At 37.3% G+C, this 72089-nt stretch overlaps 2 protein-coding genes across 2 annotated transcripts; one reads left to right on the forward strand and one right to left on the reverse strand.

Moving 5' to 3' along the window:
* The first annotated feature begins 26203 nt into the window (after positions 1-26203).
* Positions 26204-29828, forward strand: LOC142520510 (uncharacterized). Its single transcript, XM_075623515.1, has 10 exons — positions 26204-26589; positions 27161-27252; positions 27477-27584; positions 27695-27777; positions 28021-28154; positions 28518-28567; positions 28714-28806; positions 28948-29039; positions 29343-29449; positions 29562-29828. Exons 1-10 carry the CDS (start codon positions 26371-26373, stop codon positions 29601-29603), a joined length of 1020 nt encoding a protein of 339 aa, XP_075479630.1. The 5' UTR covers positions 26204-26370; the 3' UTR covers positions 29604-29828.
* Positions 29829-30245: 417 nt separating this feature from the next.
* On the reverse strand, positions 30246-52179 carry LOC142520512 (large ribosomal subunit protein eL34-like). The gene is made up of 4 exons (XM_075623516.1): positions 52009-52179; positions 51768-51847; positions 30658-30756; positions 30246-30582 (listed from the first exon to the last, which is right to left on the reverse strand). The coding sequence occupies exons 1-4, from the start codon at positions 52085-52087 to the stop codon at positions 30577-30579; spliced, it is 264 nt and encodes an 87-aa protein (XP_075479631.1). The 5' UTR covers positions 52088-52179; the 3' UTR covers positions 30246-30576.
* Positions 52180-72089: the final 19910 nt, after the last annotated feature.

Below are 72089 nucleotides of genomic sequence, written 5' to 3' on the forward strand. Positions count from 1 at the left end.
AGAACCAGTCTACTGCATTCCGAGTCTACTGACCCAGTCTTCTGCATTCAGATCTACTGGTTTCCATCTACTGGTTCCAGACTACTGGTCTGATACTACTGTTTTTCGATCTACTGGTTTTCCTTACTGATTTTTCCCAACTGCACGTAGTTAGTCTATATTTTCAGTAGTCTATTACAGTAGTTAATTTTCAGAAGTCTATTACAGTAGCTTATTTTCAGTAGTCTATTACAGTAGTTTATCTCAGAAATTTTCAGGACTTATTTTCAGAAGTCTATCAGAACTTGTTATTTCTAGTTCCTCCTCCCCAGATTATGAAACCCGGTTTTGCTCTGATACCACTTCAATGTCACGCCCCGGGACGGGGGTTGGTTGACACCGACGTTGCTCTCAAATTTACATTCGAAAACAACAAGCCTCAGAAGTACAAAATTCAGAAACCAGTCTTTTATTCATAATAATCGTTGTCTGATACAAATGTTTTACAGCGGAAATGTAAAACCAGAAAATACGATGCCTGAACAGACGCAGCGGAATATAAAATATAATTCCAAACTACGAACAACGATCTTCATCACCAGCCCCAAAACTGAAGTTGCTCCTCTTCCTCTAACAACTCTTCCTCGTTTTTATCTGAGATGGGTTTGGTGGGTGAGTGATATGATTGTCACTCAGTAAGCGGGGGCGAGAATAACTCTCAGTTTTCGAAATCATTTTCATACAGAAACAGTAATACAAATATACAAAAATTCTTATTTTCATAACAGAAATCAGTATTCAATATTCAGTATTCAGTAATCAGTAATCAATATTCAGTAATCAGAAATTTGACAAGTAAGCACTGAGCACGTTCGTGAATTTCATGGCTAAACTGATATCAGTTCCCTATATGTTCTCTCCTCTAAGGGGTGAGGCCAGTAATCAGTAATCAGTAATGTTCATAATATATATTCCTACCATTAGTTCACTAAGTTTCAATGCTTCAAAATCAGATATCAGAAATCAAGAATATACTTTGCTTTAAAACAGAAATCATCAAACGGATTTCAAGATATTTATATATAAGCCCACTTACCATAATTTTCTAGAGTTTCGGTTGAAGTCTACTGGAAATCTAGTTGCTCTCGCTACTGGATTTTACAGCTCGAACAAGGCAATCTCTTAGCTCGAAAATTTAAGGAATAATCTCAAGATTTGTGTAACACCAATTCAGAGACTTGAGGGTGTTATTTATAGGCCAAAATATGACTGTTAGACTCCCTATTAATGGCCATAATATGCATTTAACAGCCTTTATTCCATGTTAATGCTTCAGTTACAAGTATAAGCTGAAACAGTAGTTGCTGTCTGCTGGAATCTCGCACTCTTCTGCTGCTGGATTCTATCTACTGGATTTTGGTCTGCTGGAAAATACCATCTTCTGAAATATGAGTTGCTGCTGGAATTTTGCTAGCTGCTGCTACTGCTGGAATTTCAGGTTCTCACAGAAAGCAATAAAATCAAAAAATATAAATAAGACAAGCAGAAATTCGCATATATAAGTTAACAATTCATAAATAAATATTCGACCAAGCTACATCGTCCTCTAGATTAAAGAAATTAGATCATAATGGAAAAAAGAAAAAAAAATTCACGTTTTCCGAAATCACTAATAGACTAAAATTAAGTAAGAAGGGAAGAAGAATCGAATCAAAATTGTGACTCCATCCCCGGGAGATGCGCTCTTCGTCTTCATTCTTCGTTCTCGCTCTCTTTCGCGTTCTCTAGATTTTTGTGCGTGACTACGGCTTCTCCCTTCTTTTTTCGTGGATAGGGTTAAGTTATTATAAGTGCGTGAATGGTTGCAAAAGCCCAAGAAAATCCTGTCAAATTCTGCCTTTTTCACATGCGTAGGATCTCGCGCGGCCGCACACATGCTTCTGTTTTCTGCGCACTGTGAATGCAGGAGCGCGGGTTCTCGCGCAAGTGCTACTGTTCATCAATTTATTTTCACACTTGCTCTTCCTCTGCTTTCTTGTTCGGCCCTTAATTCTTCCATTTCAAAATTTAGTTTATTCCTCGTTAGTCACAATGTTGGAACATATCATGTTTGCAATATTGATTTTGATGTTAACAAAACTTGTTATTTTGTTTATAATGAATTTACCTAAGTGCACATAAGCTGAAACTGAGCAGGATTCGAAATGATTAGTTATCGAGCCAAAACTAAAACTATGGAGACGCAGAACTGAAAGCGCCAACTGGTTGCCCAAACTGAATCAGTTCAACTGATATGTCAAAAACCAGTTCAACTTGTAACGCCCCGAAAATTTTAAGTCCACGCAAACCACATGTATGCAATTATTAAATTCTCTTGTATTTTAATTAAATGTTTTAATTGCATGAATTAATTATGTTGCGCATATTGACATGTTTAAAATATATTTTCTACATGGTTGCATTAAAATGTATTTGTAAAAGGTTATTCGAGTTGCGATCGAGGAACGGAGACCGAGGGCTGAAAAATAGAAAATACTTTTATTTGTTAATTATTTAAATTAAGGGTGATGCTTTTACATATTTTTGAAAATATGGGGTTTTGAGGTGATTTTATACGCCGGGACGTAATTTTTATCGGTGTTGGATTTTTAACAAAAATGCGAATTTTTTGGCAACTCGGCTATTAAATTCACAATCTTATTTTAACAAAACTATTATAAGATTTTAATTAAACTCTAATTAAGCACTAATGGGCCTAAATTGTGTGCTTAATAGGCCTAAGCCTTGGTCGGTGATTTTTATCATACTTAAAGTGTTAAACCTACCTTAAACCATCATCATACCCACGCCCACTTTCTGAAAATTCTTTCCAAAGAAAACCCCTTATACATGATACACACACATGCTATTTGGAAGGAAGAAAATCGAGAAAAAAAAAAGCTTAAGGAAGAATTCAAGCCAAAGGTCTTGCCCTGTTCTTCGTCGTCAACGTAAAATCGTGCGTTTAAAACGCAAAGGCACGCCATACATCTCTTTTTCTCGTCTATGACATCGTATTATCGTTTTAATTATCGATTGTTTGTGAAACATGATATCGTTGTTTTTATTTTCGAAATATTACATAGGCTGGTGTTGAATTCATGAATTGATGTTCTAAAAACCTTGTTTAAATTGTCTAATGAGGCTGCCATGACTAGGATACGTTCATGCAAGGTTTTTACACAAGTTAGAGTCCTAAATACGCCCCACACACGCTGCTATCACGAAGAAATCATGTTGGTTCGAAAATCTGTCACAAGAGATTGTAGGGCTCGGTTGTGGGAAGTAAGTGGCTTGCCTAGTCACGGCCTTAGTCCAAGGGCTAGTCAAGGTCGGGGAAGGTCAGAGGGAGAGTTCTAGCCAGGCTAGGACTCGAGTTAAGGGCTGGGGAAGGAGTCCTAGTCAAGCTAGGACTCCCACCCGAGAGGGGGCGCGCTGCGCAAGTTCGTGCAGAAGCACGCCAAGAGTTAAGGGCTAGTTTAAGGGCCTGGCAGGGATTAGGTCGAGTGTTAAGGGTCCTAGGTGAGCGCACGACATGCTGGTTCATGAGTTGAGTCAACAGCTAGAGTCCTATGTTCACAAAACTAGAATCCATGCACCATAGGAGTCTCGGCCTTGCATGTTGCTGGTGCTGGGCTTCGGGTTCAAGCTAGGGGGATAGTTCTCGGGGTCAAGTCAGTCCACAAGGGTCCATAGTAAGTCCAGGAAAGGGCTGGCTCGGTGTGGTCCGAGCATGGCTCAAGGAAAATCCAAGGTGGTTCGGGTTGGCTTGGGCGAAGGGCTAAGGTTTGATTCCTTACAAAAATTAATCGAAACACGGCTAACGGGGGTCGAGTCATGGTTCATAAGGGCTAAAATAATATAAAAAGTCTAAGTTTTAACTTTAGGAATTTTATTCTAAAGTTTGGGGTTTTTCGGGATTAAAACACCGTCAAAACAATTAATTAAAGATTAATTGAAAAGCCTAGTTTTTAAGCTAAATAAAATTATGAGAATTTTAATTTAAGCTTAAATAATTATTTGGGACATGTTAGAGTCAATGAAATCAAGAAAAAGTAAAAAACGTGAAATTTTACGTCCGTGGGTAAAACGGTCATTTTACACATAGAAATTAGTAAACGTCATGGCAGTGTCCTGAATGTTGTTTTACACGCTAATATGATTATTTCAAATGTTTACGTATTTTTATGACATGGAGTTTAAATATTTATATGATTTAATATGTTAAAATGTGTATTTTAAATGTTTATGATTTAAATGCATATTTTAAATGTTTATGATGTAGAAATGTTTATTTAAAAGATTTATATATCCTATATGTTAAAAGGTTTTTTTTAAAAAAATGTTTATAGATTTTTATTAGGAAACGATAACGTTAAAAGAAATGTGGCATGCTTGTTTTTAAAAGGAAAAGGATATTAAATGAGTGATTTTTATAAAGTGATGAAAATGTAAAACGTTGAAGGAAGTGAAGTAATTGTGACTATGAGGATATGATTGAGGATAGGCCAAGGCTCAGTTGACGATCTTACGTCGCCGATGTCCCCGCCGCCCAGTACTGTGGTTTCATGCAGATGGATCTATCGACTATTGAGAATATGAGGATATGATTGAAGATAGGCCAAGGCTCAGTTGAAGATCTTACGTCGCTGATGTCCCTGCCGCCCAGTACTGTTGTTTCATGTAGATGGATCCATCGACTTTTGAGGATTGAGGAAAGTCACAATTAACGATCTGAATTCAATTAAAAAGAAAAATGTTTATGATCATGATAAAAGGATACATGTTATGAATGAGGAAAAGGAAAAATGTTGAGGTTTAAAGTATGCATGTTCACATGAATATGTTGAGGGTGATATGAAAATGTTTATAAAAAGGTTTACGAAAATGTTTATGAAAATGTTTACGAAAATGTTTATTAAAAGCTTATGAAAATGTTTATGTTTAAAGTTGATGCGTTATCATGAAAATGTTTTTATGAAAAGTTTATTCATCATGAAAATGTTTACGAAAATGTTATGTTTAAAGTTTATGCATCTTCATGAAAACGATATTTTAAGTACAAGTATTTTTCACTGTGACATGTGATTTGTATATGTATTACTTGTTATCAAGATTATGGTGTGTTGAGTCTTTAGACTCACTAGGTGTGATGGATGCAGGTGAGTTTGAGGGAGTTCTTGATGGTTGACTTGACTGGACTGAAGGTGTACACAATCCAAGGACCAGCGCTTCTACTTTTTCCGCACTCATGATTCATGATTACGATTTTACGTTAAAAGATTTTTAAGACCATTTATTTATGCTTTTGAGTGGTTTTTGAGAGGATGATATCATTCACATTTATTGCTTGTAAGATTTGGTAAAACAATTGACGATTTCATGATTTTTAAATACTAGTTGGTTGAGGTTTTATTTTAAAAATGGGCAAAATATTTTATAAAAAATATTTTCATGTGTTCGGCCTTCATGTTAGGTTTTTTTTAAAAAAAAAAATTCTAGTACTTTTAAGCAATAAAAAGGGCAGATGTTTCACAACTGATCGTCCTGCTAATAGGTGGTTCAACAGAAGACCTTCAGAAGCCCGGTCAGCTGATGAAAAGCTCAACTAATAAAAAGCCCAGCTGACCAGTTAAACTGAAGTAGTGAAATTAGTTCAGCTGACGAGCCAACTGATTTCACCATACCAGTTCAAGATCAGTTCAAATGACTAGTTCAGAACATCAGTTAGGAATCAATCAGTTTGCAGAACACGACAAGTTTAATCAAATGGAATCTAGATGTATGCATTAAGGAATGTTTTTGTTCATTCAAAGGACAATAATGGACGTTGCAGAAGAGTTTAAAGCCAAAACGTTCTAGAATGGCTGTCGGAAAAATACAGACATATTTCGAGGAACAGATTCAAATTGCAACGAACATATTTGGCGAGTCTTGGTGTATGGTCTCATTGCCTTTATAAATATCAGACCAAGATCATCAATATACAAGTGTGTGTTGAAAAATATACAAGTGTGAAAATCAACAGAGAAAGGCACGCTCAACGCATATCAGCTTACAAAAAGAAATCAGCCCAGATTTAAGGGAACACTTCAAAGTGTTATCAGCTTAGATTATAAGCACAATACCCTCGGTGTGTGATAACACTTTCATATTGTATTCATAGATCAGTTCTCGCACATACACCATCACTCACATAAATATAGAGAGTTGAGCTTATTGAACATCTGAGTGAGTCTTGCACAAAGACGTTAAACTTGTGTATGTAGTCTTTGACACATATACGTTAAAAAAGTGTTGGTTGGAAGGTTTTGTCTTCGGTCTAGGCTAGGAGTTCAGTTAGGCAGTAGGGTAAGTCCTAAGCTGAGTGGGTTTGTACAAAGTATTGTATAAATCAAAGTCTCCTAGTGGATTCTACCCGAGGTGGTAGAAGAGATGACGTTGGAGCAGTTGAAATCTCAGAACATCCATAAACATATATTGTTTATTTAATTGCTTAACTTTTGTTTTAAAACTGATTTGATCATTTCCGGTGATATCAATTCAATTCTCACCATTACTGAACTGATACAAGCTCGAACTGATCCCCCTTATTTCAGTTATTCAGTTGACACAATCTAAAAGTTTTCAAATTAGTTAGCTTTCTTAACGAAGGATTATTTCGAGTATTTTTCGCTTGGTTTAAAACCAAACTCGATCTAATTCATTGGTGTTTACATTCTTAGAACACGAGCTATTGCAGCTCATTGAGAATATTGTGTTTGAAGCAGCCTCGCAGGTGTCAGAACCTGTTGGAAACTAAATTTCAGTGACTTGACAAAATAAGCATCGAATTTATTGGACTAACTGATCAAGTTACCAGGCTTCGCAAATCGGTTATCACTTGCCTAACTGATGATTAATGTGCTTAATATTAAAGGCAACTGATACCATCGCAACTGATTTACGCAACTGAATGAGCAGTCAACTGACTGATAAGTCGTAAACCTATCAGTCGATATATTCAGCTGAAAACACTCAAGCTAGTATCTTTCAGCTAATCTCTCAGTTGTACACGTCATCAGCTGAGAACGACAACCGACAAATAGTACAACAGACTGCAAATAGTAGTGGAACGCCGTATTTCAGAGATTGCAGTGTACGAATGTCAGAGAATATTGACGTGGCAATCAACGGATATATGGATTCAAACGTTATTTAATATTACCGTTGAGAGGGAAGCCTATAAATAGGTGAAGAGGGCAGCTAAGAAAAGAACACGAACTACTATTCTATTCAATCTTGCTGTTACTCTGCTAAAATCACAACTCGTATTCAAATATCAAGAGCACACTCTTATCAGATTGATCAGTAGCAATCAAGGCTACATTTACAAGCTTGTTAGCACTTTGAAATCTTTGTTAGATTCATTAAGTCGTGTTTAAATTTCAGTCACGCACTGTAAAAGTTTTTGTCAACTAAGAGTTTCAGTTTTGGCAGTGTTAAGTCCAAACTGAAGTGGGTCAGTACAACTTTTGTATTCGATCAAAGTCTTTTAGTGGAAATCCTATCTTCGTGATAGAAGGGGTGACGTAGGAGTTATTCTATTCTCCGAACATCCAGAAACAAACCGTGTGCATTTTCATTTCAGTCATTACTTTCAGTTCGCTATTCTATCTCTTAGTCAGTTTACTTCCGCAACTGTTTTTCTCAGTTAAACTGATTGTTATCGACTGACGAGATACCGAGAATCAGTTTGTCACTAAACTGAACTCAACATTCGAAAAAAATACAAAATACGTGAGTGTTTATTCAACCCCCCTTCTAAACACTTATCACCTTATAACCGATCCTTTCAAGTGGTATCAGAGCGGTTGTATCTCGTCTCAGAACATTTCTACTCAAATTGATTATCATGGCATCCTTCAACAAGATCCCAATGTTTTTCAGAGAAGACTTCGATGATTGGAAAATCAGGATGCAGGCTCACTTAGCTGCACAAGACGATGATATGTGGTACGTCATCACTGACGGACCAATGAAGATTCTGAAAGCCAACATAGCAGTTGCAATCACCGATGGGGCACCTCATAGAATTGAAAAGCCCAGAGATGAATGGACTGCCGAGGACAAAAGAAAAGCAAATTTGGATAATATGGCAAAGGATATACTGTACAAAACGCTGGATAAAATAACTTTCAGCAAGATTAAAATGTGTAAGACTACTAAAGAGATTTGGGACTGATCCAGCTTTGTGAAGAAAATGAACAAACCAAAGAGAATAAACTTTTTGTTGCTGTTCAGAAGTTTGACAATATCAAGATGAGAATTGGAGAATCTATGAATGAGTATGATGAAAGAGTCAGTTGTATCATCAATGAACTTAATGCACTTGGAAAAGTGTATACCAACAAAGAAGTTGCCTTAAAAGTGATCAGAGGTCTTCCCAAGGAGTGAGATGTTAAAACCATGGCAATGAGGGAATCCAAGGATCTAAACAAGGTTGAGCTTCATGACCTATTTGCTGATCTGAAGGCCTATGAGTTTGAGCTGCAAACTCGAGAAGTAGAACCTTCTATTCCAGCAGCCACAACTGCCTTAGCTGCTGTAAGAACAGAACCAACTGGTTCAGTCGAGAAGGTTGCTGATCAACTGAGCAATGATGCTATGTCATTGTTCATCAAAAAATTTGGAAGGTTTATGAGGAAAAATCAAGGGAACTACCAGAAGCATTATCAGAGAAACAATTCTAAAGAGGAATCAAATGCTTTCTACAACTGTGACAAACCTGGTCACTTCATTGCTGACTGTACCAAACCCAAGAAGGACAGTCAAGGCTCGACTGAAAGAAAGAAGAAGTCACATGAGTACAAAAGGAGATCCAAGGATGATAAAAAATCTTTCAGGAAGAAGCATGAGGTACTCTTAGCTGAAGAGAGTAAATCTAAATGGGCAGAAACTGACAGCAAAGAGTCAGAGCCAAAAACCTCATGCAGTTCCAGTGATGGTGAAGAGGAAGTGAAGTGTCTAATGGCTGGTGATACAGAAGTGGAGTCAAGCAGTCAACAGGTATTTGACTTCACCTCAACTGATTTCACTATAGAAGAACTTATTTCAACTCTTCATGACATAGTTAATGAGTACCAAAAGCTTGCCTTATCTTTTGAAAAGGCCAGAGCAAAGCAAACTGATCCCAAAGACAATAAAACTAAAACTGATGAATCAGTTGATGAGTTGAGTCTAAAAAAGGAGATTGCTGAGCTCAATGCTGAAAAGAAGCATGAATCAATCGATGATTCAGAAGTTGATGCTTGAAAATTCAAGGCAAACTAGGCTTATTCAGGCTTGGAACAAATCATCTGCTGCATTAACTGATATTTAGAACTCTCAGAAATCAGTTACTGATAAAACTGGTTTAGGGTTCAGTAACCAAGATGAAATGTCTTCCAATGATACTCAACCAAAACTGAATATGGTTAAAGGGAAATACATTCACTTTGTCAAATCAGTTATGGTACAAGAACAACCTGAGCCAAGTAAACTGGTTGAACAGTCTACTGAAAGTCCGAACAAGGCTAGAAGATATGGTATTGGTTATAGCCCAAAATTTTTAACTGACTCACGCAGTAAGTCGTCAAAAAAATTCAGCAGGAATTATTCAAATGGCTACTCCAATTACTATAACAACAAGCAAGTTCAGAAAAGATATCGGCTGAACAATCAGTTGAACAAAGCTAAATCACATATAGTCTCACCTGCACACTACACACCAAGCACACACAAATCGAGAAAGACCATCTGGAATATAGCAACTGGACAGTCAGTCAGACTAATCCAAGTCTGGATTCTTAAAGGACTAATCAGTGTAGGACCCAAATAAATAAAGGTACCAAAATCATATCTTGTGTGTGATTGCAGGTAACAGGTACAAGCAAGGAATCAATCTGGTACTTGGATAGTGGATGCTCACGACATATGACGGGTGATGCAAACTTGTTATCTCAACTGATCAAGTACACTGGACCAAACATCAGTTTCGGAGATAATTCCAAAGGTAAAAATGTGGGTAAGGGTAAGCTTATCCATGGTAACTTTATCATTAATGATGTTTTATTAGTAGAGAATCTCAAGTATAATCTGATTAGAATTAGTCAGTTATGCGATATGGATTCTCAGTTCAGTTTGACAAACATTCGTGTTCAGTCAAAGACTCAACTGATGAGGTCATCCTAATTGGCAAACGGTGTGGAAACACTTACAAAGTCAGTTGGAATGATCATCCTTATGTACCAGTATGTTTTCTTGCTTCAAAATCTTCTAAAAACTGGTTGTGGAATAAGAGATTAAACCACCTGAACTTTAAATCTATTGCATATCTGAGTAATCACGATCTTGTCACTGGTTTGCCCAAAATGGAATTTACCAAAGATAAAATTTGTTCAGCATGTCAGTTTAGTAAACAAGTTAAATCTTCTTTTAAAAACAAGGGTCGTAAATCTTCTTCCCGATGCTTAGAGCTGTTACATATGGATCTATTTGGTCCAATACCAGTCATGAGCTTAGGGGGAATGAAATACACCTTGGTGGTTGTGCATGATTTTTCAAGATTTACTTGGGTTATTTTTCTAAAATCCAAAGACCAAACTGCTGCACAACTGATCAAGCTTTTCAAAAGACTATTAAATGAGAAATCAGTTGGAATTGATAGAATCAGATCCGATCGAGGAACTGAATTCATCAATCAAATTCTTTCAAATTTTTTAAAAAATACTGGAATTAAGCATGAGCTCTCAGCAGCTAGAACTCCTTAGCAAAATGGTGTAGCTGAAAGGAGAAATCGAACCTTTAAAGAAGCTGTTAGAACAATGCTTGCTGATTCTGGTATTTCTCAGAGGTTTTGGGCAGAGGCACTAAACACAGCGTGTTATACTCAGAACAGATCGATGATTAATAAAAATCATTTGAAAACACCTTATGAGATCTGACATGGACGAAAAAGTGTGGTTTCTTACTTCAAAATATTCGGCTGCAGATGTTTTATTCTTGACAATGGCAAAAATCATTTAAAAGCCTTTGATGCTAAATTTGCAGAGGGAATATTTTTGGGATATTCATCAGTCAGCAAAGCTTATAGAGTGTTTAACAAGAGCACACTAAATGTTGAAGAGTCTATACATGTTTTTGATGAAACTGTACTAACTGACAAGCCAACTGATCCAGTTGAGCTAGTGGATAGATTTACAGATATCAGTTTGGAGGATGATCATGAAGAAGAAAATCACATAAACCGAAACATCCTTCAAACACCAGAACTTGAAATTGTGGATCAATCAGTTGAACAGGAAGCTGTTCCTGATAATCAGTTGGCAGAGCCTATTGAGGATATTCAATTACCAACTCATGCAGCAGCAACTGAAACTGAAGAAAACACCCAGTTGCAAACTGAAGCAGTTGCTGACTTGGATACAACAAATGCTGAATACAGATGGAAGAAATCACATCCTCCAGAATTGGTAATAGGTAACCCATTTGATCCGGTGAGAACTAGAAATCAGATGCTCAACTTATTTATTCATTCAGCTTTCGTATCGCAATTGGAACCGAAGAAAACTGATGAAGCTCTTGCTGATCCAAACTGCACAAATGCAATGCAAGAGGAGCTGAATCAGTTTACCCATAACAATGTCTGGAACCTAGTTCCAAGACCTATTTCAAAAACTGCTATAGGTACAAAATGGGTGTACAGGAATAAACTGAACGAGTACAAACGAGATACCGAGAATCAGTTTGTCACTAAACTGAACTCAACATTCGAAAAGAATACAAAATACGTGAGTGTTTATTCACCCCCTCCTTCTAAACACTTATCACCTTATAACCGATTCTTTCAGAATCGATCCATCAATTGGTATCAAAGCTAGATGTTCTAAGAAGGACATATGAAAGCTAATATTTCAAAAATATGTTTCAAAATGTTATTTAAAATGGATTTCAAAATCCTCTTATAATTTTTATATAAGTTTACCGTGGGAAGAGAGAAGATTGTTGGATCTGCAACAAACATTTTAGCCTATTAGAACATTTCATGTTCGGAATCTTGCTTGATTTTGATGTAAACAAAACTTGTTATTTTGTTACTAATGAACTCACCTAATTGTACAGTTAGCTGAACATAACTGAAGCTATCGAAGAATGCAAACTGAACCGATTCAAGTGATGAATCATAAATCAGTTCAACTGATTGTCCAGCTGATAGGTGGTTCAGCAGAAGACCTTCAGAAGTCTGGCCAGCTGATGAAGAGTTCAACTGACAAATCAACTGATTTCTCCAGCCCAACTGAAGAACAGTTCAGAGCATCCATTAGAACCAATTAGTTGCAGAACTCGACAAGTTTATTCAATGGAATCCAGTTGTGCACAAAGTTACAACAGAAATTGTCCAGTCAAAGAAAAATAATAGACGTTGCATCAATGTTTAAATCCAAAATGTTCCAGAATGGCTGTCGGAAAGTACATACATATTTCAAGGAACAGATTCAAAATGCAACGGTTACAATAATTGAGTCTCAGTGTACGATCAAACTTCGCGCCTTTAAATGGAAGATGAAGATCAGTGAAGACAACAAGAAATAGAACAACAAGAGTGTGTGAAGAAGAAGGGCACACTAAAGGCCTTATCACCTTACAAGAAGTAATCAAACCAGTTGTGATGGAACACTTCAACGTGTAATCAGCTTAGTATAGAAGCTCTTTTCTCTCACTGTGTGAGAACACCTTCCCGGTGTATTCATTGTTCAGTTCTCACACATACTCAAACACTATCACTCACATCTATCAGAGAGTAGAGCTTAAAAGATCAGTTGAGTGAGTCTTGCACAAAGACGTAAAACTTGTGTATGTATTCTTTGACACACAGACATTAAACAAGTATTGGCTGGAAGGTGTTGTCTTCAGTCTAGGCTAGGAGTTCAGTAAGGCAGAAGAGTAAGTCCTAAGCTGAGTCGGTTTGTACAAGGTGTTGTATAAATCAAAGTCTTCTAGTGTGTCCTACCCGAGGAGGTAGAAGGGGTGATGTAGGAGCAATTAAAGTCTCCAAACATTCATAAACATATCTTCTCTTATTTCTGTTTAACTGCTTGTTTTTTATCTTAACTGATTTGATCAGTTCAACTTATATCAGTTCAGTTCTGTCCGTAACTGAACTGATATAAACTAGAACTGATTCCATGTAATTTTCAGTTAGTTTTCTCAACGAATGATTATTTCGAGTATTCTCCGCTTGGTTTAAAACCAAACTCGATCTAATTTATCGGTGTTTACATTCTTAGAACACGAGCTATTGCATCTCATTGAGAGTATTGTGTTTGAAGCACTTTCAAAGGTGCCCGAATTGATACATCATAGCCACTTCTCTCGACTCCGTAATCTTGTTGTTTTAGCAACTTGCAGGGTTTTGAGTTTAAATTGACAGCAGAACATCTTAACTGATCGGTGGACAAGATTTCAGTTGCCAGCCTACCAGTTCAGTTGATCAACAGATGAAACCCAGCTAAGCTGAAATGTTGGATGATTAGGAGCTTAATCATCAACAGTATACCGCCACTTCATTTTCATATCACATCAAAACAGATAATCAATGCGGTTCAGCATCAGTTGAGTCCAGTTTGAGTCAGCTCAACCGGTTAGACATCACATAGATCAAGTCCAAGGCAAAATAGCTGCTCTTCTGGCAAAAAGAGACTCAAGATCGTTGCAGCATTTCAAAGCGTTCAAGGCAACCAGTTAATGGTATATCCAGTTCTATTATGTATAAACTGACTGATATTTGATGTTGTTTAAAATTTGCTATTGTAGTAGCATTTCCCTTACACATGATGATGTGCTTAAATGTATGATACAATGGATGCTTATTTGATTAAACAAACATCATGTTTATCCAGTTGGTTTGAATGTAATTGAACTGATATTTTCAGTTAATGTGTTGAAACGTCTGCTTATTCGTTTTCTTAAAAAGTACTAGAATTTTTTTTTCTTTTCAAACCTCACATAGCATTCGGTCGAATCATAAAATATTTTGGTACTATTTCAAAAGAAAACAACCAAATATTTTATCAACCCCAAAAATATTATTTGAAAAGTATAGCTCATACTATAACATCTCAAAAACCACTCATAAATAAATCATCGTAAAAATATCTTTAACATCACTTAAAATCATAAATCATAACTAGTGCGGAAAACTAGCGTCGGTCCTCGGGTTATGTGCACCTTCAGTCCAGCAAAATCAACCATCAAGACCTCAATTAACATAATCACCTGCATCAATCACACCTAGTGAGTCTAAAGACTCAACACACCATAATCTTGATAACAAGTAATACATATACAAATCACATGCAACAGTGAAAAATACTTGTACTTAAAATATCATTTTCATGAAGATGCATAAACTTTAAACATAACCATTTTCATGAACATTTTCATTATGCATCTCTTTAAACAAAACACTTGTCAAAATGATATATCAACTTTAAACATAAACATTTTCATAAACATTTTTGTAAACCTTTCCATATCATCCTCAACATATTCATATGAACATGCATAACATGAACCTCAACATTTCCTTTTCATCATTTCGTAACATAAATCATTTCATCATGATCATAAACATTTTTTCTTTTATTGAATTCAGATCGTTAATTGTGACTTTTCTCAATCCTCAAAAGTCGATGGATCCATTTACATGAAACCACAGTACTGGGCGGCGGGGACATCAGCGACATAAGATCGTCAACTGAGCTTTGGCATATCCTCAATCATATCCTCATATCCTCATTTGTCGATGGATCCATCTAAATGAAACCACAGTACTGGGCGGCGGAGGCATCAGCGACATAAGATCGTCAACTGAGCCTTGGCCTATCTTCAATCATATCCTCATAGTCACAATTACTTCAATTCATTCAATGTTTTACATTTTCATCACTTTATAAAAATCACTCCTTTAATATCCTTTTCCTTTTAAAAACAAGCATGCAACATTTCTTTTAACGTTACCGTTTCCTCATAAAAATCCGTAAACATTTTAAAAAATCCTTTTACCATATAAAATCTATAAATCTTTTAAATAAAAATTTCAACATCATAAATATTTAAAATATGCATTTAAATCATAAGAATTTAAAATAAACATTTTAACATATTAAATCATAACATTTTAAAATAACATTTTTGACATAATAAATCGTAAACATTTAAAATGTCAATTTGACATAATAAATCATAAAAATTTAAAATCAATGTCATAAAAATTCTTGAACATTTGGAAAATCATATTAGCATATAAAACAGCATTCAGGACATTGTCATGACCTTTACAAATTTTTAGGTGTAAAAAGACCGTTTTACCCCTGATCGTGACATTTTACGTTTTTTACTTTTTATTAATTTCATTGACTCTAACATGTCTCAAATAATTATTTAAGCTCACATAAGTTTTCTCATATTTTTATTTAGCCTAAATCGAGGACTTTTATATTAATCTTTAAATAAGACGTATTATTGCGTTTTAATTCCGAATTAAACCATACCTTGGTATAAATTCCCAAATTGAAAACTTAGGCTTTTAATAATTATTTGAGCTTAAATACAATTTTCCATAATTTTATAAAGTTTAAAACTAGGCGTTTCAATTAATTCGTTAATTAGTGTTTTGTGCGGCGATTAAATCCCGGATAAATCCAAAACTCGTTATTTTGATTCCAAATTTTAAGCATAACATTTTTAATATTTATTCTACCCTTCCAAGTCATGAGCCACACCCGTGGACCCATGGATTCAATTTAATTCTTTAATTTTTGAAATTGACACATAATCGAACCACCCGAGCCATCTCCCACAATACATGAGCCACGCCCGAGCCACCTCAAGCCAAACCCTAGCCAACACACCTAGGGACCTTCCTGACCAAGCCCAAGCCCCTAAACCTAGCCCTGGCTCGCTCAAACCCCCGCTGGACATTAGACCCAATTGCATGAGTGTGTGTGCGTGAGTCTCCTTTTAGTGTTAGGACTCCTACCTTGTCTAGGACACTTCCAGCTGATTAACCATCGACCCCTCTCGACCCTTACTGACCCTAGACCAGTCTTAGACCTGAGACACCCCAAGCCCGAGCCCCTGAGCCACGCACGAATCTCCTGAACCAGACAGCAGCCTCACGCGTACACTTGCTGCCCTGCCTTTTCCTCACGTTTTGCTCGAGCCACAGCGCACCCACTTGCACCAACCCCTAGCCCGACCCCATCCCATGACCCTAGGACCCTTATGGACCAGCTTGGCTCACGCCCAGGCCAGACGCAAGCCGCTACTTCCTGCTGTCAAACCTACAGCTTGCATGAGGAGTCCAAGCTCTTCGGGACTCCTCCAACGCTGCGAGCAAGGGGTCCTAGCCATGCTAGGACCCTGGCTAGGACCCTTCCTGAACCTGACCCACGTCCCTTAGGACCCAACCCCCTGACCTGGTCGAGCCCAAGACCCCATGCATAGTGATCGAGTCTCATGAAATTTGCACAATTCTTACAAACTCACGGCTTTCTCCTTTTCTTACCACGTTGGTTCTAGCTTTTTATTTTCATGCTGTGCAGTATTTTCATGTGTTCTAGGACCCTTTAAAAACATGTACAAACATCCCATAACAATTCCTAATCATGGCAGCCCCTTATGCACATAAAAATCATGATTTTTGGATCAACAACATGCTTTAAAAATTCACATTTGATGCATAAACGAAATTATTTAAAAGCTTCACTTGTTTTCATGCAAAACATAATTAAATAGATAATATGGTGTGATGATGAGTGAAAGAAAAATATGGCGTGCCTTTGCGTAATTTACGCACGAATAAACATTGACGATTGCGAAGAACGGCGACGAGAAAACGACGGCTTGAAACCCTTGCAAACTTACTTTTTCTTCAAAATTGTGGTGTGTGTGTCGTGTATATTGGCTGATGGGGAGTGTTTTAATTGCTTGTGGGTGTGTGGCCGTGAGTATGTAGGGTTAAGGGTGGGGTTTAACATATTTTATAGTTTAATTAATCCCTGATTAGGCTTTAGCCCATTAAGCATGTAATTAGGCCTATTAGTGCTTGATTAGGATTTAATTAAAATATTAAAATAGTTCTAGTAAAATAAGTTTGTGAATTTATTAGCCGGGTTGTCAAAACGTTTGCATTTTTACTAAAAATCCAACACCGATAAAATTTACGTCTCGGCGTATAAAATCACCTCAAAAATCCCTTATTTTCAAAAATAATAAAAAACATCACCCATATTTTTAAATAATTAAAAGCAATTATTTAATAAAAACATTTTCCATTTTCAGCTATCGGTCTCCGTTCCTCGATCGCAACTCGAATAACCTTTTAAAAATACATTTTAATGCAACCATGTAGAAAAGTATTTTTAAACATGTCAATATGCGCAACACAATTAATTCATGCAATTAAAACATTTAATTAAAATACAAGGGAATTTAATAATTGCATGCATGTGGTTTGCGTGGACTTAAAATTTTCGGGGCGTTACAATCTCCCCCCCTTAAATTGAATTTCGTCCTCGAAATTCGCTTATCCTTAATAACCCAAAGTTTAGACTTAGTTCTAGTATCCCAAAAATCCACGCATCCGCTGCGCTACTCTGATAAAACTTAAATTCTAGAAGGTTCTTACGTCTCCTTGATCCCAATTAAATTTTTCCTTCTAAATCTTTATTTGCGAGTTGCAACTTAAAAAGTCCCATAATGGCTTAGTGCTATTTCTATTATAACCTTGAATTTCAATTTTTCTTACAATTACCAATATTAAAGATGGATGATCATACTCATCGTATATTATTTTCCTTATTTTATACCCAAAATATTCATCAACTTATCAAATTTCAATATTAAAATCCCAAACGCATCCGCTAACACTTAGATTTTTCAAACCTAATATTGTTTCATCCTTAAAACCATTGATTAACATTCCTTATAACCCTATAACCAAGATATCCCAAGATTCCAAATATCCTTAAAAGTCTAAATCATCGAAAACTCTTATCAATTAACTCATTCAATTATCACTTATTGTTAGACTAGTTCTCAAATTCCTTAAAAATTGCAAAATCAATTCTTAATTTCCTCAAAATCATCCTAATTGGTCCTTAATTTCGAAAATCCTACGATTAACCCATAAGTTCTTGGCATTCTTAATTTCCTTCTATTGATTTCTTATAACATACTTTCGATAAATTTAAACTTAATTACCCAAAAATCAATTCCTATGACCAATCTTACCTTTCATCAAAACTTAAAATCCCATTTTATACATTTCTATACTCCCAAAGTCGTTACAAATCTCCGAATCATTATTACTTATGAGTAATTTCCAAAAATTAATTCAACTAGTACCCAAGAGTCATTAGTATTTTCTTAGAAAGATCCACGAGTCCCAAAAGCATTCATAATATTCATGATTAACTTATGACCCAAAAAGTAGAACGTCAATACTAAAACCCAAAATCAACATAGTCCAATTCCACCACAAAACCAACATGCGTTGAAATAAAATAATTTATTATTTCATATCGTATCACGTATAGAAATTCTAAAGCATATAAAACATATATCCTCATAATACTATTAAACATGTGACGTAAACATATAATTCATATAATTATGCAGGTAACATCATAAAATCATATAAAGCATGTAAACTTACAAGTTTGAGGCTTGACGACTGATCTTTCCGGCGCTGATGGTGGCACAACCCTTTACAGGACCTTTGCTCTGATATCAACTGAAACGTCTGCTTATTCGTTTTCTTAAAAAGTACTAGAATTTTTTTTTCTTCAAACCTCACATAGCATTCGGCCGAATCATAAAATATTTTGGAACCATTTTAAAAGAAAACAACCAACTATTTTATCAACCCCAAAAACATTATTTCAAAAGTATAGCTCATACTATAACCTCTCAAAAACCACTCATAAATAAATCGTCGTAAAAATATCTTTAACATCACTTAAAATCATAAATCATAACTAGTGCGGAAAACTAGCGTCGGTCCTCGGGTTATGTGCACCTTCAGTCCAGCAAAATCAACCATCAAGACCTCAATTAACATAATCACCTGCATCAATCACACCCAGTGAGTCTAAAGACTCAACACACCATAATTTTGATAACAAGTAATACATATACAAATCACATGCAACAGTGAAAAATACTTGTACTTAAAATATCGTTTTCATTAAGATGCATAAACTTTAAACATAACCATTTTCATGAACATTTTCATGATGCATAACTTTAAACAGAACACTTTTCAAAATGATGCTTCAACTTTAAACATAAAAATTTTCATAAACATTTTCGTAAACCTTTCCATATCATCCTCAACATATTCATATGAACATGCATAACATGAACCTCAACATTTTCTTTTCCTCATTTCATAACATAAATCATTTCATCATGATCATAAACATTTTTTCTTTTATTGAATTCAGATCGTTAATTGTGACTTTCCTCAATCCTCATAGATCCATCTACATGAAACCACAGTACTGGGCGGCGGGGACATCAGCGACATAAGATCGTCAACTGAGCTTTGGCATATCCTCAATCATATCCTCATTTGTCGATGGATCCATCTACATGAAACCACAATACTGGACGGCGGAGACATCAGCGACATAAGATCGTCAACTGAGCATTGACCTATCCTCAATCATATCCTCATAGTCACAATTTCTTCACTTCCTTCAACGTTTTATATTTTCATCACTTTGTAAAAATCACTCCTTTAATATCCTTTTCCTTTTAAAAACAAGCATGCAACATTTCTTTTAACGTTACCGTTTCCTCATAAAAATCCGTAAACATTTTAAAAGAAACCTTTTAACATATAAAATCCATAAATCTTTTAAATAAACATTTCAACATTATAAACATTTAAAATATGCATTTAAATCATAAGCATTTAAAATAAGCATTTTAACATATTAAATCATAACATTTTAAAATAACATTTTTGACATAATAAATCGTAAACATTTAAAATGTCAATTTGACATAATAAATCATAAACATTTAAAATCAATGTCATAAAAATTCTTGAACATTTGGAATAATCATATTAGCATATAAAACAGCATTCAGGACACTGCCATGACCTTTACAAATTTTTAGGTGTAAAAAGACCGTTTAACACCTGGTCGTGACATTTTACGTTTTTGACTTTTTATTAATTTCATTGAATCTAACATATCTCAAATAATTATTTAAGCTCACATAAATTTTTCCATATTTTTATTTATCTTAAATCGAGTACTTTTAAATTAATCTTTAAATAAAACGTATTACTGCGTTTTAATCCAGAATTAAACCATACCTTGGTATAAATTCCCGAATTGAAAACTTAGGCCTTTAATATTTGAGCTTAAATACAATTTTCCATAATTTTATAAAGCTTAAAACTAGGCGTTTCAATTAATTCGTTAATTAGCGTTTTGTGCGGCGATTAAATCCCGGATAAATCCAAAACTCGTTATTTTGATCCCAAATTTAAGCATAACATTTTTAATATTTATTCTACCCTTCCAAGTCATGAGCCACACCCGTGGACCCATGGATTCAATTTTAGTTCTTTAATTTTTGAAATTGACACATAATCGAACCACCCGAGCCATCTCCCACAATACTTGAGCCACGCCCGAGCCACCTCGAGCCAAACCCTAGCCAACCCACCTAGGGACCCTCCTGACCAAGTCCAAGCCCATAAAACTAGCCCTAGCTCGCCCAAACCCTGCTGGACATTAGACCCATTGCATGAGTGTGTGTGCATGAGTCTCCTTTTAGTGTTAGGACTCCTACCTTGTCTAGGACACTTCCAGCTGATTAACCATCGACCCCTCTCGACCCTTACTGACCCTAGACCAGTCCCAAACCCAAGCCACCCCAAGCCCAAGCCCCTGAGCCATGCACGAAACTCCTGAACCAGACATCAGCCTCACGCGTACACTTGCTGCCCTGCCTTTTCCTCACGTTTTGCTCGAGCCACAGCGCACCCACTTGCACCAAACCCTGGCCTAACCAATTCCCATGACCCTAGGACCCTTATGGACCAGCCTGCTCGCGCCCAGGCCAGCCGCAAGCCGCTACTTCCTGCTGTCAAACCTACAGCTCGCGTAAGGAGTCCAAGCTCTTCGGGACTCCTCCAACGCTGCGAGCAAGGGACCCTTCCTGACCCTGACCCACGTCCCTTAGGACCCAACCCCCTGACCTGGTCGAGCCCAAGACCCCATGCATAGTGATCGAGTCTCATGAAATTTTCACAATTCTTACAAACTCACGGCTTTCTCCTTTTCTTACCACGTTGGTTCTAGCTTTTTATTTTCATGAAGTGCAGTATTTTCATGTGTTCTAGGACCCTTTAAAAACATGTACAAACATCCCATAACAATTCCTAATCATGAAAGCCTCTTATGCACATAAAAATCATGATTTTTGGATCAACAACATGCTTTAAAAATTCACCTTTGATGCATAAACGAAATTATTTGAAAGCTTCACTTGTTTTCATGAAAAACATAATTAAATACATAATATGGTGTGATGATGAGTGAATGAAGAATATGGCGTGCCTTTGCGTGATTTACACACGAATAAACGTTGACGATTGCGAAGAACGACGACGAGAAAATGACGGCTTGAAACCCTTGCAAACTTTCAACTTTTTCTTCAAAATTGTGGTGTGTGTGTCATGTATATTGGCTGATGGGGAGTGTTTTAATTGCTTGTGGGTGTGTGGCCGTGAGTATGTAGGGTTAAGGGTGGGGTTTAACATATTTTATAGTCTAATTAATCCATGATTAGGCTGTAGCCCATTAAACATGTAATTAGGCCCGTTAGTGCTTGATTAGGATTTAATTAAAATATTAAAATAGTTTTAGTAAAATAAGTTTGTGAATTTATTAGCTGGGTTGCCAAAACATTTGCATTTTTACTAAAAATCCAAAACCGATAAAATTTACGTCTCGGCGTATAAAATCACCTCAAAACCCCTTATTTTCAAAAATAATAAAAAGCATCACCCATATTTTAAATAATTAAAAGCAATTATTTAATAAAAACATTTTCCATTTTCTGCCCTCGGTCTCCGTTCCTCGATCGCAACTCGAATATCCTTTTAAAAATACATTTTAATGCAACCATGTAGAAAAGTATATTTAAACATGTCAATATGCTCAACATAATTAATTCATGCAATTAAAACATTTAATTAAAATACAAGGGAATTTAATAATTGCATGCATGTGGTTTGCGTTGACTTAAAATTTTCGGGGCGTTACATGTGTTGCCTAAACTGTTTGAACGTTAAAAGATATTAAAACATCATGAAATCGCTTAATGATTATATTTTTAAGGAGGAGTTTTTAATTCAGTTCTTGAGGGGAAGCTTTCTTATCCCTTGAACTGAAAAATGTTTTTAAACTATTTTTAAATTCAGTTCTTGAGGAGGGTTTTCTTATCCCTCCAACTGAAAATTCTTTTTAATCGCCTTAAATATTTTTGATTCTCACAAAGGAGAGAATCAATATTAAATTATTTTAAAATTTAAATTTATAGTTCGTGTTAATTGCTCAAATTTTGTGATCATCAAAAAAGGAGAGATTGTTGAAACATTTCATGTTCGCAATCTTGATTTTGATATTAACAAAACTTGTTATTCTATTTCTAATGAATTTTCCTAAGTGCGCAGAAGCTGAAACTAATCAGGATTCGAACTGATCAGTTATCGAGCCAAAACTGAAGCTATTGGGACGCAAAACTGAAAGCGTCAACTGATTGCCCAAACTTAATCAGTTCAACTGATATATCAAAGACCAGTTCAGCTGATTGTCCAGCTGATAGGTGGTACAACAGAAGACCTTCAGAAGTCCAGTCAGCAGATGAAGAGCTCAATTGATGAAAAGCCCTGCCGACCAGTTCAACTGAAGTAGTGAAATCAGTTCAGCTGATGATCCAACTGATTTAACAAAACCAGTTCAAGATCAGTTCCACTGACCAGTTCAGAATATCAGTTAGAAATCAATCAATTTGCAGAACACGACAAGCTTATTCAAATAGAATCCAGCTATGCACATTAAGGAAAATCTTTTGTCCAGTCAAAGGACAATAATGGACGTTGCAGCAGAGCTTAAAACCAAAATGTTCCAGAATGGCTGTCGGAAAGTACAGACATATTTCGAGGAACGGATTCAAATTGCAACAAATATATTTGATGAGTATTGGTGTACGGTCTCATTGCCTCTATAAATACTAGACTAAGATCATCAATATACAAGTGTGTGTTGAAAAATATACAAGTGTAGAAAATCAACAGAGAAGGGCACAGTCAACGCATATCAACTTACAAGAAGCAATCAGCCTGGATTTAAGTGAACACTTCAAAGTGTTATCAGCTTAGATTAGAAGCACAATTCCCTCAGTGCGTGAGAACACTTTCACATTGTATTCGTAGATCAGTTCTCACACACACACACACACCATTAGGGATGTAAACGAACCAAATCGTTTGTGAGCTATTCGAAGCTCGATTCGATAAAAGCTCGTTTGAGCTCGTTTAATGAGTCTCGTTAAGATAAACAAACCAAACTCAAACTTTACAGTATTCGGCTCGTTAGCTCGTGAACATGTTCGTTGGTAAGTTCATGAGTAATCTTTTAGATGAAAAATAATAGTTTTGATATTTGATTTATTGATTTTGCATATTATTTATGAAATATATAGAAAAATATATTAAATTTACTTATTATAATAAATTTATAAATTTTAATAAGAATAATATATTTTTTTTTTAAATATATAATTTACTTTTTAATTAATTTAATGAAAATTTAAATGTATAATTCATATTTATTAAGTTTGTTTAGGCTCGATAAAGGCTTGAATAAGCTCGTGAGCCATGCATATATTCGTTAAATAAAGCTCGAGCTCGGCTCAATTATAAACGAACCAAGCTCAAACATTCAAGAGTTCGGCTCGGCTCGACTCGACTCGATTACATCCCTACGCACCATCACTCACATAAATACAGAGAGTTGAGCTTATTGAATAGCTGAGTGAGTCTTGCACAAAGACGTTAAACTTGTGTATGTAGTTTTTGACACATAGACGTTCAACAAGTGTTGGCTTGAAGGTTTTGTCTTCATTCTAGGCTAGGAGTTCAGTTAGGCAGTAGGATAAGTCCTAAGCTGAGTGGGTTTGTACAAGATATTGTATAAATTAAAGTCTCCTATTGGATCCTACTCGAGGTGGTAGAAGGGGTGACGTTGGAGCAGTTGAAGTCTCCGAACATCCATAAACATATCTTGTGTATTTAACTGCTTAAATTTCGTTTTAAAACTGATTTGATCAGTTTAGCTGATATCAATTCAGTTCTCGTCATAACTGAACTGATACAATATCGAACCGATCCCCCTTATTTCAGTTAATCAGTTGACACAAACTAAGTTTTCAAACTAGTTAGCTTTCTTAACGAATGATTATTTCGAGTATTTTTCTATTGGTTTAAAACTAAACTCGATCTAATTCATTGATATTTACATTATTAGAACACGAGTTATTGTAGTTAATTGAGAATATTGTGTTTGAAGTAACCTCGCAGGTGTCAGAACCGATCCATCACACAAGTTATGAACCCATGCTTGATTCCTGCAGTGACATAAAAAACAAGCAAAAACATGTAAATCGGCTAGGTAATCCCACATTTTCATGCCAATTCCTTGGGTAATTTAAGTGCAAAACTTGCACTTATCAGAGTAGATAATGTGCTTTGACTAAACATGAAAGGAAATGAACATTCATAAAATTTGATTAGAAAAACAATAGTGAGAAGGCATCATCTCGAAAATCAAGTGGTCTACGAGCGTGGGTAAGGAGGGAAAGACCTATATCAACAATATGCCTATCTTTAGGTTCCATGACACCATTTTGTTGAGAGGTGTACGAACAAGACTTACGATGATCAATATAAAATGTTTTAAAAAAAGGAACTTATGGATGGCATCACCCACCCCATTTTGTTTGAGGGTCCCTTATCTTACGATTACATTGCAACACAACATGATTTTTAAACCGATCGAAAACTCATAATACTTATGATTTTTTTCGATGAAAAATATCCAAGTATAACGACTATTGCATTAATAAAATTAACACAATATCTAAAACATTTGTGGAAATACTATGTACAGGACCCCGAACACCAGAAAAGATAACTTGAAATGGTGTAGAATAAATTGTATGATATATATTAAAAATTAATCGATGATTTTTTCCAGTTCACAAGCTGAACAAAGAGGAATATCTTCAAATCTTGGAAAAGGAATACTAAAATTGTTCAGAACATCTTTTACTGTGAAAAACATAGGATGACCCAATCTATAAAGAAGTCGAGGATGAAATATGTATAAACCTTCATGCAGAGTTACTTTGAGGAGTGGAGCTTGAGTTTGAATGTGGGTAAAAGTCTATGAATGCCTTATTATTTATATTATATTATTAAAATTGAGTTGCAGTTAACCAAAAATAACTCACTTGTCAAATTACAAGTATATTCCATATTTATTTTATAAAAAATATTATAAAAAATTATTTTAGTAAATTTGTATCTAATATATAATTATGACATTTGGATAAATTTTATTTTTTTTATCTTCATCTTATTTTGAATTTTTATGTAATACTTGTAACATAAAAATTATTATAAAATATAATTTTTAAAGTTATTAATTTTAATACAATCTACAATTTTACACAAAAAATATTTAATATTTACGCCGTCCTCTCACAATTGTGGCATTATTTTTTTGAGTAAGTTTTTCAATAAAACGATCTCAGATTTATATATATATATATATGTGAGATTGATCGATCTGATATATATTTATATTAAAAAATAATATTTTTAAGATGAAATGAGGTATTTATTTTCCTAAGAGGATGTCATTTTTTTTTAAAAAAAGTAGTTAACTAAATTTAATTTATAATTTTTTTTGGATTATGTCAGAGATTGGATCGGAAATTTGTTTACGAAATTATTCCAGAAACAATCGTTGGCTGGTTTTTATATTTTAAAAGTTGCGAGGTGTTATTATCCGTCTACTTTTAACTTCCTTGAAAACATGAACATGTGATGATAGTGATGCCCTTAGCCTAACTTCTGCACTTCTCTTGTCTTCTTCAAATCCCCCAAACATATTCCAAGATTCTTGCTGCCTTATCTTTCTTTTTATCAGGATTTATCAAGAACTCCGAGTTTCAGAAATGGCTGCCACGTTATGCACATTACTGGCTCATTCCTCGGCGTCCAGTCTTTCTGTATCGCCAAAACTTTGTTCACGAATCAATACCCATCTTCAGATTTATCGGGAGCTCCCTTTTTCTCCGCTAGCTCCTGATTTTAGGCTCCGGGTTCCCCCCACCAGAGGGCTTTTTTCTGTATCATGTTTCAAGAATGTTAGCGATGAAAAGCCTTCGAAAAAAGTGAGCTTTATTCTTTATGCCAATATATTGGAAAATTGCGGTGTGATTTATCTTTATGGATAGTTTAATTGTGGAAGCAAAGGGCTTAGAATGATTTGTGATGAGGATCGTGGTCCCGAATTTGTTTTTTATTGTGTGATAGATGAGGATTGTATATTGGAATGAAATCATGTGCTTCTTTTTTGTACTATGTTTCATGCTATACTGGTATATTAAAAATAATATGGAGATTTAATCTCTCAAACACTGCAAACCAAGGTTGGAATCCTCCACCCTTGAATTCGGTTATTCATCTGTTTTGTAAGTTGTAACAATGGCTTGAGATGTTAGTTGTGCACTGTTGTGGCTGGAGGCATCGTGTCTCCTTTAGTGAGGAGAATTCCATGAACGCGGCACTAGCCACTTTTATTCTTCTGTTTAGGTCGAAAACACTGGTTTTTAGCCGTAATTACTCTGTTTTAATACTGACTGTTTTTATTGCCATTCTCCACAACTCAATATCCATTATATGTTCTTTATAATTTTGATCGAATCACTCAGTTGTTATGGTGGGTTTGTTGTGTTTTCACAGGAGAGTGGATTGAACTTGCAAATATTGAAACAATGGGATGTACCATGGAACTGGCAGACAATATCTCTCACCTCCCTCGCATGTGGATTGAGGTGCGTTTACTGGCTAATACGCCTAGAGTGTTATCATTTTACCACAAGTAGTACTGTTCACAATCCTGATATTTCTTGGTGTCGCTAATGAGCAATCTTAGTTACTGCTTGTTCAAATGAGAGGACTCCTTAATTTATGGAAATATGTTGAGTTTCAGAATGTTTTAAGATTACATGCAAAGTTAGAATATTTTGGCTCGGCAGACTAAATATTCCTCAGACAGTTTTGTTTTGACAGGGCTCATTGAGGCAGTCACAATACCATTTTCAGGAATCAAAATTGAAGAGTTAAGTTTGGATGAGAAGGCAGAAATTTTGTTTGTGGATCAAGCGTATGTTTATACTTAAGCTTTATTTGTTTGGGTTTTTGGTTATTCATTATTTATGTATCGCTATTTACCGTCCCCTTTGATTCTGATTTTTCCCTCTTTATCTATTGTAGCATCGCAACTGCTGTAGTTCTTGGAGTTCTATTTAGCCTCACTAAGTCATACTCTCCCCTCCCGGATGAAATATATCGTTATGGTAATGAACACGACATATATTGTTTACTATAGTAATCCTTCTCTGTTGCTAAATTTCAACGACTTCAGGAGAATTTGCGCGGAAATGTCTCTGCAATCAATTACTTAAATTGAATGTTAAGAGTTTAGACATGCACGAGTATTTATTTGACTCTTTTGTTGGGAATTGGACAATCATTAGAGTATATTACTTAGAATGGATATCAAAATATGTGAGTTAAGATATGACTATTTCATGTTTCAGATTTGAAAGAACCGTTCAATCTTAAGAAAGGTTGGTTGTTATGGGCTGGGATTGGCCTTGGTGGCGCCATAGCCGCTATAGCCTTGACGGGAGTTGCAATATCTTTTTTCAGTGGTGAGACTCCTCCAAGAGAGGTTAGCATATAAGCACACTATGCTGTTGTCTTATGCCGACATGCTGCACATAATAAGAAAGAAAAGTAGTAGCTTTTTTTAGGTGATTTTCTGTAATTTTTTATCAATATAGGCTAAAACTTTAAACTCTAAACAGTTCAATTGTCAGCAATGGTTCAACCTTAACTGCTGTCACTAAATAAGGGCTTTTTTTTAATCTCTTTATCGAACCAAGTTGTTACCCATCTTTAATTAACTAGTTAATCCTCAATTTATTAATGACTTTAGAGTGGAACTCATTTTGTTTTAGTTGTTTTACATGCTATTCTCTTCCTTTCGTATCACTTTCTGTGCAATATTTAATACTACTCTTCTTTGATATAGACTGATGCTCTCATTCGCTTGCTTCCATTGATTGGATCTTCGACCATCAGGTATTTGTCTGAAAAATGTTCCGATCTTCTTACGACCATGTTTTCAAAAGCCCTGTTGTGATTTGGCCATTGTTTTTACTCCTTAACCATGATATTATTTCGAGCATATGAGAAGGGCAACTGATCGTTCTATATTTTCGATGTAGCACTGCCTGCTTGGTGGGTATTACTGGCATACTCGCTCCCATTCTTGAGGAGACGGTCTTTAGAGGGTTCTTTATGGTGTCTTTGACCAAGTGGTATGGTTCCTAACGTCTCAACACTCCTAAATATTACTTAAGTGGGACTGCTTCTATGTCAAAATTTGCTCATGGCAGTTCAAAAACATGAGCTGCACTCTATTTTCTCGTTGGTTTTTACGTGTCCTTCCTTTCCTACAGGGTGCCAACGCCCCTTGCTGTTCTTATTAGTGCTTCAGTATTTGCAGTTGCGCATCTAACTCCTGGAGAATTTCCTCAGCTCTTTGTTCTTGGTATATATTCATCATCCCTATCATCAAGCAATAATCTACTCCACACATGATGTGAATTTAATTATTGCTTTTTCCTGGATTGATGCAAATCTTTCGGCCAAAAATTCTCATTTGGCAAGTCATTTAGTGTGTTAATTTTTTGTGGGAAGCGCCTCGATTGACGACATGGCGTGTAAAACAAGGTAAAGGCAGCTTTGGATGAACAAGGCTGAGTGGAGCTGGATATAAATAATTCTTCAGTGTTACATTCTTCAAATACAGTTGAATTTGGATTAAGGCCCCTTGTATATTATGATTATCTAGGAACCGCTCTGGGATTCTCATACGCTCAAACACGCAACCTTCTAACACCAATCACAATCCACGCCTTTTGGAATTCTGGGGTCATCTTGTTTCTCACCTTTCTTCAGGTGATTCGTCCTTTCGACAATATTAACCTTATTATATACTTGCTTCATCGCCTAAATGAATAATCATGTTTAGTTGCATTCGACTGAGATTTACTTTTCTGGATTCTTGTAGCTCCAAGGATACAATATCAAGGAATTGTTACAATCATATTGATACAGATATGCCACACCGCAGTATGTGTTTGCTCTATTGAACCAATTTTGGTACTCTCCTATTACTTGAGAGATGGTTATGTTCAGAACTTAGTAAAAAGGTGCTCTTATACAAACCTTCTGAACTAATTTTAGTAACGAATTTATCAGATGAAATGAACCAACTTCAGTTTCCATTTCGAATGGATTTTCTTCATATGAGAAAACTCTCTGTGGCCTCGAAAAACACCATTGACGATGCTTCTACTTGTTAGATATTTCAACTTGAATTTTGTTTCAGAGATCGTTAATTTTAATACATACATGAACCGTGCCATGGCTTCTCGAGGGATTTCCCGGAGGAAAAATGAAATATTGGCCATTGGCCATGGTGAAGGAATAGATCTGGCAAATTTGATGTTGGATTCTTCTTGCCACCACTGAACTGTATGCCAATCATTACACCAGCAAGTGCTACAGTTGGGGAAATACGACATTCTGATTGCATCACAAGGTCGAGCATATTATTTTGAGCTTGCATTCAAGATCATTAATTTTTTCGTGAGCTGGACCCTGCATACAATTCCAAAATGAAAGAACCGTGCAGTAAATTCATCCATCAAAGAATCAAACTCTTAACGAAAATTAGCAAACGACTCATAGCTGATAAAGGCTCAATGCTAGAATTACATCAAAGAAATCAACTGTGTTCAGGTGCAATCGGGAAAACCAAGAAATCTTTTTGAATTTTCGACAAACTGAAAAAAAAAAATAGTCACACTTAAAGAATTCAAAGAAAATACAGATAATTATTTATGCTTTCAAGCCTCACAATACAATTACATGATTCCTAGGGCGATTGTAATACAAAACTAGTTCAGAATCTGTCTGCCACTTCAGCTTTTAGAAGCAAGCTTGTCCTTGGCTTTTTGTATCTTCAAAACTTTCTTCACGATCTTCTGTTCTTCCACCAAGAAAGCTCTAATGATCCTATATCAAAACTTTCTTCACGATCAGAAACAAACGTTGAAAACAAACCTGAATTCATAAAACTGTCTAACAACCCTTTCCCGGACTGCACTACCAGACAACACGCCACCATATGGACGGCTCACAGTCCTCCGGTTTCGAGATAATCTAGACCTCTTGTACTCTGCAGGTCTTAAATGAGGAATCTGCCATATGAAAAATAGTAGAGCACTTATTGGTCAGTAAATTTAAGAACGGGAAAGCGAAGGACCAAAGCTTAGGATTTATAACATGAAAACTCAATAGTCATAGCAACTAATTTTCAAGATACACATAATAGGATCACAAGACAATGCTAACCACCACAGCCTCACAACACATAATACAATATTGTATATTTGAAACTACTAGAAAAAGCAACTTCAGAGTTCACAGTTTACCTTCACCAAACGATTCACAGCATAAATGTCAAGGATTCTTCACAATCAAGTTTCTCTGAAAATATCACATGCCAATAGGCTTAGTCCATGAATAGCACTTGTCATAGTCATTAAAAGCCCTGATAGCACTTACCTGAGCTCAAAACTCAACAAGGTTCAGATCATGTGCCCCAGAGCTCAGCTTTTTGATGAAGAGAATCCATTAACCGGAAAGTCCCACATTTGTGTGCATTAAAAGCTAGAGATACTTTTTAACTTCATCTTAAATTTTAGGACAGGAAAGTCAAGATGAAATGCAAGAAAATAGTCATCCATCTTCGTGTATACACTAATTACAGGTTATGTGTGTTCAATATTTACTAACATATTGCTCATAAACAGTGTTCTAGACGGTCGATGTAATGCCCGAGAATTTTGTTATTGTAATCTGAAATGATTTATTGATAATTGATGTGATTATAGACGGAAAGGATCAGACCGGGAAAGACGAAAGAAAACTTGAATTATGTGCGAGGAATGAGCCTCGCGCATATGCGCGACCAAGCCGGGCGCATATGCGCGGAGTAGGCAGAGAACCTCGCGCATATGTGGGACAGGACCCGCGCATATGCGCGAGTATGGCAGAGAACCTCGCGCATATGCGCCGGGAGAGGGCGCGCATATGCGCCGGGAGAGGGCGCGCATATGCGCGAGCTGCCGAGAAGACACGCGCCGAGACAGAATGTCTCGCGCATATGCGCCGAGGAGGGTCGCGCATATGCGCGAGACGTGCAGCACAAGGATGAAGCCACCTACCTTGACATGCAACTTGATATGTATAAAGTTCAATTTCCTTCAGTGTTTGGAAGAGAAAGAACGAAAAGCTTCAGGGGAAATTAAGTTCTTGATTTAGAATTTGAAGGTTACGAAAGATCCGTCCGTCCGAATTTCAATCCAACTGTAGTACCGTGTTTCTATCGACGAGAGCTTCAACTGGACGTAAGTTTTATTACTTTCTGATATGAGAGGAATCATGATATGACGGATATTATCTGTTCCCGAGATTGTTGTCATCGTATAATAGAAATCAGATTGAAGAACGGATACCGTATGAATTTGTTATCATTATCAGAATTAATTTGATTGAGATTATACAGATTTGATATCAGATTGAGTTTGTTATCGATTATGAGTTGAGATTGGTATTTGTTGATATCTGTATTGCTGGATATATTGATATTGTGCGGTTATGCCGTTGAAACAGAATTTGATTGAGTTCTGATTATATCCAGTATTGATTGAGTTGTATATTGATATTGTACTCCTCAATATTGTCATTGCCAGATTGAGTATTGACAGATTCGAATTCGGGACTTCGACTTCGTCAGACCGAGAAAAGAAAGGTATAATTCAATGTCGGACCGGGAAGATACGACTCGAGTTGAATTTGACTTGAGGTTCCCAAAACCACATACTTTACTTTATTGCATTGATATTTGCAATTCATGAGATTGATATGCTTAGTCTATTGATTTATAGCAGAGCATATATTGAGTCATGGGCGGATGTGCCTAGTCATGGGCTGATGTGCCTTGTTATTGGCTGAGTTGCCAAGTCTTCGGCAGAACCGCCAAGACACTAGACTTTTGGTGTATCGATGTTGCGTAGGAGTGGATCGACTTCTATTGCGGAGATTCGATACCGAATGCCAAAGTCTGTGGGCTGATGTGCCTTGCTTGTTATTGGCTGAGTTGCCAAGTTTTCGGCAGAACCGCCAAGACACTAGACTTTTGGTGTATCGATGTTGCGTAGGAGTGGATCGACTTCTATTGCGGAGATTAGATACAGAATGCCAAGGTCTGAGTTAGATCGGGATCCCTAGATTAGGAAAGAGTCGAGTATGAGATGATGAGTTCAGAGTTTGATTTACAGCTTTATATCGATTCATATCTTTCAGATTTTGATACATGTTATTGATATCTGTTTCATGCTTTTATATCTGTTCATATGATTACATGTATACGTTGTTTATACTGGGAATGTATTTCTCACCAGAGTTATCCGGCTTTTGTTGTGTTTGTATGTGTGCATGACAACATGTGGGACAGGATCAGGGTCACGAGAAGGATGAGAGATCAAGATTAGCGTGGAGATCCGGACTTAGAAGTAGATCTGTTTCATCACCTAACATGTAGTGAATGAACAGTAGTTTTTTATGAATTACTTTTGTACAAGACTTGTACTTTAGATCTGGATATTGATCTTGTAAATGAAATAAGAGTTATTTCATATGTTGCGCACTCTTGTATTTAAAAAAAAAAAATTAGACCCAGATTAATTAAATGATCCTAATAATGATTAAGAAGACGAATTAGGTTCGGGTCCCCACATCAGGTGGTATCAGAGCAGTAGGTTCCTTAGACTGAGATAGAAGCTAGTGACCGGGTTTTTCCTGCTTTTGCTATGCTCGTATGTTTTACTGCTTTGAATGCAAGTTTACCTGAATATCTGATTTGATTGGAAACATATGTTGGGGAGAATGAATCAGAACCGATTCTTGATCAACAGTAAGATGATCAGAGGAGGAATGAAACAGATTTGTTGTATTTGGTTACTAATTCTTTTGGTAATCAGAGATGCCTCCTCGAAGAATCCCAGAACAGGATAGTACCTCAAACAATCTTACGGATGTTACAGCAACACCTATGGAAACACTACAGAAGAAATTTCAGTTGTCCAACCCACCGACTTTGAAGGGCACTGAGACATCTGTTGATTTTGAGAGTGGTGATAGTAGCAGTGGGAAGAAGAAAGATCATTTGAAAGCCAGAGGAAGACAGTTGAAGAAGTCTGGTAGTGGTTCATGCAGCTCAAGTGGTTCACGACAGAGCCAGAGTTATACCGGAGTCTATTGTAGAACATGTGGAGGGAGACATCCCACAGAACAATGCTACGGAGTATATGGTAGTTGCCGTATCTACAAACAGCCGGGACATTTTGCAAGAGTATGTCCCCAGAGAGGTTCCCAAATATCTCAGGGAGCAGAGTCATCTGGATCAGTGGCTCAGACTAATAGACGACCATCAGCTGTTCACTCCTTCCAACCACCGACTACTACTCAGTCACAGCCGAGGCCAGGAGGAAGCCAGACTGTTAGCCAGCCTCTTAGACAGCAGGCCAGAGTATTTGCTTTGACTGAAGAACGGGCTCAGGAAGCACCAGATGATGTTGTTGCAGGTAACTGTTCTTTATGTGGTTATCCTGCTTACGTATTGATTGATACAGGGGCATCTCATACATTTATTTTTGAGCGATTTGCCTATGAGTCATGATTGCCTGTTGAGTCTTTATCTACTGTAGTATCTGTCTCTTCACCTTTGGGGAGAGGTCTTGTATCAGTGACGTATGTTAGACATTGTATGCTACAGTATGACAGACATGAGATTGAGTTAGACTATATCGTACTTGGGTTATCTGATTTTGATTGTATTATCGGTATTGATATGCTGACCAAGTACAGAGCTACCGTTGATTGTTTGCATAAGATTGTGAGATTCAGACTTGATATGGCTGAAGAATGGAAATTTTACGGTAAGGGCTCTAGATCTACAATTCCTTTGATATATGCGTTATCTATGACTCGATTATTACAGAAAGGAGCGGAGGGATTCCTTGTGTATTCAGTTGACGTACTGAAATCGAGCCTATCATTGGCTGATTTGCCAGTGGTCTGTGAGTTTGCTGATGTATTCCCAGATGAGATTCCGGGTTTGCCTCCAGTTCGAGAGATAGACTTCAGCATTGAATTGGTACCGGGTAGAGTTCCGATTTCTAGAACTCCGTACAGAATGGCACCGATTGAGTTGAAAGAATTGAAAGAGCAGTTGGAAGACTTACTGGCCAAGGGTTACATCAGACCGAGTGTTTCTCCTTGGGGTGCTCCAGTACTGTTTGTGAGAAAGAAATACGGTTCAATGAGACTCTGCATTGACTACAGGCAACTGAACAAGGCTGCGGTAAAGAACAAATACCCTTTGCCTCGTATTGATGATTTATTTGATCAGTTGCAGGGTTCTTCTGTTTATTCCAAGATCGATCTGAGATCTGGATATCATCTGCTGAGAGTCAGAGATTCTGATATTTCGAAGACAGCTTTTAGAACCAAGTATGGCCATTATGAGTTTATCGTCATGCCGTTTGGTTTAACGGATGCTCTAGCTGTATTTATGGGTTTGATGAATCGTGTATTTCAGAAGTATCTTGATGATTTCATGATTATATTTATTGATGATATTCTGATATATTCGAAGAATATGATTGATCATGCTGAGCATTTGAGAACTGTGTTGAGAATTCTGAGAAAAGAGAGACTGTATGCAAAGCTGTCTAAATGTGAATTTTGGCTGAAACAAGTTGTATTTCTGGGTCATATTATATCTGAAAATGGTATTTCTGTCGATCCTAGCAAAGTTGAGGCAGTGATCAGTTGGCCTAGACCGACATCTATGCCAGAGATACGCAGTTTTATGGGTTTAGCAGGCTATTACCGTCGATTCATTATAGATTTTTCTAGTATTGCTAAACCTATTACACAGTTGACTTAGAATAACGCACCATTTGTATGGTCTGAAGAATGTGAATCCAGCTTTCTCGAGTTGAAGAAAAGATTGACCAGTGGTCCGATCTTGACTATTCCATCAGGTACTGGTGATTTTATTGTTTATTGTGATACTTCTTGTGAGGCCCGTATTTCGTATTCATAATTTTGCGGAATTATTAAAAATTTTCTCTTTAAATAAATAAACTTGCAACGTATAAAAACTTTCATAAAATAACTAAACGATTTAACATAAACATAGCAGCGGAAACTGAATAATGTTTTAAACAATAACTTAAAATATATAAAAGTTATAACAAGAGTTTGAACCTAAAACTGAATAACTAAACGTGAGGTCCTCGGGTTCGTACTACCGCCGATCCGAGCTAACTCACTGGTCCCCGCCCTCAGCCTCTGCATCGTCAGTACCTACATCAATCAACTCTAGTGAGTCTAAAGACCCAGCATGCATATATCATGAATAACAAGTAAATATATCATAAAATCGCCTGCAACGTAAGAATATCGTATCGTAAAGCGTAACGTGAAAATAGTATCGTGAGAAATTATAAATACGAGCATATCTGAAAATCATACGTAAAAGCTTTGCTCGATAGAGCACTGTCATAACATATCATATCGTAATTTTTCTGTAGAGATAATGTTCTACGCAAGTGGCCCATAACATAACATGCACGTCTGATCAGACTAAACCACAGTATACTGGGCGGTAGAGATCATCACAGCCCTTGGACTGGATATCCGTACCCATGCATAATCGTAAACCGGTCGTAAGTCACCGGGTGAAGCAATCCCATAAGCGTAAGGTGGCCACAAGACATATCGCATATATCTCAAAAATAAACATTTTCTATTTTTATGCACGTAATATAATTATTATCCTGTTTTAATTTACCAATTGAGTTGGATCGTTCCCAGGCTAGCTGCGACCTAATTCTAACATGAGACACATGCAAATAATCTCAACTTGACCAACACTTCATATTCAAACTAAAAACGAGACAATTACGCCCAACAAACTTAGTATTTAACCATGACTCCGTACCAACCCGAACCAACATCGAACCATCGTTTAGTCATGATTAAAATACACCTAAAATACTGGAAAATATATACCAAGGGCTGTAATACACGAAAATTGTGCATGGAGGCCAAAATCATGAAACGCTCTTTCGAGAGTCACTTCGGCACATTGCACCGTAAATTCTCGTACGACCTCTAAACTTAACCAAATCACGAACGGCCAAAAACATGACCTTCCTAATTCAATAATGTACTGTCCAGTCCAAGGCCATAGGCTAAAAGCCAACCAAGAACTCGTACATGACCTCTGAACCGAAGCCCAAGCTGCTGTAAAATTCCAGCGGCAGCAGCTTTGCTTGTGTTGCTTCGTTAACAAGGCTAATGGCCATTGAGGCTTGAACCACCAACCAAAGAATCTTACCAACATCCTAAGGTGTGGCTTGAACCATGGCTAAGGGCCCTAGGCCAACCACAATCAAAGCAACCACCCAAAACAATCCAAAGCTTCACCCGAGAACACATATGCTGTACCGTGGGGAGTGTTGCTTGTTCTTGCTGTCATGTATCATTCCAGTGGCCATATGATCGACCATGGCATGATCTAAACATCATGAGGTATTGTGTGAACCATGGCTAAGGGCTAGAAGCCAACCAAGATCCACCCAAACACCTATGACAATACAAAGCTCAAACCGAGAACACACCTCACACACGTGGGGTGTCTTGCTTGTTTTGCTGTCAAATGAAGGATCCAGTGGTTACGAGGTTAACCATGGTCCATGCTAGACATGCTAAGGTGTTGTATGAGTCATGGCTAAGGGCTAGAAGTGAACCACAACCCACTTGACACCATAAATTCGAAGCTCAACACACACAACCAACACCAGAAAAATGAATACCGATGGGGCGCTGTTCTTGTTTTATTTTTAAAACCGACGGGACCATGAACCAAGCCATGAAAGGTCATCTTGGTCACGTCCTAGACATGCTAAGGAAGTGTTCAAACCATGTTTATAGGCCCTAGGCCAACCAAGAACCGAACCCTTGCCTTAGACAAACAAGAATCAGAAATTGAGACTCGAAATGTCAGATATAGGAAGTTGCTGTCAAATCTCTTCCTCCAGCGTGTAGGGGCTGGAACCAATGGACTAACATGACCCTAACATGCCCTAGTACATGTCTAAATGCAGCCTTGAGTGCCTGGAACCGAGCCAACCCCTGAAATCACAAAACCAACAACAACCGTGAAGCATGAAGGTGGCCGAGAAAACATTCTGCACAGATTTTTTTCTAATGTTCTTGACATGATTTCGGTTTTTGTCATGGATCAAGCACATGTAATGGTTTAAAAATAGATATATAACTTGATTGAAGAGAAAAGAAATAATATAGACATGCCTTAAGTTGTTTTTACAATAAACAACACAATACGTCGGATCGGAAGACACGGAAACGAAAATGAACACCTTGCTATTGTTGTTGTCTTAGCCAAGAATGGGAGCTTCTAATTCTCTAATATTTCGTTCTAGGGGAAGTGAAGAAGATGGTGAAGGCTTGTGGTCAAATGTGGTGTGCATGGGGGAGTAAATGATGCCAAGTTGGGGGGAAAAACATGCATGTTGATTGGTTGGCCTTTGTTTTCTTGTTGTTGAGAGTTAAATGGTATTCATTGGAATTGTGTGGAGTGGAGATGACCGAGACTTGTCTTCTCAATTAGTGTCAGATTTTATTTAAGTTTTGCTAAGTAGAATCATATGTTAGATAAGCTTGATTAAAAGTTAATTAAGCACAATCTAGATGAATTAAGAAGCCTATAATTAAATTGGTGATTAATTAATTAAAGTAGACTTAAATCCACTTGATTTCAACAAAATAAATTATTTCTTAGCTCGGAATAAATTTAGGAATTTTTTTGGATCATAAAATTCATCTCCGATTTTCTATCTCCGATCCGGTCTCGCTTAAATATCTAAAAAGCTAAAATTTGAAATACGCGATTTAAAATCCTTAAAAATAACGTAAATGATTTAAATGCAATTAAATCAATTATTTCTTAAAAAAATAACCATTTAAAATTAAATAATAGAGATTATGCACATATATACGCATATTGATTTTTCGGGTATTACAACACTCCCCCCCTTGAATAAAATTTCGTCCTCGAAATTAGAACTCACCGAATAAATCTGGAAAGCGACTCCGCATCTCTGACTCTGACTCCCAAGTAGCTTCCTCATCGGAATGATTAAGCCACTTGACCTTCACTGATTTGATCACCTTGTTCCGAAGTTTCTTCTCCTTACGGTCTAAGATCTGCACTGGTCTCTCTTCATAAGACAAGTTCGGAGAAAACTGCAATGGCTCAAAGTTCAACACATGAGAAGGGTTCGCTAAATACTTCCTCAACATCGACACATGGAACACATTGTTTATTCCGGCCAGATTCGGCGGAAGAGCAACACGATATGCTAATGTACCAACTCTGTCGAGGATCTCAAATGGTCCGATGAACCTCGGACTAAGCTTCCCCTTCTTTCCGAATCTCATGACACCCTTCATCGGTGTTATCTTCACGAAAACATGGTCACCAACGACAAACTCTAGATCTCTCCTCCTCCAGTCGGCATAACTCTTCTGTCGACTCTGAGCAGTCCTCATCCTATCACGGATTACGACTACTAGATCAGCAGTCTGATGAACGATCTCTGGTCCTAACTCTGATCTCTCGCCTACTTCATCCCAATGAATAGGCGATCTACACTTCCTTCCGTACAATGCTTCATAAGGAGCCATACCTATAGACGACTGAAAGCTGTTGTTATAGGTAAACTCCACTAATGGCAACTTCGATTCCCAGCTCCCTGAGAAATCGATAACACAAGCACGAAGAAGATCTTCCAAGATCTGAATAACTCTCTCTGATTGACCATCTGTCTGGGGGTGAAAAGCTATGCTAAACAACAACTTCGTACCCAACGCTGAATGCAGACTCTTCCAAAATGAGGAAGTGAATCTCGGATCTCTGTCAGAAACAATAGAGACTGGGATACCGTGCAATCGGACTATCTCACGGATATATAACTCGGCATACTGAATCGTGGAGAAAGTCGTCTTAATAGGCAAGAAATGCGCTGACTTGGTAAGACAATCAACAATAACCCATATAGCATTCGAACCTCTAACTGACTTCGGTAAACCAACCACGAAATCCATGTTAATGTTCTCCCACTTCCACTCGGGAATAGAAAGTGGCTTGAGTAAGCCGGCTGGTCTCTGATGTTCAGCTTTCACAAGCTGACAAGTCAAACACTCGGATACAAATCTCCGGATCTCTCTCTTCATACCGGGCCACCAATATAACATCTGCAGATCCTTGTACATCTTCGTACTCCCAGGATGAATAGAGTACGGGGACATGTTGGCCTCAGCTAATATGTCTGCTCGAATAGAATCGCTGCTAGGAACCCATATCCTATCTTGATAACGAACAATGCCATCACTCACTGTGTACGAAACACTGCCCTTTACCTCATCTCTCTGCCTCCACTTCGCCAACTGCTCATCAGATGACTGACCGCTGCCAATACGGTCTAATAAAAAAGACTTAATCGTCAAGGTAGATAGACGGAGAACTCTATGTCGAGTATAAATCTCTAGATCAAATCTCTGAATCTCACTCTGAAGAGGTCTCTGAACTGTCAAATGAGCCATCACTGCGACTTTTCGGCTCAAAGCATCCGCTACTACATTAGCTTTACCAGGATGGTAGCTAATGTCACAGTCATAATCCTTGACTAACTCCAACCGCCTCTGACACATATTCAACTCTTTCTGCGTGAAGAAGTACTTGAGGCTCTTGTGGTCGGTAAAGATCTGACACTTCTCTCCGTATAGATAATGCCTCCAAATCTTCAAGGCAAATACTACAGCAGCTAACTCAAGATCATGAGTAGGGTAGTTCTTCTCGTGGATCTTTAACTGACGAGAAGCATACGCTATTACTTTCCCATGCTACATCAACACTGCGCCTAGACCGAGCTTCGAAGCATCGGTATACAATACAAAATCTCCGAGCCCTGAAGGCATGGCCAAGATCGACGCTGAAATAAGAGCTTGTTTCAAAGAATCGAAGCTCTTCTAGCACTCATCGCTCCACACGTACTTAGCATTCTTCTTAGTCAATGACGTGAGTGGAACTGCGATAGAGGAGAAACCCTGAATAAACTTCCGATAGTATCCTGCTAGACCAAGGAAACTACGGATCTCTGATGCACTCTGCGGCACCTCCCAATCTCTGACTGTCGCAACCTTCGCTGGGTCTACCTCAATGCCACTGCTAGATATGATGTGGCCTAGGAACGTCACTTTCTCCAACCAGAACTCGCACTTGCTGAACTTAGCGAACAGCTTGTGCCTCTGCAACGTCTGCAATACTGCGGTCAGATGCCTGTTGTGATCGTCTTGACTCTTTGAGTAGACGAGAATGTCGTCTATGAATACAATAACGAACTGATCAAGATACGGCTGAAATACACGATTCATGAGATCCATGAAGATCGTTGGCGCATTCGTCAGACCGAACGGCATCACAAGAAACTCGAAGTGCCCATAACGAGTCCTAAAAGCAGTCTTAAAAGTATCGGCTTCTTTCACCCTCAACTGGTGATATCCGGAACGCAGATCTATCTTGGATAATACTGAGGCTCCCTGCAACTGATCAAACAAATCATCGATCCTCGGAAGTGGGTATTTATTCTTCACTGTAACCCTGTTCAACTCCCTGTAGTGAATGCAAAGCCTCATAGATCCGTCTTTCTTCTTCACGAATAAGACAGGCGCGCCCCATGGAGAGAAACTCAGGCGAATAAACTCCTTGTCAAGAAGCTTCTGAATCTGTTTCTTGAGCTCAACCATCTTTGACGGTGCTAATCTGTATGGCGCCTTAGAGATAGGCGCGGTACCTGGCATAAGATCGATCGAAAACTCAACCTCTCGTACCGGTGGTCTACCAGAGACGTCATCGGGAAAAACGTCTGAAATTTCCCTGACAACTGGGACATCTGCAACTGACTGGCTGGGGACCTCGGGAACAGATATAATGGTCGCAATGAATGCTCGACAACCCCTATGCATGAGCTTCCTAGCCTGAATACAAGATATCATGATAGGCAAATTAAAGTACCGATCAGGCTCAAATAGGAATTGCCCCCTTCCAAGCGGTCGTACTAGAACAGATCTCCGCTGAAAATCAATAAGTACTCTGTTCTTGTGCAGCCAATCCATCCCAAGGATAATATCGAACTCTGACATTGGCAGCACGATCAAATCCGCATAGACAAGATTTCCATGAAGCTCGAGGTCTATGTCTCGTACTACGCTAGTCGCTGCCATCTCCTCGCCAGATGGAATAACCACAGAATACGCCACATCCAATCCAATCGTCTTGATCTCGATGGAATTCGCAAAGGTCTCAGATATGAATGAATGAGTGGCCCCTGGAATCAATCAAGGCGTTCGTAGAAGCTCCGCCTATAAATATTCTTCTTGAAAGGTTGGAACAACTATCTAAACCCAATAATTTACCAGAATTAATTCTATAGACATGCAAAGGTCAAAGTTCTTCTAACTTATATTCCCCAAAACGACCCGAATAGAACATGCAATCTTATCACAATTTCTAAGTTCAAATCTTATAACCCCATAATTCAAAGCAATTAATCCCAAAACACTGAATAAAATATGCTAAAATTTTTCCAAATATAAACTTAAAGATTTAAGATACCTGTCAAGAGCATAGTCCCTGGGTTCGCCTCCGCTGCATGGAGTGCAAACACTCTGCCCTGAGTAGGAAATGTCCCCTGAGGACAATTCTTTAGCAAATGGCCAGTACCGCCACACTTGAAACACTTCCCAGAGCCATACATGCAAGTTCCGGTATGGCGGCGTGTGCACCTGGCACAGACCGGGTACTCCTGCCTCCTCGGGACCACACGTCCCTGGTGCTGCTGCTTCTGCTGCTGATCTCCTTGATGGGCCATGGAGAGGCTTCTTATGCTGCTGCTGAGGAGAGCGGTGGGGCGCCTGAAATGGCCGCTTACCCTGGCGGTCATTCTCGATTCTCTCTGATCCTGCTCTGCAGCAAGAGCCTTAGAGACAGCAACCTCATATGTCGTAGGGCCAGCAACCCTAACATCACGGCGCAAGATCGACCGCAATCCATCCATGAAATGCCTAAGTCTGGCACCCTCGTCGTTCGCGATCAGGGGTACAAAGTGACAACCCCTCTCGAACTTACGGATAAACTCCGTAACAGTCATGTCACCTTGTCTCAGGGTCATAAACTCCCTGGTCAACCTCGAACACACGTCATCAGTAAAATACTTAGAGAAGAATATCTCTCTAAAGCGCGTCCAACTGAGAGTAGCTAGATCCAGAGCTACAGATGCGCCCTCCCACCATAGACGGGCGTCTCCTCCAAAAAGATAGGTCGCACAGCGGACCCTGTCAACATCCTCCAGCTCCATAAATCTGAAAGTAACCTCTAGGGACTTAATCCATCCCTCAGCAACCATGGGAACAGACGTCCCAATGAACTCCTTCGAGTTCATCCTCATGAAACATATAGCCTCGGGTCTAGGCGGCCTTGCTACCGCTGCAGCATTGTTCCCCGCAAACTGTGCGAAGAACTGAGTCATACCCGCCATCATCTGGGTATGCATATCAGGTGGTGGAGGAGGTGGCGGTGGACCTCTATCCTCATAACGGTTCTGAGTCTCATCAGCCTCGCTCTCAGCACCCCTCAGGCGGTCAATAGCTCGTCTAGGAAGCATACTGTACCATGTAAAATCCTTACGTAACCAATCATGCATAATTCTACTATTTTTCTTGAAATTTAAATATCTAATTGCGAAAACATAATCTTGACATAAAATAATTTTTTTTATGAGAATATACTGAAAAAATATTTCAGGAAAACATGCTGGTAAACTATTTCATGGTAAAAAAAATTGTAATACATGAAAGTAGGACTTACAGACTGAAGACGTGACTTCGTGAGCTTCTCGAGATCAGTAGTAAGTACAACCATTTACAAAAAACATGGCTCTGATACCAACTATGAGGGCCCGTATTTCGTATTCATAATTTTGTGGAATTATTAAAAATTTTCTCTTTAAATAAATAAACTTGCAACGTATAAAAACTTTCATAAAATAACTAAACGATTTAACATAAACATAGCAGCGGAAACTGAATAATGTTTTAAACAATAACTTAAAATATATAAAAGTTATAACAAGAGTTTGAACATAAAACTGAATAACTAAACGTGAGGTCCTCGGGTTCGTACTACCGCCGATCCGAGCTAACTCACTGGTCCCCGCCCTCAGCCTCTGCATCGTCAGTACCTACATCAATCAAGTCTAGTGAGTCTAAAGACCCAGCATGCATATATCATGAATAACAAGTAAATATATCATAAAATCGCCTGCAACGTAAGAATATCGTATCGTAAAGCATAACGTGAAAATAGTATCGTGAGAAATTATAAATACGTGCATATATGAAAATCATACGTAAAAGCTTTGCTCGATAGAGCTCTGTCATAACATATCATATCGTAATTTTTCTGTAGAGATAATGTTCTACGCAAGTGGCCCATAACATAACATGCACGTCTGATCAGACTAAACCACAGTATACTGGGCGGTAGAGATCATCACAGCCCTTGGACTGGATATCCGTACCCATGCATAATCGTAAACCGGTCGTAAGTCACCGGGTGAAGCAATCCCATAAGCGTAAGGTGGCCACAAGACATATCGCATATATCTCAAAAATAAACATTTTCTATTTTTATGCACGTAATATAATTATTATACTGTTTTAATTTACCAATTGAGTTGGATCGTTCCCAGGCTCGCTGCAACCTAATTCTAACATTAGACACATGCAAATAATCTCAACTTGACCAACACTTCATATTCAAACTAAAAACGAGACAATTACGCCCAACAAACTTAGTATTTAACCATGACTCCGTACCAACTCGAACCAACATCGAACCATCGTTTAGTCATTATTAAAATACACCTAAAATACTGGAAAATATATACCAAGGGCTGTAATACACGAAAATTGTGCATGGAGGCCAAAATCATGAAACGCTCTTTCGAGAATCACTTTGGCACATTGCACCGTAAATTCTCGTACGATCTCTAAACTTAACCAAATCACGAACGGCCAAAAACATGACCTTCCTAACTCAATAAGGTACTGTCCAGTCCAAGGCCATAGGCTAAAAGCCAACCAAGAACTCGTACATGACCTCTGAACCGAAGCCCAAGCTGCTGTAAAATTCCAGCGGCAGCAGCTTTGCTTGTGTTGCTTCGTTTACAAGGCTAATGGCCATTGGGGCTTGAACCACCAACCAAAGCATCTTACCAACATCCTAAGGTGTGGCTTGAACCATGGCTAAGGGCCCTAGGCCAACCACAATCAAAGCAACCAACCAAAACAATCCAAAGCTTCACCCGAGAACACATATGCTGTACCGTGGGGAGTGTTGCATGTTCTTGCTGTCATGTATCATTCCAGTGGCCATATGATCGACCATGACATGATCTAAACATCATGAGGTATTGTGTGAACCATGGCTAAGGGCTAGAAGCCAACCAAGATCCACCCAAACACCTATGACAATACAAAGCTCAAACCGAGAACACACCTCACACACGTGGGGTGTCTTGCTTGTTTTGCTGTCAAATGAAGGATCCAATGGTTACGAGGTTAACCATGGTCCATGCTAGACATGCTAAGGTGTTGTATGAGTCATGGCTAAGGGCTAGAAGCCAACCACAACCCACTTGACACCATAAATTCGAAACTCAACACACACAACCAAAACCAGAAAAATGATACCGATGGGGCGCTGTTCTTGTTTTATTTTTAAAACCGATGGGACCATGAACCAAGCCATGAAAGGTCATCTTGGTCACGTCCTAGACATGCTAAGGAAGTGTTCAAACCATGTTTATAGGCCCTAGGCCAACCAAGAACCGAACCCTTGCCTTAGACAAACAAGAATCAGAAATTGAGACTCGAAATGTCAGCTATAGGAAGTTGCTGTCAAATCTCCTCCTGCAGCGTGTAGGGGCTGGAACCAATGGACTAACATGACCCTAACATGCCCTAGTACATGTCTAAATGCAGCCTTGAGTGCCTGGAACCGATCCAACCCCTGAAATCACAAAACCAACAACAACCGTGAAGCATGAAGGTGGCCGAGAAAACATTCTGCACAGATTTTTTTCTAATGTTCTTGACATGATTTCGGTTTTTGTCATGGATCAAGCACATGTAATGGTTTAAAAATAGATATATATCTTGATTGAAGAGAAAAGAAATAATATAGACATGCCTTAAGTTGTTTTTACAATAAACAACACAATACGTCGGATCGGAAGACACGGAAACGAAAATGAACACCTTGCTATTGTTGTTGTCTTGGCCAAGAATGGGAGCTTCTAAGTCTCTAATATTTCGTTCTAGGGGAAGTGAAGAAGATGGTGAAGGCTTGTGGTCAAATGTGGTGTGCATGGGGGAGTAAATGATGCCAAGTTGGGGGGGAAAAACATGCATGTTGATTGGTTGGCCTTTGTTTTCTTGTTGTTGAGAGTTAAATGGTATTCATTGGAATTGTGTGGAGTGGAGATGACCGAGACTTGTCTTCTCAATTAGTGTCAGATTTTAATTAAGTTTTGCTAAGTAGAATCCTATTTTAGATAAGCTTGATTAAAAGTTAATTAAGCACAATCTAGATGAATTAAGAAGCCTATAATTAAATTGGTGATTAATTAATTAAAGTAGACTTAAATCCACTTGATTTCAACAAAATAAATTATTTCTTAGCTCGGAATAAATTTAGGAATTTTTTTTGGATCATAAAATTCATCTCCGATTTTCTATCTCCGATCCGGTCTCTCTTAAATATCTAAAAAGCTAAAATTTGAAATACGCGATTTAAAATCCTTAAAAATAACGTAAATGATTTAAATGCAATTAAATCAATCATTTCTTAAAAAAATAACCATTTAAAATTAAATAATAGAAATTATGCACATATATACGCATATTGGTTTTTCGGGTATTACACTTCTCACAGAGGATTGGGTTGCGTTTTGATGCAGCGAGGACATGTTATTGCCTATGCCTCGAGACAATTGAAGCCACATGAGTCTCGCTATCTAATTCATGATATTGAATTGGTAGCCATCGTATTTGCACTAAAGATATGGCGACACTATCTATACGGTGAGAAGTTTGAAATCTATTCTGATCACAAGAGTCCGAAATATATGTTTTCACAGTCTGAATTGAATATGAGGCAACGAAGATGGCTTGATTTGTTGAAAGATTTTGATTGTGAAATCAAATACTATCCGGGGAAATCGAATGCAGCAGCCGATGTGCTGAGTCAAAGGTGTGTTTTTTTATCCTTATCGACGATTGGTGTTTCAAATTTGATTGAAGATTGCTGTTTGTCTGGATTAGCATTTGAAACAGATTGTAGACCGTTGAAATTGTATACGATTCAAGTCGAACCAGAGCTGATTTTGAGAATTAAAGCGGCTCAAAAAGTTGATCAGAATGTGCAAAATTCGATATCGATGGTCAGAGCAGGGCATCGATCAGAGTATCAGGTACGTGATGGTGTACTGTATGTGAATAATCGTCTTGTTGTGCCGGATGTTTCAGATTTGAAACGACAGATATTGTCAGAAGCGCATAGCAGTCGATTCAGTATTCATCCTGATGGCATAAAGATGTATAATGATTTGAAAAGACAGTTTTGGTGAAAACAGATGAAAGCTGATATTGCTGAATTTGTATCCAAGTGTCTGAATTGCCAACAGGTAAAAGCGGAAAAAAAGAAACCAGGAGATTTGTTACACAGCTTGTCTATTTCTGAATGGAAATGAGATCACATTTCTATGGATTTTGTGACTAAGCTACCGCATTCCTCCCGAGATTGTGATGCGATTTGGGTCGTGATTGACAGATTGACCAAATCAGCATGTTTTATTCCGTACAAGATGACGTACAGACACGACCAGATGGCAGAGATCTATGTCAGAGAAGTGGTCAGATTGCACGGAGTGCCGAAGTCGATTGTATCAGACCGGGATCCTCGGTTTACTTCGCACTTTTGGCACAGTTTGCAGCAAGCTCTAGGTACGAAGTTACATCTAAGTACCGCATATCATTCACAGACCGACGGACAGTCAGAGCAGACTATCCAGACATTGGAAGATATGCTGAGAGCTGTAGTGCTGGATTTTGACACTAATTGGCAAGAATCTTTGCCACTTTGTGAGTTTTCGTACAATAACAGCTATCAAACGAGTATAGAGATGGCTCCATTTGAAGCGTTGTACGGCAAGAAATGTAGAGCCCCTCTTTATTGAGATGATAGAGATATGACTGAGAAAGTGAAGCTGATTCAGAAGAGAATGAAGACAGCGCAAAACGAACAGGCCAAATATGCCAATGTTCGACGTAGACCGTTGATATTTGAGGCAGGAGACAGAGTATTTCTAAAGATTTCTCCTTTCAGAGTCGTCGCCAGATTTGGCAAGAAAGGGAAGTTGTCTCCACCATATATTGGGCCTTATGAGATTCTTGAGAAGATAGGAGATCGTGCCTATCGACTCGCCTTACCGCCTTCTTTATCTGGAATACATAATGTCTTTCATGTATCTCTGTTGCGGAAGTATCTTCCTGATGCATCTCATATTATTCAGCCAGACGAGGCAAAACTTGTTGAGACACTGAGTTATTTTGAGAAGACGATTCAGATTCTCGATCGTAAAGAAAAGCAACTTAGAACGAAGACTATTCCGCTTGTGAAAGTTCAGTGGAGTCGTCATGGCATTGAAGAAGCTACCTGGGAGATTGAGTCAGACATGAGATAGAAGTTCCCAGAGTTATTTCATTGATGTGGGTTTACTGTTTAACTTTTATTCTCCATTTCTTATTGTATCTGATTCGTTATCTGATTTGATTGCTTGTGATTTCGGGGACGAAATCAGATCTTAGAGGGGGAGAAATGTAATGCCCGAGAATTTTGTTATTGTAATCTGAAATGATTTATTGATAATTGATGTGATTATAGACGGAAAGGATCAGACCGGGAAAGACGAAAGAAGACTTGAATTATGTCCGAGGAATGAGCCTCGCGCATATGCGGGAGTAGGCAGAGAACCTCACGCATATGCGCGACAGGACCCGCGCATATGCGCGAGTATGGCAGAGAACCTCGCGCATATGCGTCGGGAGAGGGCGCGCATATGCGCGAGCTGCCGAGAAGACATGCGCCGAGATAGAATGTCTCGCGCATATGCGCCGAGGAGGGTCGCGCATATGCGCGAGACGTGCAGCACAAGGATGAAGCCACCTATCCTTGGCATGCAACTTGATATATATAAAGTTCAATTTCCTTCAGTGTTTGGCAGAGAAAGAACGAAAAGCTTCAGGGGAAATTAGGTTCTTGATTTAGAATTTGAAGGTTGCGAAATATCCGTCCGTCCGAATTTCAATCCGACTGTAGTACCGTGTTTCTATCGATGAGAGCTTCAACTAGACGTAAGTTTTATTACTTTCTGATATGATTTGAAAATCTGATATGAGAGGAATCATGATATGACGGATATTATCTGTTCCCGAGATTGTTGTCATCGTATAATAGAAATCAGATTGAAGAACGGATACCGTATGAATTTGTTATCATTATCAGAATTAATTTGATTGAGATTATACAGATTTGATATCAGATTGAGTTTGTTATCGATTATGAGTTGAGATTGGTATTTGTTGATATCTGTATTGCTGTGTATATTGAGATTGTGCGGTTATGCCGTTGAAACAGAATTTGATTGAGTTCTGATTATATCCAGTATTGATTGAGTTGTACATTGATATTGTACTCCTCAATATTGTCATTGCCAGATTGAGTATTGACAAATTCGAATTCGAGACTTCGACTTCGTCAGACCGAGAAAAGAAAGGTATAATTCAATGTCGAACCGGGAAGATACGACTCGATTTGAATTTGACTTGAGTTTCTCAAAACCACATACTTTACTTTATTGCATTGATATTTGCAATTCATGAGATTGATATGCTTAGTCTATTGATTTATAGCAGAGCATATATTGAGTCATGGGCGGATGTGCCTCGTCATGGGCTGATGTGCCTTGTTATTGCCTGAGTTGCCAAGTCTTCGGCAGAACCGCCAAGACACTAGACTTTTGGTGTATCGATGTTGCATAGAAGTGGATCGACTTCTATTGCGGAGATTCGATACAGAATACCAAAGTCTGTGGGCTGATGTGCCTTGTTATTGGCTGAGTTGCCAAGTCTTCGGCAGAACCGCCAAGACACTAGACTTTTGGTGTATCGATGTTGCGTAGGAGTGGATCGACTTCTTTTGCGGAGATTCGATACAGAATGCCAAGGTCTGACTTAGACCGGGATCCTTAGATTAGGAAAGAGTCGAGTCTGAGATGATGAGTCCAGAGTTTGATTTACAGCTTTATATCGATTCATGTCTTTCAGATTTTGATACATGTTATTGATATCTGTTTCATGCTTTTATATCTGTTCATATGATTGCATGTATACGTTGTTTATACTGGGAATGTATTTCTCACCGGAGTTATCCGGCTGTTGTTGTGTTTGTATGTGTGCATGACAACAGGTGGGACATGATCAGGTCACGAGAAGGATGAGAGATCAAGATTAGCGTGGAGATCCGGACTTAAAAGTAGATCTGTTTCATCACCTGACATGTAGTGAATGAACAGTAGTTTGTAATGAATTACTTTTATACAAGACTTGTACTTTAGATCTGGATATTGATATTGTAAATGAAATAAGAGTTATTTCATATGTTGCGCATTCTTGTATTTTAAATAAAAAAATTTAGACCCAGATTAATTAAATGATCCTAATAATGATTAAGAAGACGAATTAGGTTCGGATCCCCACAGTCGAGGTGGGTGTTTTAGGCATGAGCCGGGTATTTTACGCCTGGCCCTCGACCGTGGGTATTCTAAATGGCGGTCGAGGCGGGTGTTTTACGCCTGGTCCTCGATCGCACCGCCTACGCATGAGGCGGGTGTTTTAGGCGGCCCAAGCTATACGACGTTGGGCAGGCGGGAGGAGGAGGTGAGCAGGCGGGCAAAGCGGGCGAGGCGAGACGGTCAACATTTTTAAGTTGTAGTCAACAAATTTTAAAAATCTAGTCAAAATCAACTAATTTTAAATCTCAAAACCCTAGCACACCCCACTTAGTTTGTATATATATATTTATTTGCACATTATCTAGAAAATATTATATTGTATAGAACTTCTTTATGCTTAAACATTATTTAATTAGACATCTTACATAAAAAATAATGACTATTTGTGATTATATTGCACGATTATATATGATTATCTATAAAAAATACTTAAAAAAATTCAACCGCCTAGGCGGTCGAGGCCGTAGACCGCCCCGCCATCGCCTCCCGCCATTTACAACCTTGCTCATAAGGATGCCTCGCTTCAAATGTGCCTCCCTTCGCACATAGGTCCGTTTCTAATAACTATGGTCGTGTACTCGAATGCCATTTAAATTCAAGTATAAACTGAGTAATCCTGAATAGCATTAAGTGTTCATTTCAGTTACATTTTCTTAGTTACTTCTATATAATTATGATGCCAAATATTTCACCAATGAACACTGTGAGGAAGAAATATTCTATCCCATTTTCCACATTCCCCAAACATTGAGAAATAAGCATATAAGAGTACATCACGCATAATGAAATTTGTTCATCATCCACTGTATCCACCAACACTTTCAACAACACCGTAAAGACTTGTTAAACAATCAAACAGCCCACGCAAAAGGCTATTCAGATCTTCCAGCTGATACAACACGCATAAGAATTCATAAAAATCTTAGAAAGTTGATTTTTTTTCCTCAAAGAAACATTTAAGAAATCTAAACCCCAGAAAAATGAAGCTCACATCACATGGAACAAAACAATCAATTCATTTAACTAACGACACATTGAAACACATAGATTAGCTGAAAAAAAAAAAAGAGAACTACCCCTTGGATTCTTTTTCCAGTAACAGGGCATTTAGGGCCACTCGCCCTCTTCTTAGTAGTCTGGTACACTAGCTTCCCACCTGTATTCACACAAATCACAAACAATCCATCAACAAAGCATGCAATCGACCAAAAAATGCAACAATTTCAGAAAACATGACATCAGATTAATAAGAAAAAAAGACCAAATCAATGAAATTACTACAAAATCACTAATTCAAGCTCAAGGTTTCAAAATTACCCGGGGATTTCACGACGCGGTGTTGATTGGACTTGGTAGCATAGCTGTGGCGCTTCCTGTAGGTGAGCCGCTGCACCATTTTCACCTTTCTGGCGGATTAAGGGACTCCGAGGCGAAGAGGGAGCTCCAATGCTGGTAGGGTGCTGGATTGAAACCCTAGCGTGTACGGCTGAGATCTTCCCTTTTTCTTTTGGTATAAATCCACGGCTGGGATTCGGAAAGGAGTTGCACTCGCGAAGCTTAATTGTTCATGTAAAAATTGTGGGCTAAGAAAATAAAGATAAGGCTATTTGTTCTTTAGCCCAATAACTTTGAGCCCAATTATGTTAGAAAGTCCTGAACATTATTGGGCCTTTTATAATTTGGGCCGCCAGTAAGATAATAATCACGTTATCATGAGATTCGACGTAAGCTTAATTACAACAAATTTTTTTATTTATTTTTTAAAAAATTTAACAATATGAATTACAATTCTCCATAATCGCATGAATTTTCAATGGGTGTCTTTTGAGTAAATTGGGGAAAAAATCCAATCCAAGTTTCGAGTTAGGATTCGGTCCCTAGGATATAAAAACTTAGTTCGCACTCTCCGATTTTGGCAGAAGTGATCAAAAACATCCTTGATTTTATTCTAGGCCAGAAATTGTATCAGAATTTGAGATAAAATATTTTAAGCATGCGATATTATTATTACTGTGTGATCAAATGTTAGAGGATGAGATTTTCTCAAATTACGGATCTGAACATATGTCCAAGAATAATCATTTGCAGGTCTCATTCCAATACTTTAGAATATTTGAGATAAGAAGATCTAATCAATATTAGACATCAGGAGCAATGATGAACATATCAGAAATGTCTGCTAATCGTTTTATTAAAAAGTAATAGAATTTTTTTTAAAAAAAAAACCTTTATTAGCATCGGCCGAACACTTGCATAAAATAATTAAAGTATTTTTGACGTCATTTTAAAATAACTCAACCAACCGACATTTAAAAATCCAAAGGAAATAGTTTAAAGCATAAAATCGTCAAACGTTTTACCAATCTAAAAACATTATTTGAAAAGTATAGCTCATACTGTAACCTTTCAAAAACCACTCATAAACATAAATAAAAGTCTGAAAATATCTTTAGCATACTTAAAATCATAAATCATAAACTAGTGCGGAAACTAGCGTCGGTCCTCGGATTATGTGCACCTTCAGTCCAGTCAGACCAACCATCAAGACCTCCATAACCATTATTATCAATATCACCTGCATCAATCACACCTAGTGGTCTAAAGACTCAACACATCATATCATTGATAACAAGTAATACATATACAGATCACATACAACAGTGAAAAATACTTGTACTTAAATAACATTTTCATAATAATACATAACTTTAAACATAAAGATTTTCGTAAACATTTTCATATCAACATATTCATATTCGTGTTTGTTGAATTCAGATCGTAATTGTGACTTTCCTCAATCCTCAAAAAGTCGATGAGTCCATCTACATGTAACCACAGTACTGGACGACGGGGACACCAGTACGATCGTCGAATGGAAATACGATCATCGGAGCTCCCTCGAGGGCCTTCTCCCATAGACAGGCTCCCTCTAAGGTTTTTTCCCACGCATGAGTTCCCTCTGGGGCCTTCTCCCAAAAATGGGCTCCCTCTGGGGCCTTTTTATCTCACGACATCCTACTCATTCTTATCCTCATATCCTCAATAGTCACAATTACTTCACCTCCTCCAATGTTTCACATTTTCATCACTTTATAAAAATCATGCATTTAATATCCATTTCTTTTAAAAACAAGCATGCAACATATCTTCTAACGTTAACGTTTTATCGTAAAAATCCATAAACATTTTAAAAGAAACCTTTTAACATATAAAAATCCATAAATCTTTTAAATAAGCATTTCAACATCATAAACATTTAAAATATGCATTTAAATTATAAACATTTAAAATAAACATTTTAACATATTAAATCATAACCTTTTAAAATAACATTTTGACATAATAAATCGTAAATATTTAAAATAAATGTCATAAAAATTCATAAACATTTGAAATAATCATATTAGCATGTAAAACAACATTTAATTTCTAGGTGTAAAATTACCGTTTTACCCCAAGACGAAAATTTCATGTTGACTCTAACATGTCCCAAATAATTATTTAATCTAACATGAATTTTCTCATATTTTTATTTGGCTTAAATCGATAACTTTTAAATTAATCTTTAAATATGACGTATTACTGCGTTTTAATCCCGAATTAAACCAAACCTTAATACAAAATTCCAAAATTAAAAACTTAGACTTTTAATAATTATTTGAGCTTAAATATAATTTTCCATAATTTTATTAAGCTTAAATCTAGGCGTTCCAATTAATTCTTTAATTAATGTTTCGTGCGACGATAAAATCCCGGATAAATCCAAAACTCATTATTTTGATACCAAATTTTAAATATAACATTTTTATTATTTATTCTACCCTTCCAAGTCATGAGCCACACCCGTGGACCCATGGTTCCAATTTTAGCCTTTTAATTTTCTTTTTTGACACATATTCAAACACATCGAGCCATCTCCCAAATTTCTCGAGCCACGCCTGAGCCACCTCGAGCCAAACCCTAGTCAACCCATCTAGGGACCCTCCTAACCAAGCCCAAGCCCCTTATACCCTCGAAAACCTACTCCTCTTGACCCTTTTAGTGTGTGCGAGAGTTTTGTGCACTTAGGACTCCTTCTTCTTCTAGGAACCCTACAGCCCCCTAACCCACTACCAGCACTGACCCTCACTGAGCCTAGACCACACTCAGAATCTAGCCAAGCCTAGCCCAGCCCCGGGCAACGCGTACGAAGCCCTGCACCAGAAGCAGCCGAGCGCGATCACCTAGTGCTTCCCTCACGTGATCTGAGTTTAGCTCGAGTCACAGCGCGCCCAGCAACCCCAAACCCTGGACCGACCCCTACCCATCACCCTAGGACCCTGATGGACCACCTAGCCTAGCCCCTACCCAAGCCATAGCCCTTGGAACTCTCGGCCCCCTTCTCAGAATCTTGTGCGTGAAGAGTCCCTTCACGCAGGGACTCTTCCAGCCTAATTAGCGTGAGCCCTAGCCCCATAGGACTCTACCAAGCCCTCACCCCTGACCTTCCTCGAGCCCCAGCCAGCCCTGGCCAAGCCCCAAGGCCCCATGCAAAGCCACCAAGCCTATGCGCCGCAACAAGCACACACAAGCCTTAAAAATCCCACGGCCCTTCCCTATTTTCTCTCGGTTGTTCCAGCTTGCACTTTTCTTGTTTGCTGTGTTTGGGGTGTGTGTTCTAGACCTATAAACTTGTATAAAACATGACCCTAACACATCCTAATCATGGCAGCCCTTAAGTACAAGAATTTCATGGTTTTTGAGATCAAAATACATGTTTTAAAACCACATAAGATGCATGTGCGAAAATATTAAGATGTGTGGTTGTTTTTATAGAAAAACATGATCAAATAAATACTATGGTGTGATAGATGTTTGAAGGAAAAAAATATAGCGTGCCCTTGCGTTTTAAACGCACGATTTTACGTTGACGACGAAAAACGATGGCACGAAACGATGACTTGTTTTTACATGAAGAACCTTCAAAATTTTGTCTTAATTTGATTTGTGTGTGCCGTGTATTTTAGGTGCAAAAATAATTTGTATTGTAAAGGGGTGTGGGCGTAGGGTTTTGTGGGGTTATGGGTAGGTTTAGTATATTATATGCTTAATCAATCCACTAACAAGGTTTATGCCCATTAACAAACTTAATTAGGCTCATTTAGCCCATTAGTATTTAATTAAAATATTTAAAATAATTTTGCTTAAATAAGTTTGTGAATTTATTAGCCGGGTTGGCAAAACGTTCGTATTTTTGTTGAAAATCCAACACTGATAAAAATTACGTCCCGACGTATAAAATCACCTCAAAAACCCCCTTATTTTCAAAAATAAGAAAAAGCATCAATCATATTTTAAATAATTAAAATTATTTATTTAATAAAAACATTTTCCATTTTTCAGCCATCGATCTCCGTTCCTCGATCGCAACTCGAATAACCTTTTAAAATACATTTTAATGCAACCATGCAGAAAAGTATATTTTAAACATGTAAATATGCATAACATAATTAATTAATGCAATTAAAACAATTAATTGAAATACACAATGAATTTAATAACTCGCGTGCATGTGGTTCGCGTGGACCTTTAAATTTTCGGGGCATTGCAAAATTTATGATTCAAAGTAATAAGTTCCTAGAAATATTCTCGGATTACTCTAAACTCTCGGGAGATATTAGAGAAATCCAAAAACGGTACAAAACTAGGCAATCAGCTATACTATGTACCACGAAAAATTGAAGAAATCCTTAGGAAACATGATAAAATTCTTGGAACGTAATATTCAAACAATAATCTGAATTTTAGAACAAAAATCAAGTTCTAATAAAAAGATCTAGGAAAGAAGGTTACCACTATCTTTTAGTATATAACTTTTATTACATCAGAGGAGAAAGGTCAAAGTAGTAGAAAAACCTCTAACTGATGACAAAAAATGATCAACTTATAAAAACTGTCTAAGAAAAGAAACCAATCTGATGACAACTATAAAAATGATTAATCTAGATGGTCTTCAAGACCTTGTAGAATATTTTTGCAAACTTTAATAGCGTGGATCTGAAGATGAACACAACTAGAGGTGAAAATTCTATCATTAATAGAATACCTTTTCAAGAACCCCCCTAGGGAAAGTGTGGGATCCTATGATTCAAATATGGAAAAAAACCCGAACAAACTTCTAAACCGGTGGATAATCATACCCAGTAGGAACACGAGTAAGGAGGAATCAAATCTCTTCGCAGCAAACACCCTATGAGAATGTTGTTTTTAAACCAATATATCCATATGAGGTAATGTTTAACCTTGATGTACTGAATTTCAAAAACAGAGAAGATTTCATAAATGATTGGACATCAGCTATGAGAAATGCAGTAGGAATACTTGATATCAATAAATAAGGATTCATTAAACTTTTAGAAATTAGCAGTTAAAATTGCTTGGGGCATGACTTTGGCAGAAACAAAAGAGTTAGTCCTAACTGGAAAATCTCTTAGTGAGATAGTCAGAAGAATGGATACCCTATTTAACGCACAATTTATTGCGGTAGAGTATTTTAACAATCAAGACACAGAGAAGGAAAAAAATATAATCAAGCTATGTACGGTCTTAAATTTTATGACATATGTTTAGTGGATTGATATATTATATGATTCACTAAATATAGATGAAATTCAGGGGTCGAAAAAAATATAACAATGCAATTTTTCTTCTCCAAAATGCAACCCCTAGAGAGAAATGCTAATAAGAGAATATGTCTCTGGCAATTCATATACCGTAGTTAGACGAGACTCTTTTCTTAAAATAAAATTAGCAGAATGGTGTCATATGACATCATTACAAAAGAATTACAAATGATTAAGAGGTATTAATAAACTTACTCCTTTTTGTTTTACAAAACTCACATCAGAAAGAGAACAATCATACATATATTGCAATAGATTATTCTTAGATGCAGAACATCTTGTGCTAATGTCAGAGAATGATGACCTGGACAAATTACACAGCAACAGATTTTTTTTTGAAGATTATGACTGTTGCATTTTAAAGTCTTTAAATAAAGATGAAGATCAGTTGAGCAAAATAAACATCAAGTTACAAGAACAACAGTTATATACTTAGAATAGCCATTTGTTTCAAGCTTACAAGTTCAATCAAAATTGATCATACAGTCAAGCGCACTTTAAAAAGTATTGTATATGATCATTGAGGATCATTAAGTGCTAGGAATTCTTTTCTATTCATTGTATTCAAGAACATTTTGTATATTATTTCTTAGTTCAGTTGAGTAGACTGAGTTTTGGCAGTGTTAATTCCAAACTGAACTGAGTCTTTTGCAAACTGCTTGTAAAGATCAAAGTCTTCTAGTGTGAGCCTTCTCAAAAGGAAGAAGAGATGAAGTAGAATTTTGAGTTCTCTGAACATCGAGAAACAAACTTTGGTCTATTTACCATATAGTTTTCCTAGTCAAGCCATTTTGAAATATTCTAATATGTCAATTTGGCTTCTTTCCGCATGTATTTTTGTTAGCCATATATTATTGACATCGAAAATATCAAGTTCAGTTTCTAACCAAACTGAATTAATTTTGAAGTTAAGAAATTTGTTGTGAGTGTTTATTCAACCCTCCTTCTAAACATTTCCACCGATTCTATCAAGTGGTATCAAAGCGATGCTTCTTCTTGTGTTTGAACATTTCTTTAAATGGCTTTTTCAACAAAATTACAATGATCTCAAAGGAAGATTTCGACGACTGGAAGATAAGGATGCATGCTCATTTAGTTCCACGAGACGATGATATGTGGTACATCATTACTGATGGATTGATGACAATTATGAAAGCAAACATTGTTGTTTCTATAATTGATGGGGCACCTAAGAAAATTGAAAAGCCCAGAAATGAATGGACAAACGATGATAAGAAGAATTCAACCTCGATAATCTTGCTAAAGATAAACTGTATAAAAATTTTGACAAGAATACTTTTAGAAAGATCAAGACGTGCTAGAAAGCAAAGGAAATTTGGGAAAAAATGATTCAGTTGTGCGAGGGAAATGAACAAACAAAGAAAAAATATATATGTTGCTACACAAAAGTTTGATAGTATCAAAATGAAACTAGGAGAATCAATATCTGAATTTGATGAACGAGTAAGCAGCATTATCATTGAAATGAGTGCACTTGTAAAAGTGTACATTAACTGAGAAGTTATCCAGAAAATGATGTGTGGTTTGCCCTAGGAATGAGATGTGAAAAAATGACAATGAGCGAATCTAATGATTTGAACAAACTGGAGTTGCATGAAATTTTTGCAGATTTAAAGACCTACGAGTTTGAGTTGCAAACAAGAGAGGATGATCATTCTACCTCTCAGTTGACCAAGGCCTTAATTACAGTAAAACTAGAACTATCAATTTCGAGTGAGAATTCAGCCGAGCATTTGAATAATGATATCATGTCACTGTTTGTGAAGAAGTTTGTAAGTTTCTAATAAAAAATCAAAGTAATTTTCAAGGCTCTCAGCGAAAATCTTATTAGAAAAGGAAACCAACTGATGATTCCAACGCCTGGACACTTTATAGCTGACTGTACCAAACCAAAGAATGATGACAAGAGAGCAGTTGAGAAGGGCAAAAATTCCTTTGACAGAAGTAGATCCAAATATGAGAAGAATTCCTTCAAAATTAAGCATAAGGTGTTGATGGCAGAGGAAAGGAATTCAAATTGGGCTGATTCTGACAGTGAAGCATCTGAGTCAGAAAGCTCAAGTATTTTGAGTGATGATGAGAAACTGAAGTGCTTCATGCCAATGATCTGAGCTCGAATCTACCAATGAACATGTATTTGATTTTAGCTCAACTAATTTCACAATAGATGATCTTGTCATTGTACTACATGATATGGTAAATGAGTACCAAAGACTTTCTATCTCATTCAAAGAAGTTAAAGCTAAGCAAACAGATCTGCCAAACAACAAAATTGAACCTAAATAGGAACAATCTAATGAAATGTTGAATCTAAATAAATAGATTGCTAAACTAAAAAATGAGAATGAAAGAAAACAGGATGAAATTCAGAGGTTAAAATATGAGAATATGAAGCTAATTGAACTAGTTTTGTCCCGAAACAAGTCTTTAGTTTTCTTAACTAAAATTCAAGAGTTACAAAAACCATTTGAAGATGAAACTGGTTTCGATTTCAACAGCATTTTGTTATAACTAGTTTGGTATATGAACATAAAGAACTCATATCTCAAGTTGCAAAGCCTGTTGAAAATATGAATAAATACAAAAAGCTTGTTATTGGTTATTTTTCTCAGAGTTCCAATACTTAAACAAACTTGAATCCTAACCGAACCAGTTTTTATAGGCATAACTCAATAAAAGGCAAGCCTAACCGATACTTTAGCAGCAAGCATGTTCAGAAAAGATGCAGGAAAATTAATGAATTCGGAAGGGATAAACAACATTTTGTATTTACTGCACACAAAACACACAACACAAATGCATATGCACAACTTATTTTGAATACAACAAGTGGTCAATCAATTAAACTGATTCAAGTTTGGGTTCCAAAAGAACTAATCTTGTTTAGACCCAAGTAGCCATAGGTACGAAGAGTTATTCTTCATTTGTGATTGTAGGACACATGAACTGAACTAATCAAGAAGTCGGTTGGACAGTGGATGTTCAAGGCACATGACTGGTGAAGCTAAACCGCTGCCTAAACTGACTCGGTTTACTAGGCCTAAGATTACTTTTGGAGATGCTTCTGAAGAAAGAACTGTAGGTAAGTGTAAGCTAATCCATGGTAACATTATTATTGAAGATATACTACTTGTTGAAAATATTAAATACAATTTGATTAACATAAGCCAAATATTTGATCAATTAGTGAACAAGATGGTGTTCGAGTTCACTCAAAGAACAACTGAGAATCAAACTAATGACAACTAAATTGATGTCAAATAAACTGATGGCAACTAAACTAAGCACAACCAAACTGATTCAGTTCCACATAAGAATATTGGTCAACCTAATTATAGATGGAACAATAATCATCCACCTAGCTTATTAATAGGTAACACATCTGCTCCATTGATAACCAGAGGACAGATGCTCAATCTAACACTCTGCTTTCATTTCTAACATGAACCTAAAAAGATTGATGAAGCTTTAACTTATTGCATTTGCATTGATACTATACAAGAAGAACTTACTCCGTTTACTAGAAATTATGCCTGGGACTAAGTTCCAAAACATTCTCATTAATCAGTTATAGATACAAGATGGGTGTACAGGAACAAGCTCAATGAAGATGGAACAATGGCGAGGAACAAAGCAAGACTAGTTTCTTGTTCCTCACGGATTTAAGCAAGAAGAATGAATTGACTATGATGAGGTCTTTGCTCAGTAGCTAGACTGGAAGCTATCAGGAAGTTCCTTATCTTTGCCTATTACAAGAACTTCAAAGTTCATCGAATGGATGTAAAGAGTGCATTTTTTAATGAACAATTATAAGAATAATTTTATGTTGAACTACCTCTATATTTTATTAACCGTATATTTTATTATTATATTTATAAACTAAACAAAGCCTTATAGTCTGAAACAGACTCCAAAAGCTTGGTATGACACACTATCTAAGTTTCTTATTGAACGTGATTTCATGATAGGGATTGTTGATAAGATTATATTTAAGTTTACTAAAGGAGATCATACTTTAAAAGTACAAATTTTTTTTGATGACATTATTTTTGGTTCAACAAACCCCAAACTACGTAAAAAGGTCTCTAAATCGATGTGATGCTATCGGCAGGGCCAATTACGAGGGAACGGAGCAAGAAGTTCAAGAAAGCTCTTCAAGGGTTCATGGCAAGCTACCAAAAGCATTCCAATCAAGTGTGAGGCCATTATAATGTCATTGAAGTGTTGAAGAACCAAAAAGAAGGCATCCAAGCAGAGACAGGCGCCCCCCAGCGCGTATTTTCACTCGTCCCACTACCCAGAGCTGAGGCAGGCGTGCCCCAGCACGAGTTTTTGGCCACCCCAGCGCTCAACATGCGCACCAGTGGAAGAAATTAGTTGCTACAATGCACCTCCTGTTCAAAATACCAGCGCGTCTCAGTGGAGATTTTCACCCGCCTCAACGCGCCGCAATGCAGAATCATACAAGGAAACCTTAGATTACAAATTTTTTAATGTTTTTTACATAAAACAAAAGTTGTAACATGGAAGAGGACAATTATTGAATATTTTTATCAACATTTTGAGTTTTCTCTAAAATAGCTTTTGCTTTTTAATCAAAAATCAAACTTACCAAAGACTTAAATATTTGTGGTATTTGTCGATTGACTTCACATGGATTGTCAAATACGAGTTCTTTGAAGGTTCATCTGAATTTCGATTGTTTCATATTGTGGATATTTGTTGCTAAGTTCTTCATAGCTTAGAGGTGAATTTTTGGAACATTTCATGTTCGCAATCTTGATTTTGATATTAACAAAACTTGTTATATTGTTTCTAATGAATTTACCTAAGTTCACAGAAAGCTACCGAGCCTAAACTGAAGCTATCGAGACGAAAATTGAAAGCGCAAACTGATTGCATAAACTGAACCAGTTCAACTGATATATCAAAGACCAGTTCATTGATTCTCCAGCTGATAGGTAGATCAGAAGAAGATCTTCAGAAGCCCGACCAGCTGACGAAGAGCTCAACTGATTAAGAGCCCATCTTACCAGTTCAACTGAAGCAGTGAAATCAGTTTAGCTGACGAGCCAACTGATTTCACCAAACAAGTTCTAGACCAGTTCAACTGACCAGTTCAGAGCATCAGTTAGGAGCCGACCAGTTTGCAGAACATGACAAGCTTATCTAAGTGGAATCCAGCTGTGCACAACGGTATAAAATCAATTGTCCAGTCAAAAGACAATAATGAACGTTGCAGCAGAGCTTAAAGTCAAGACGTTCCAGGATGACTGTCAGAAAGGACAAGACACAAATATCGAGGAACAGATTCAAACTGCAACAGACATATTTGATGAGTCTTGAAGAACGGTCACGAAGCCTCTATAAATACAAGATCAAGACCATCAACAAATGAGTGTGTGAAAATCATGAGAAAAAAAGAAGGACACGCTCAACGTATATCAGTTTACAAGAAGCAATCCGCCCAGATTTGAGAGAACACTTCAACGTGTTATCAGCTTAGATTAGAAGCACAATTGCCTCAGTTTGTGAGAACACTTTCATGTTGTATTCGTAAATCAGTTCTCACACACGCACACACCATCACTCACATATACACATAAAATAGAGCCTATTGAAAAGCTGAGTGAGTCTTGCACAAAGACCTTAGACAAGTGTTGGCTAGAAGGTGTTGCCTTCAGTCTAGGCTAGGAGTTCAGTTAGACAGTAAGATAAGTCCTAAGCTGAGTGGGTTTGTACAAGGTTTTGTATAAATCAAAGTCTTCTAGTGCATCCTACCCGAGAGGGTAGAAGGGGTGACGTATGAGCAGTTGAAGTCTCCGAACATCCATAAACATATCTTGTGTACTTAACTGTTTAACTATTGTTTTCAAATTGATTTGATCATTTCAAGCTGATATCAGTTTATTTCTTACCATAACTGAACTGATACAATCAAGAACTGATCCCCCTCATTTCAGTTATTCAGTCCACGCAAGAGAAAAGGCTTTCAAATTAATCAGCTTTCTTAACGAACGATTATTTCGAGTATTTTCCGCTATGTTTAAAACCAAACTCGATCTAATTCATCGTTTTTTATATTCAATAGCTATTGCAGCTCATTGAGATTATTGTGTTTGAAGCATCCTTGCAGGTGTTAGAACCGATCCATCATGAATAATACAAAACGTTGCTTGTTCAAGAGATCGGGACAACCCGACGTTCTTTATTTCATCGAATTGAGGGCGTGACTCTGTTTTCGAGCGCGTTTGCTTTTCGTGTTTGGAAGAATCGTATCATTTGGTATCAGAGCTTTTGGTTCATTTTTTATTCAAGTAAGTATATTGTTTTTATTATCATATCTGCGTTAATATTTTGTTTGTTTTCAGATTTGTGTTGTTATATCATCTTTGTCTTTCATGAATCTTGTTATTCTCGATATTTTGTGAGTCGTGCTTAGTTTTTTTTTTTGAGTTGCACAAATCATCTTTGTACAAATAAAAAAATAGTACAAAAAATTCGAAAATCTTGCTGTTATTTAGCATTGATCTTTTTTTTTCTCTTTTTGTGAGTCATATTCAAGTATCTCTTACAATCAATAAAAAAATTCAAATTTCTTGGCTTTACGCAGTACAAGTGGGATAGTTGCGAGTGTCCACGTGGTGAATCTGAAAGTTTGATATATACAGATACATAGCTTAAGCGCACCCTAGAGAGAACTCTCAAATTCGAGCAAAAATACTTGAGTGCTAGTGTTAATTCTTTGGAGTAACTGGTGAATATTTGAAGTGAAAAAAAAAGAGAGACAAGTGAATTTTTTTTGGAGTGACCGTTATAATTTGGGTGAGGAATATCTTTTTATTCTATTAATGTTTCTTGCAGGTGTAATGTCCAAAGAAAAATGGAGAACGAGGTAGGAGATGACGCAAACGAAGGCCTTTCCAATGTCCAAATGGAGGCGTTTTTCGGTCATTTCAGTAGGATGATGATGACCCAGTTGGAATCCTTATATGAGAGTTGGATAGGCTTGAGGTTAGTACTAGTGGGAGTGGGTCTAAGCCTAAGAATGTGGGTAGAGGCGAATGCTATGATGAGTTTGATTTGGGTGGCGACTATGAGAGCCAAAATGAGAATTGGGAAAGGAACAAAGATGATAGAGGATGTGAGAGAGGAAAAGGAGAAGCTGTAAGGGGTAGGTACCATGATGGGAGTATAGAAGATGGGAATATGGGTAGCATTAAGATAAAGATCCTTTCGTTCCACGGTAAGTCTGACCCAGAGGCTTATTTAGAATGGGAGAAGAGAAGAATTTGTTTTCGACTGTCACCACTATTCCGAACTCAAAAAATTTATGTTGGTGGTGGTTGAGTTTGTAAATTATGCTCTTATTTGGTGGGATCAGCTTGTGACCACTAAGAGAAGGTGCAATGAGAGGCCTATAAAAACTTGGGCTGAGACGAAAAACGTCATGAGGAAGAGGTTTGTACCCAATCACTACTATACAGGGATGTTTAAAAGGTTACGAACTTTGAGACAGGGTGTAAAGAGTGTCGATGACTACTATAAAGGGTTGTAAGTAGTCATGATTAGGGCGAACATAGAGGAGGATCGTGAGGCTACTATGACTCGTTTTATATGTGGATTAAACAAGGAGATTCAAGATCAAATGGAGCTTAGAAACTACTTGAATCAAGATGAGATGGTGCAAATGGCGATAAAGGTGAGCAACAACTCAAGAGGAGAGGAGTTGGTCGCACCAATCAAGTGGGGAGTGCATCAACGTCTTGGCGTTTCAACGTTGCTAAACGTGAAGAAGGCAAGGTGGTGGCCAATATCAAAGTTGAAATTAAGAAATAGGCACCTAAACAAAGAGTGCAAGATAAATTTGAAACTCTTATGAATCGTTCTAGAGATATCATTTTTTTAAGTGTCAATGAGTTGGCCATATTGCTAGCCAATGTCCAAATAAAAGAGCGATAGTGTTGAATACATATGGGGAGTATGAATCTCAGAGTGAGGGAGATGACAAGATTGATGATGATAAGATGTCCGAGTTGGAGGACCCTGATGAGGGATATCAAGCGGTTGTAGGTGAGGCATTAGTGACTAGGCGTATCATGAGTGCCCAAGTCAAGGAAGAGGAGACTAACCAAAGAGAAAACTTGTCCCGTACTAGATATTTTGTGAATGACAAGTTTGCAACCTTATTATAGATGGAGGAAGTTGTATCGACGTGGCTAGTTGTGAGATGGTGGAGAAGTTGAATTTGCCTACCTTGAAACATTTTCAACTATATAGGCTACAAGGTTTGAATGACTGTGCGGAAGTAAATGTGAAAAAGGAAGTCTTGTTTTCTATTTCGATTGGGAAGTACATAGATGAGATGTTGTGTGATGTGGTGTTAATGCATGCTTGTCATATTGTTTTGGGGATACCTTTGCAATATGATAAACGAGTGACACATGATGACTCAAAAATCGGTACTCTTTTGTCCTACAAAAAGAACCTATTGTGTTACTTCTCCTGTCCCCAAAGGAAGTATTGGAGGACCGAGTAAAGAAAAAAAAAAGAGAGGATGCCGAAAAAAAAAGCGAACAAAAAGTGAGGTGGCCTTAGAGGGAAAAAAAAAAGAGATGGCCGAAAGAAATAGCAATCAAAAGAGTGAGATGGTCATGGAGAGAAAAAGGGATGAAAGAAAATGAGATGAAAGATGCCAAGAAAAAAACGTATATGGCCCAAAAGAGCGAGTTGAAGCAACTGTTGTGCGTACACATACGATCCAATCGTGTTGATTCTTAACATGGGATTCTCCTTAACACAAGTGAAATAGCCGGATCCCTTCCGAGCATTATTGTTTCGCTTTTGCAAGAATTTGATGATATATTTCTGGAGGACCTACTTCAATGACTACAACCATAGAGGAGAATCGAGCACCATATTGATTTGTGCGTGGAAGTGAATTGTCAAATCGTACAGCCTATAGTAGCAATTCGAAGGAGACTAAAGAGCTTCAATGACAGGTAAGTCATATTTTGGATAATGGGTTTGTGCGTGAATCCATGTCTCCTTGTGTTGTACCCGTTTTATTAGTCCCTCAGAAATATGGCTCATGGCGAATGTGTGTGGATTGTAGAGCAATAAATAATATAAATATCAAGTATAGACATATCATACCTAGACTATATGATATGTTAGATGAATTTCATGTTGCATGTATTTTCAGAAAAATTGACCTTAAGAGTGGTTGTCACCAGATTATGGTGAGGGAAGATGATGAGTGGAAAACTGCTTTTAAAGCAAAGTACGGGTTATATGAATAGATGGTCATGTTTTGGTTTAATTAACGCACCTAGAACCTTTATAAGGTTGATTAACAATGTTTTGCATGCACACATAGGAAAATTTGTTGGGGTGTAATTTGATGATATCCTAGTGTATAGCAAAAATTTGGATGAGCATGCTGGACACTTGAAACTTGTGTTAATCACACTTTGAGCTGAAAGTTTGTATGCTAATTTAAAGAATGTGATCTTTGTACTAGCAAACTTGTTTTCCTTAGTTTCGTGGTAAGCTCACTAGACATACAAGTTGATTAAGACAAGGTAAGTGCTATTCGAGACTAGCCAACGCCTACTACTATTGGCCATGTTCGAAGATTTCATGGTCTTGCAAGCTCCTATAGGAGGTTTGTAAAGGATTTTAGCACACTGACAGCACCAATGAGGTGGCGATTAAAAAGGACGTCTCATTCAGTTGGGGCAAGGAGCAAGAGAAGTATTTTAAAGAGATTAAACAAAAATTAATTAATTCACATTTACTTGTCTTGCCTGACTTTGCTAATAACTTTGAAATTGAATATGATTTTTCAGGTGTAGATATTGTGGAGTCTTGATGCAAGGAGGACTGCCGGTGGCGTACTTTAATGAGAAGCTCAATGGAGCAATGCTGAAATATCTGACGTATGAAAGAGTTATATGAACTTGTGAGAACTCTTGAACGTGGCAATACTACTTAAGGCCTAAGAAATTTGTGATTCATACGGATCATGATTCTCTAAAGCACCTTAAGGGGCATCAGAAGTTGAACAAGAGGCATGCCAAGTGGGTGGCGTTCGTGGAGACATGATAAAGTACAAACAAGGTAAGGAAAATGTAGTGGCCGACGCACGATCACGGAGGTACATATTATTCTCTACATTGGAATCGAAAATTTTGAACTTGAGCATGTGAAAGAGTTGTATGTGATGGATGAGAACCTTAGGCAGATATTTCAAACATTTATGCAGTGTCCACATGACAAATTTTATTTGCATAATGGTTTCTTATTTAGAGAAGATATATTGTGCATTCCTAAATCATCAATTCGTGAATTACTTGTTAAGGAAGCACATGAGGATGGTTTGATGGGACACTTTGATGTGGCTAAACCTTTAAATGCTTTGCATGAACATTTTTATTGGCCACATATGAAGCGTGATGTTGAGCAGTGTGCGAGTAATGTATAATTTTAGACAAGATAAGTCTAGGACACAACCACATGGATTGTATACTCCAATTCCTGTCCCTGTTAAACCTTGGGTTGACATTTCTATATACTTTGTTTTGGGTTTGCCTATAACTAAGAAGGGGAAGGACTCTATATTTGTTATTGTTGATAGATTTTCTAAGATGACACATTTTATTACTTTTCATAAAACTGGTGATGCATCTAACATTGCGAATTTGTTCTTTAGAGAAGTTGTTAAGTTGCATGGTATGCCTAAGACTATTGTGTCTAATCGTGATGTTAAGTTTCTGAGTTACTTTTGGAAAACGTTGTGGGCTAAATTTGGCACAAAATTGTTGTTTTCTGCTACATGTCATTATCAAACGGATGGGCAAACTAAGTTATTAATAGAACTCTAGGAATTATGTTGCGTGCTATTCTTAAAAAGAATTTAAAGAATTGAGAAGAGTGTTTGTCATTCATTGAATTTGTTTATAATCATAATGTGCATTCTAATACAAAATATTCGTCGTTTGAAATTATTTATGGTTTAACTCATTAATTTCTTTGGATTTGATATCTTTACCTATGAGTGAAAGATTAAACATGGATGGTAAGAAAAATGAGGAGTTTGTCGAAGCTTGCATGAGAAAGTCAAGGCAAACAATGAAAGAAAGAATTTGCAATATACCAAGCAAGCCAATAAAAGAAGAAAGGAGTGATTTTTGAACCAGGCGATTGAGTGTAGTTGCATTTGAGGAAGGAGAGGTTTCCAGAGAAGAGGCGTTCAAAACTCCTGCCAAGGGTAGTGGTCCATTTCAAGTGCTAGAAAATATCAACGACAATGTGTACCGATTGGACTTACCAGGTGAGTATAATGTAAGTTCAACTTTTAATGTTACTGATATGTCTTATTTGTTGTAGGAGATGATCAAGATTTGAGGACAAATATTTTAAAGAAGAGGAGGATGATGGGATCTCGGATGCTCCTAAGAAAGCAGCGTGGGATCCGTTGGATTTACCGGCATGGCCAATTACGTGGGGACGGAGCAAAAAGTTGAAGAAGCTCTTCAGGGGTTCATAGAAAGCTACCAAGAACATTCCAATCAAGTTTTAGGCCATTATAATGTCATTCAAGTGTTGAAGGACCAAAAATAAGGCATCCAAACCGAGATAGGCGCACCACAGTGCGTATTTTCTCCCGCCCCAACTCCAGAGCCAAGGCAGGCACGCCTTAGCGCATGTTTTTGGCCGCCCCAGCACTCACCCTGAGCTCCAGCACACCCTAGCTGAAGAAATTAGCCGTCCCAGCGCACCCCCTGCGCAAAATTTGCGAGACCAACGCACGCAGCGGAGCTTTTCACCTCCCCCTGCACGCCACAATGTAGAATCATACAAGGAAACCCTAGATTATGAATTTTAATGTTTGTTTTACATAAAACAAAAGTTGTAAATTTGTGGGGACCCGGACGCTAACTCCTCTTCTTAATCCTCATTAAGATTAGTTGGGAACAATTAAATAAATTGGGTCATAAAATTTTATTTTATTTTTTAAATGTTGAACACTATATAAACAAGTGTACAAGATCTATAATAAATTAGGTCTCATCTCATTCAAATACAAGATCAAGTTTAATATCTACAACATGATCTAAAGTACAAGTATTGTAAAAAAGTAAATCGTAACAAACTACTGTTTATTCACAACATGTCAAGTAATGAAAACAACTCTACTTCTGGGTCCGAATCTCCACGCTAAACTCAATCTCCCATCCTCTTCCTGACCCTGATCATGTCCCACCTGTTATCATGCACACATACAAACACAACAACAGCCGGATAACTCCGGTGAAAATATAATTCCCAGTATAAACAATGTATACATGCAATCATATAAACAGATATAAAAGCATGGAAAAGTTATCAATAGCATGTATCATAATCTGAAAAACATGAATCGATATACAATTGCAAATCAAACTCTTTGACTCTTAACTTCTAACTCGACTCTTATCTAGTCTAGGGATCCCGGTTTGAATAAGAACGCAACAATCTCCCACCTACTCTTCCCAGCTAGATGGTGGTACGTTCTTATTCCCATACTTTGGCCACCATATCGAATTTCTACATTAGGAGTCGATCTACTCCTAAGCACATCGATATAAACCCAATGTCCAGTGACTGGCACATCTGCCAAAGACGTGGCACATCTGCCAAAGACTCTCTGCATGCTTTGCTATAAATCAATAGACTAAGCATATCATTCTCATGGATTGCAAACATCAAAGCAATTACAATATAGTATGTGGTTTTGGGAACTCAAGCTATCTCTTACTCGAGTCGTATCTTCCCGGTTTAATATGATTTATACATTTCTTTTCGTAGATCAATCTGATCAAGGAAATCAAATATCAGTTTGGCTCTGATCGCTCTTCGAAGTCTTCAATACCAATTCTGGAATCATATATTCGAGAAGTACAATATCAATATACAACTCAAAGCAATACTAGATATGATCAGAACTTAATCTAATTCTGTTTCGACGACATACCAACACAATCTCGATATACCCAGCAATAGAATATCAGCAGATACCAATCTCAATAACTCATAATCAATCAACAACACAATCTGATACCAAAATCTGTTTAATCTCAATCAAATCAAATTTGAAAATGATAACAATTTCATACGGTGTCCGTTCTTCGATCCGGTTTCGATTATACAATTTACAATAATCTCAGGAACAGATAATATCAATCATATCCTAATTTCTTCAATACCATATTTTCAAAACATGCTGGAAAGTAATAAAAATTACTTCCTTTCGAAGCCTTGGACTAGAGGAACACGGTATTAAACTCAGATTGAAATTCTACCGGACGAATCTTACGTAAATCAAATTCTACAACTTTGAAGAAACTTGAAACCTCTCTGGAGCTTTCCTCGATTTTCCTTGCTACTGGATCTGAAGGAATGAATGCATTTACATACACACTTGCATGGTAAAGAAACGTGGCTCACTTCTTTGTGCAGCACGTCTCGCGCATATGCGCGACCTTCACCGGCGCATATGCGCGAGACCTACTGTCTCGACGCATCAGAAATTCTCTGCTCGCGCATAATTCATGTCTCGTCTTGTCTTCCCCAGTCTGTTCCTTTCCGTCTATAATCACATCAATTATCAATTAATCATTTCAAATTACAGTAATAAAATCTCGGGCATTACAAAATTGGAGGAGGAAAATTATTGAAGATTTTTATCAACTTTCTGAGTTTTCTCTCAAATTTTCGAAAGCTTTTGCTTTGTTAATAAAAAATCAACTTATCAAAGATTTTAATCTTTCTAGCATTGTCTACTAAATTTTTCGTAACTTGGAGGTGAATATTACAATTTGTTGCTTGTTTCAAAAGATTGGGACAACCCAACGTTTATATTTCATTTAATTAAGGGCGTGACTTCGTTTTCGAGCGCGTTTGCTTTTCGTGTTTTTAAGAACCGTATCATAATGCATGACAAATTTGAGATGAGTAAGATAAGTGAACTGACATTTTTTCTGGTCTACAAGTAAAACAATTGGATAATGATATTGCATCAGTCAAACTAAGTACACAAAAAAACTACTCAAGAAATTTGGCATTGAAACACGTTCCGCAGCAGTAACCCCAATGAGCTCATCGGTTAAACTACACAAAGATGAAGGGAGAATATCAATTGAGGTAACCATGTATCGAGAATTAATAGGTTCTTTATGTATCTAATTTCAAGTCGACCTGATATTTTTTTGCAGTCTGTATATGTGCTTAGTTTCAGTCTGATCCTAAGTAATCTCATTATTTAGCTATCACATGAATTCTTAAATATCTTAAAGGAATACAAAATGTGGGTCTGTAGTATGATAAGACTCTTCTTTCAATTTAATTGGCGATTCAAATGCAAATTATGCAGGGTTCAAGCTTGATACAAAAAGTACCCATAGATCATGTCAGTTTTTAGGAGACAAACCAAAGAAGCGAGACTTCCATTACAATACGCACAACTAAGAAGTACTTAGCTGATGGAAGATGTTGTGTCGAACTGCTCTGAATTCCACAACAGTCTCTCACTCTTTGGATTCAACAATAGTTGAGAGATTATGAGATCCTTGTATAAGGAGTCACCAATATTTTGTGACAATACAAGCACCATAACAATCACCTACAATCCAATTCTACACTTCAGGTCCAAACATATGATGTCAGGAACCA

The sequence above is a fragment of the Primulina tabacum genome, chromosome 12, assembly GCF_025594145.1.
Source record: "Primulina tabacum isolate GXHZ01 chromosome 12, ASM2559414v2, whole genome shotgun sequence".
NCBI lineage: Eukaryota > Viridiplantae > Streptophyta > Magnoliopsida > Lamiales > Gesneriaceae > Primulina > Primulina tabacum.

What these genes read in the sequence shown, in the direction of transcription:
- LOC142520510 (XM_075623515.1), top strand. Translation starts at nt 26,371, where the DNA reads ATGGCTGCCACGTTATGCACATTACTGGCTCATTCCTCGGCGTCCAGT. An exon ending in ATGAAAAGCCTTCGAAAAAA is followed by an intron (nt 26,590 to 27,160) that starts GTGAGCTTTATT and finishes GTGTTTTCACAG; the next exon opens with GAGAGTGGATTGAACTTGCA. An exon ending in ATTTTGTTTGTGGATCAAGC is followed by an intron (nt 27,585 to 27,694) that starts GTATGTTTATAC and finishes TATCTATTGTAG; the next exon opens with CATCGCAACTGCTGTAGTTC.
- LOC142520512 (XM_075623516.1), bottom strand. Translation starts at nt 52,087, where the DNA reads ATGGTGCAGCGGCTCACCTACAGGAAGCGCCACAGCTATGCTACCAAG. An exon ending in CCGCGTCGTGAAATCCCCGG is followed by an intron (nt 51,848 to 52,008) that starts GTAATTTTGAAA and finishes GTGTGAATACAG; the next exon opens with GTGGGAAGCTAGTGTACCAG. An exon ending in CTGGAAAAAGAATCCAAGGG is followed by an intron (nt 30,757 to 51,767) that starts GTAGTTCTCTTT and finishes TTCATATGGCAG; the next exon opens with ATTCCTCATTTAAGACCTGC.